This window comes from Homo sapiens, chromosome 9, assembly GCF_000001405.40.
Source record: "Homo sapiens chromosome 9, GRCh38.p14 Primary Assembly".
Taxonomy (NCBI): Eukaryota; Metazoa; Chordata; class Mammalia; order Primates; family Hominidae; genus Homo; species Homo sapiens.
In genome coordinates this window covers 80,108,967-80,181,055 of record NC_000009.12, presented here as the reverse complement: position 1 = coordinate 80,181,055, position 72,089 = coordinate 80,108,967, and the positions used below count along the sequence as shown (strand labels likewise).

Sequence of the window (72,089 nt, the reverse complement as noted above, 5' to 3'; positions counted from 1 at the left end):
GCTCAGGCAATCCTCCACCCTAGCCCCTATAGTAGCTGGGACTACAGGCTCAAGCCACCATGCCCAGCTAATTTGTTTTAGATTTTCTGTAGAGACACAGTAATGCCCTTCTAAAGTCATTTGCTACAAGAAGTAGAGTGGGACCAGGATGGCTAAAGCAAATTCTAAAATATCAGATTATTTCTATCGAATTATTTATGTCATCTTCCTGTAATACCTATCTAGCTATTAAAGGACATAGCAAAAACACCTAAAAGTCTCAAAGAGGAAATACAATCCTTTATTTGTTAGAACCACAAAGAAAATGTGGTGCTTTTCTGTCCTTTGTTAAAGAGGCAAGAACCAAGCTTGAAGCTCCTAGCAAAAGCCAATTCAAACAAAATCTTTTACCCCCAAAATTGGAAAAGTTAAGTTCCCAAGAGATCCCTCCATCAACCTCCAAAGCCCCTCTGGCATGGTTCAAAACAATAACACTTGCAGAACAGCAAGGAAACTGATTATAGCTGTTTTGCAAATAAATAAAAATAATGCAGCCAATTAGTGTTTTATAAATTCAAAAGAATGAAGGGAAAAGTAGGTAGAAGGAAGACGGATAACAAAGGTAAAAAGAAAAGGAAAAGGAAAATAAACTTTTCTAGTTTGACACTCAGGCAGTGCTCTTCTTCTCCTGCAATCATTTCTGTCCCTTGTCTACCAGGCCAATTGGAGGCTTTTCCCTCCTTTTCTTTTCTTTCCATGAGACGGGTTACAGGTAGCACTGGAGATTCCACTGAATGAAGGAATTCTGGTATATACATTTGTAAATGAACTGTGTGCTGAAGTAGAGGAAATAGAAAATTGAAATGTGGATGTCTGTCCATATGGCTGAGTAGGAAGTTAACAAAACAGGTTTCATAGATGTGTTAAGGAGAAATCATTGGATTTTATTATTTGATTTCCCTTTAATTTTTTCAGGACTGTGTTAAATTAAAAAAAAAAAAAGTCTACACGTTCCAAGTACTCTTTGCTGAGGTCACTTGGAGACCTGAGAGAAAACTGAATAGTAGAGCTGTCTTTATTCTTGACCAGATTACCTTATTTTCTGTAATCCTTTTCTTCTTTTATTGTAGTAAAATATACTTAATGTAAAATTCACCATTTTCATCATTTATAATGTACAATTCAGTGGAACTTAATACATGTTGAGCAACCATTGCCATTATCTAGTTCCAGAACACTTATATCACCCCACAAGGAAACCTCACACCATTTAGCAATCACTCCCTATTTCCCCCTCCACCAATCCCCACACCCCTCCCTGTCAACAACTTTCTGTTTTTATGTCATACAGACTTCCTGTCTCCATGGACTTGCCTCCTCCTGATAGCTCATATAAATGGAAATATATTAATACAAAGTGTCACCTTTTGTGTCTGGCTTCCTTCACTTAATATAGTGTTTCCAATTTTATCCATTTGGTGACATGTATCAATACTGAATTGCTTTTCATAACTGAATTCTCTGATCCTTTATTGGCCTGTTTATCTCATACTGTTTGCACACAAAATTTAAAAATATACTAAGAATAAAAGGCTAGGTGTGATGGCTCATATCTATAATTCCAGTGCCTTGGAAGGCTGATGTGGAAAGATTGTTTGAGACCAATTGGGCCAATATAGTGAGACCCTGTCTCTACAAAATAAAAATAAAAACATTAGCCTGGTGATATATTTTGAATGTCCCCTCCAAATATCATATTGAGATATAATCCCCAATATTAGAGGTGGGGCTTTGTGTGAGGTGTTTGGGTCATGGGGGTGGATCCTTCCTGGTTTAGTGCTGTCCTCATGATAGTGAGTGAGTTCTCAAGAGATCAGTTTGTTTAAAAGTATGTGGCACCCGTCCCTCACATTCTGTCTTGCTCCCACTCTTGCGATGTGATGTGCTTGCTCCTGTTTTACCTTCTACCATGAGTAAAAGCTCCCTGAGTTCTCCCAGAAGCCAAGCAGATAATGGCACCACCCTTCCTGTACACCCTGCAGAACCTTAAGCCAATTAAACCTTCTTTTCTTTATAAGTTACCCAGCCTCAGGTATTTCTTAATAAGAATAAAAAAGTGGCCTAACACAGAAAATTGGTACTGAAGAGTGGAGCATTGCTATAAAGATACCTGAAAATATGGAAGCAGCTTTGTAATTGGGTAACAAGCCGAGGTTTGAAGATTTTAGAGGGCTCAAAAGAAGAAAAGAAGGTGATGGAAAGCTTGGTATTTCTTAGAGACTGGTTAAATGGTTGTGACCAAAATGCTAATAGTGATATCAGCAGTGACATCCAGGCTGATGAGGTCTCAGATGGAAATAAGAAACTTGTTGGGAACTGGAGCAAAGGTCACCCTTGTTATGCCTTACCAAAGAACTTGGCTATTTTCTATCCATACAGTAGAGATCTGGGAAGTTTGAACTTAAGAATAATTTCTTGGGATATCTGGTGGAAGAAATTTCAGAGCAACAAAGCTTTCAAGAAGGGCTTGGCTGCTTCTAAAAGTCTATCCTCAGATGAGGGAGCAAAGAAATGACTTAATGTTGGAATTTATATTTAAAAGGGAAGCAGAATGTGAAAGTTACGAAAATTTGCAGCCTGGTCATGTGGCAGAGAAAGAAAAAGCATTATCAGAAGAGGAATTCAAGAAGACTGCAGAACAACCACTTGCTAGAGTTATTACCATGACTAAAAGGGAGCCAAGTGCTGGTAGCCACAACAATGAGCAAAAGGCCTTGAAGGCATTCCAGAAATCTCTGAGGTGCCTCTGCCCATAACAGGCCCAGAAACCTAAGAGAAAAAAGTGGTTTTGTGGGTCATGCCCAGAGCACCAACGCCCTGGGCCACCTAAGGGAGGCTGCTGCCCACATCCCTACTGCTCTAGTTCTTGCCATGGCTCAAAGGGCCCCAGGTACAGCTCTGGCTGCTGCTTTCAAGGGCACAAGCTGTAAGCCTTGGAGGCTTCCATGAGGTGTTAAGCCTGCAGGCATGCAGAGTGCAAGAGTGAAGGAGGCTAGGCAGCCTTGGCCTAGATTTCAGAGGATGTACAGGAAAGTCTAGGTGCCCAGGCAGAAGTCTGCTGCAGGGGCTGAGCCCTCACAGGCAACCTCTACTAGGGCAGTGCAGAGAGAAAATGTGGGGTTGGAGGCCCCACAGAGTCCCAACTGTGGTACTGCCTAGTGGAGCTATGGGAAGGGAGCCACTGTCCTCTAGATTCCAGAATGGTAGTCCACCAGCAGCTTGAATCCTGTGCCTGGAAAAACTGCAGGCACTCAACTCTGACTTATGAGAGCAGCCACAGGGGCTGCACCCTGCAAAGTTACAGGGATGCAGCTTGCCCAAGGCATTGGGAGCCCACCCCTGAACTGTTGTGCCCTGGATGCAAGACAGGGAGTCAACAGAGATTATTTTCGGAGCTTTAAGACTGAATGACTGCCCTGTTGGGTTTCAGATTTGCATAGAGCTTATGGCCCCTTTCTTTTGGACAATTTCTTCCTTTAGGGATAAAAATATTTACCCAATACCTGTATTCCCATTGTATGTTGGAAATAACTGGTTTTGATTTTACAAGTTCATAGGTGGAAGGAACGCATCTCCAGATGAGACTTTGGACTTGGGACTTTTGAGTTAATGCAGGAATGAGTTAAGAATTTAGAGGACCATTAGGAAGCGATGAGTATATTTTGCAGTGTGAGAAGGAATGAGATTTGGGGGGCCAGAGGCAGAGTAATATTTTGGATATCCTATCCCCTCCAAATCTCATGTTAAGATGTAATCTCCAATGTTGGAGCTGGGGCCTGGTGGGAGGTTTTGGGTCATGGAGGCAGATGCCTCATGACCTGGTGCTGTCCTTGTGATCTCCGCTTTCATGTTGCTCAAATGAATGGGCATAATAAGCGAGCAATTAAGCCAGAGCTTCACTCCTTGTTTTTTGTTTTTTGGTTTTTTTTTAAGAGACAGGGTCTCATTCTGTTGCCAAGGCTGGAGTGCAGTGATGTGATCATAGCTTACTGTGACCTCAAACCCCTGGGCTCAAGTGGCCTTCTCAAGTGAGTGAGTTCTCACAAGATCTGGTTGTTTAAAAGCATGTGGCACCTTTGCCACCCACTTGCTCTTTCTTGCTCCCACTCTCTCCATGTGATATGCCTGCTTCCATTTCACCTTCCTCCATGAATAAAGGCTCTCTGAGGCCTTCCTAGAAGCCAAGCAGATGCCAGTGCCATGCTTCCTGTACACCCTGCAGAACCACAAGCCAATTAAACCTCTTTTCTTTATAAATACCCAGCCTCAGGTATATTTTGTAGCAATGCAAAAATGGCCTAACACACTGAGTATGATGGTGCGCATCTGCAGTCCTAGCTACTTGAGAGGCTGAGAAGAGAGGGTCACTTGAGTCCAAGGGTTTGAGGTCACAGTGAGCTATGATCACATCACTGCACTCCAGCCTTGGCAATAGAGTGAGACCCTGTCCCTTAAAAAAAAAAAAAAAAAAAAAAAAAAAAAAAAGGACTGAAGTTCTGGTTTAATTGCTCATTTATTAGGCCCATTCATTTGAGCAACTTGAAAATGGAGATAGAGCTATAAAATGATGATCTTAGAAAATCCTCACCCAATTTGATGAAGGTTTGGAAAATGTTGCAAAAAGTTATTTGCTTTATTTTAAAAATATTTTAATCAATTCTGGGAGGCTCTTTTTCTTGTTAGATAGCTTGAATGGTGAGAAGGAAATTGCTGCTCATTAAAATACAGTTTAAAGGAATTCTAATTACTCTTAATAGGTGAAAGAGAGTAACATGATCTATTTTCAAAACACTGTTTTGGTTCAGATCTTCCATCAAAATAATGTTTATGGTTCTTGCCACCAATACTGAATTATATTTCTTAAAAGTCAGACTGCTGCTTAATTTCTGCATATTTCTTTTAAACTTTCTTTTATCATATTTATTAATATGATGTAAACAACAGAAGTTGATGTTTAAGTGCAGTTCAAATATCAAGTCTAAGGAACTCCAGTGAAAAAAATCCCATATCTCTTGCCAAAATCTTGTCAGCTCTCTGGTGACTTGCTAGCTGAATAGCTCTTTTAACCATTAGATGAATAGGGTTGTTTAAAGGGGATGAGAGCCAATTTTTTTTAAGTATTTGTACATACTAAGAACAATTCTAGGATCTCTCTTACTGTATATCATTCAAGTCTCACTATTTTACATTCTACAAATGTGAAAAGCAAGGTTCAATGTATTTTATTAACTTGCTGAAAGGCACACAGTAGTACATACAAGCAAGAATTCAATCTCAAATTTGTTAGACTAAAATTTGAGCTATAATTTGACATTAATAGAAATAGCACTAAATTTAAAATCCAGAGATTTTTTAAAATTTCATGTTCTTTCACTATCTGTCTTTGACTTGAGATAAATAATTTCAGGTGTATGGGCCTTAGTTTTCAGGTGTAAATCTGACTAGATGATCTCTATATGGTTTTCTAATTCTAAAATGTTTTATTAAATTGGCCTCCTACAATAATTGCCCTTGCAATATATGTATGCTGCCACCACGTGGCAGTAAAGAGTACTAGTTTCTCTTTTTTTTTCCAAGTGGGGAGTACATTTGACATGACTTAACCATGGAAAGTTCATATCTATTAATATAACCATAAAGTAATTATATTATGAGGTATTATTTACTATAAAGCAGAGGCTTTAAATTATGGCTGTGAATCACATCAGAATCACATATGGAGGTTTTTAACCATAGAAAAAATTCAGATCCTATTGAATAATAATTGTTAGTGATGGGGCTTGAGCATCTGGACTTTGTTTTTTTTTTCTTCCAGTGATGATTCTGATATATGGCCAGTTTTAGGATAAGCGAAAAGAAATAAAGTGTAAAAGATGCTGAAACTAGCTGCTAACATTTTATAACTAACCTTTAACCTTCTTTGTATACATAAAGAAAATAGTTTACAAATATTATCTTCCTTTGAATTTATCAAATATAACTTATTCTGAACTATTTCTAAATCATTTTTCACTCTCAAACTTTAGCTTCCTTCTTTTCAGATCACCCTTGCATTGCCCTAGGTGTGCAGATACTTCCATGAAATACCTGGGTCTAATTTACCACCATTGAAATGCAATTTTTCTCCTTTCTCCATCAATAGAGTAGTGAAACAGTTCACATACCCCACGAACACCTTGAGTTATCCCCACAGTAACTTTGGGGGCTTAAAAACCTGCTGGAAGGGAATGATTCAAAAATACTAATTCAAAGCAATACTATAAAATGAGTACTAAAATAAATTAAAGCAAACAATATAATTTGTGTTTATTCTCAGTACACATATCTGCAAGGTACATACCCACCAGAGTATTGTAAGGATCTATGCCAAGCCTGGTCTCTCATGTATTGGAGAAGAAAAAAAGCAAGTTCCCTAACATCTCAGCTGGGTCACACTGGTTTAATGTTACCACTGGAAGATGATTGATAAGTATGTATTAGGCAAATATCATTTTAATGGCTACATAATCAGGAGAATTCCCAGGCAAATACACATACATATACATGCACACAAACACTCACTCATCCCTCTTTACAGAATATAATATTTAATCATGAAATGGACTTTCTTCTTTTGGTAGTAATCGCTCTTTTGCTTTTCCCATATTTTTTTTGTCTGAGAATTGACTACAAAGTCAACTATTGAAAGAGGCAAATTTGAAGGGTTTGAACAATTTAAAAATTCATTTACAGTATTCAATGGGAAAAGAAAGTAATTCCTTCTTGTGTTGATGAAAACCCTACATTAAGGAAGAAAAAACCAGTGTCACATTACAGAGACTGCAGAAGAGAGAAAGGAACATAGCTGCATTCATGCACCTCCTTGTATCTTCACCCATAGCTCTACGTGCATCATTAGTACTGTAGCTATATACAGAGCAATTGGAACAGAAGATGTAAAGACATATGGCCATTCGGTCTTCAAAGTCAGGGAAAGACATATGAAATAGAATCTATATTTATCTCGTTTTCTATTCTCCAATTGCCTATTCATATCCCCTTTCCTTTGGGTTTTCTGTCTTCTTTTAGATTCACTGGAATTTTAATCTGTTTTTCCCATTCAACATTTCTACTCTCAGTGAATTTGTCAGCTGTCTATTAATTTTATTTGTGAAATTCTTTGTTGAGTAGAAAATGTTGATTTTTATATAATTAAGCTGGTACATTGTTTACAACTTTTGTTTAAGGTATCATGAAGGATTATTTCTCCACTCATAGGACACAAAGCCCTCTCCTGTGTTTTCTTCTTTGAATTTTACAGTTTTGCCTTTCCCATGAACATCTCTATTCCATATGCGTTTACTTCTGTATGAAAGGTGAGTTAAGCACCCAAATTTTTTCTTCTTCCTAAAATGCATTACATTTCCCAACATCATCTATAAAACAATTGATACTTTTCCAATTTTTTTCTGTGATGTTCATGAATCAGTGGGTCAACTTTGAGTTCACACCATCCAGTAGAATAGTGACTAGCCTCTTATGGCTGTAAGTATTTGAGATGTGTTTTACATCCAAAATACATATTGGATTTCAAATTTTTTTCATTGAGAAAATTGTGAAATATTTCATTAAATTTTTATACTGCTTACATGCTGAAATAATAACATTTTGGTTACACTAGGTAAAATACAAAATATTATTAACATTTATATAATCTGCTTCATTTCCATAAAGTACCTAAGAAAAAAGTACAACCACGTATGTGTAGCTTGCATTATATTTCTTTTGAACAGTGCCAAATGATATTTTGGAATTTGTTTTATTATCATGTATGAGCAATTTCACTTTTAAATTTTTTTTAAATTTACTTATGAACCTCCCTTTTGAAAGCTATTTTTGTATTCCAATTTCTCAGAAAAACTGAGCTGGCATTTTTATTGTGTATGGACTGAACACACAGGATAGTTCAGTATAAATGATATCATTAGATATTAGATTATACTATTCAGGAACAAGGTCTATCTCACCCTTCAAGAAATTTTTCTATTCTTTTATAGTTTTTAAATTTTCTTCACTCAGGTATTTGTTTTTAGGTTATATCCTAGATTTTACACAAAACGTTTTTGAGATTGTGGATGAAATATTTTTTCTCAGCTCTTGTTTTTTGTTAGCAATGAGGGTGAATTGACATATTTTAGTTGATGTTGTAGCCTGTAACCTAGCTGAATTATAATTAAAGAATTTATTTCTTCATTCTGTTGTATTTTCTGAGTATACGTTCTGCTAATAAAGATAATTTTATCTTTCCTTTTCCAATGTTTATATGCATATTTTGTCATTCATTATTTCTGTGGACTTCCAATTCTATATTAAATCATATTGTAATAATGGATATTCTACTGTGCTCACAGTTTTAATGAAAATTCAACTAAACATTCTCCATAAATTTTAATACAGCATTTTTAGCTTTAGTTTTTGTTTATTTGCCTTTTAATGTATGTTTATTAAGTTGGGAAAGTTCTATTCTATGTCTTATGTTCTGAAAATTTTTATCTTAAATGTTTTCCAAAGCTTTTTAGCTAACATTTATTAAGAATTTATTAATAACTTTTTTCTTCTTTATTGTAAAGATCAACTTTCTGATCTTAAACCATCCCTGAATTCCTGCAATAAATAATGCATGATTTTTAAATATATGGCTAATTGGTTGACTGATTTTGAAAATAAGCTGAAAAAAATAAATCAATCTGGCCAGGCGTGGTGGCTCACACCTGTAATCCCAGGACTCTGGGAGGTCGTGGCAAACAGATCATGAGGTCAGGAGATTGGGAACATCCTGGCCAACATGGTGAAACCCTGTCTCTACTAAAAATACAAAAATTAGCTGGGCGTGGTGTCGCATGCCTGTACTCCCAGCTACTCAGGAGGCTGAGATAGGAGAATCACTTGAACCTGGAAGGCGGAGGTTGCAGTGAGTCAAGATCACGCCACTGCACTCCAGCCTAGCGACAGAGCAAGACTCTGTCTCAAAAAGAAAATAAATAAAATAAAAATAAAGCAATCTTCCTCCATTTTAATTCTAGTTTTCTAGTTTTTTTTTTCACTCTACATGTTTTACAGTATATTTCCTAATCTTCTTGTAAAAATTGTAAAAGCTAATAAGAATGATCCATTTCTTAGAAATATTATAGAACCTATCAGCAACACTACTTGGACTTTGAGTTTGTGTGTGTGCGTGCGTGCGTGTGTGTGTGTGTGTGTGTTCTTCCCCTGGCTACTCTTTTATTTCTATTTCAATTTCTTAAGTGGTTATCTATTCACATATTCTATTATTCTATTTCTACGATTTCTATTTATGTCAAATATGTGCCACTTTACCCTTCCTTTCTTAGAAAGTAATTCATTTCAGAAATTCATTCATTACATTTGTTTCCAAACAAATTTAGTAGCATATAGTTTATTTACATGTTTTAAAATCCTTTTTGTATCTACTGAATATATTTGTAGTATTTTCTATAGTTTTCATTTGGTATTTTGATTGTTTGCATTTTCTCCCTATTGCATTTCTCCAATATTCTTGCCAGAGGTTTTTCTATCTTACAAATCTTTTAAAGATACAAGGCTTTTCTGGGAGGCGGAGGGATTTTGTTTGCTTGTTTATAGAAGGGGGATCTCTCAGAGAAATCTGACTTGACATTTGTAACTTACTATAAAGTTAACTTATAAAATCTTTTTTAAAAAATAGTTATATCTCTTCCCCTAATTTGTAGAAGACTACGTTGTTTGTTTCAAATATATTATGTTTTAACAAGCATGTATTTAAACCTAGACATTTCTGAGTACTACTTTAACTGAAATTTTAATGTAAAGTGGTTTTTGCCATTTAGCATTAAGAATTTAAGAATTCATCTTGACCTTTTCTTTAACTCAAAGGTCATTGTATAGATTTTAAATGTGTTTTTAATAAGAAGACATATGAAATTAATTTATCTATTCTTTTATTTTATACATATGACACTATTTTAGAAGACTACGTATTCTGTAACGTGCTGTTGTTTCTTACAAATGCATCAAAGTTTTCTTTCTGACAACTTTTTGTAAAACTCTCATACAACTTGAAAATAATGATTTTGTTCGTAGAATAGAAAGTTCTTCCTGAATCAACTTGATCTTGTTAATGGCATTATTCAAACTTTTATTTTTGCTTCCTTTTGTCTGACGGATCTATCTGTTTCTAGGAAACTGGAATTTAAATACCAAATTTTGGCGAGGCATTGTAACTCACACCTGTAATCCCAGTGCTTTGGGAAGCTGAGACAGGAGGATTGCTTGAGGCCAGGAGTTTAAGAACAGCCTAGGCAACACAGAAAAAAAAAAAATAAAGCAGCTGGCCATGGTGACACATGCCTGTAGTCCTGGCTTACTGGGAGGCTGAAGTGGGAGGATCATTTGGGCTCAAAAGTTTGAGGCTGCAGTGAGCAATGGTTGTGCCACTGCACTCCAGCCTGGGTGACAGAGCAAAGACTCTGTCTCCAAAAACAAATGAACAAACAAACAAATAAAGTTTTTTGATATTTTAAATTTTTTCATATGCTTCTATCAGTTGCTTTGTCACATATATTGCACTCTATTTTACACACATATATGTTCATAATTATATTGTATTCTTGATCTATTGTTTTTCTAGTATATATCATCTCTCAATGCATTTTACCATAAATTCTATCTAACTTCTAGTCACTATACAGGTGTAATTTACTTGATTGACTTCACTTTATAAAATGAAGGTTTGTGGAAAACCTGCATTGAGCAAGTCTATCAGTCCCACTTTTTCCTAACAGCATGAGCTCACTTTGTTTGTCTGTGTCACATTTTGCTAATTCTTGCAATATTTCAAACTTATTGTGTTTTTATATCTGTTAAGTGATCTGTGATTAATGATTTTTGATGTTACTATTGCAACTGTTTTAGGCACCACAAAGTGCACCTATATAAGACAGGGAACTTAACCAATAAATGTTGTGTGTGTCCTGATTGCTCCACCAAACAGCCTTTTCCCCATCTCCTTCTCCTCAAGTCTCCCTATTCCATGAAACACATTGATATTGAAATTAAGCTAATTAATAACCCTACAATGGTTTCTAAGTGTTCAAGTGAAAGGTAAAGTCATGCATCTCTCACTTTAAGTTAAAAGCTAAAGATAATTATATGAAGTGAGGAAGGCATGTCAAAAACTGAGATAGGCTGAAAGCCAGGCTTCTTGCACCAGTTAGCCAAGTTGTCGAATGCAAAAGAAAAGTTCTTGACAAAAAATAAAAGTTCTACTTCAATGAACAAATAAATGATAAGAAAGCAAAACAGCCTTATTGCTGATATGTAGAATGTTTTAGTGGTCTAGATAGAATATCAAACCAACAGCATTTTCCTAAGCCAAGGCCTAATCAAGAACAAGGCCCTAACTCTCCTCAATTCTATGAAGGCTGAGAGAGGTGAGAAAGCTGCATAAGAGATTGAATCTAGCATTGAATGGTTCATAAATTTAAGGAAAGAATCCATCTTCATAACATACAAGTTCAAGGTCAAACAGCAAGTGCTGATGTAGAAACTGCAGCAGGTTGTCTAGAAGATCTAGCTAAGATCATTGATTCAGGTGGTTATATTAAATAACAGATATTCAATGTAGATAAAATAGCCTTCTATTGGAAGAAGATGCCATCTAGGACTTTCATAGCTAAAAACGGGAAGTCAATGCTGGGCTTCAAAGCTTCAAAGGACAGGCCGGCTCTCTTGCTAAGGGCTACTATAATTTGGATTTACTGACCCCTCCAAAATGGGAGTTGTTTCAATCACAGGAGCAGATCCCTTCTGAATGGCTCGATGCCATCTTCATGGTAATAAATGGGTTCTTAGTCTATTCGTTCCCATAAGAGCTGGTTGTCTAACACCTTCTACTTTCTTATTTGCTTCCTCTCTTGCTGTGTGATTTCTGCACTGCAATTTCCCTTTTACCTTCTGCAAGAGTGGAAGCAGGCTTAAGCTCTCACCAGACACAGTGTTGTGCCATGCTTCTTGTAAAGCCTGCAGAACCAGGAGCCAAATAAACTTCCTTGCTTTATAAATTACCCAGCCTCAGGTATTCCTTATAGCAATACAAATAGACTAGGGCAAGAATACTGCATCTGTTGAATTTAACTTGAAGGCAATGTTCATTTACCATCCCAGAAACCCTAGGGCTTTTAAACACTATGCTAAATCTACTCTGCCTGTGCTCTGTAAATGGTACAACAACGTCTGGATGACAGTACAGCTCTTTAAAGCATGATTTACCAAATATTTTAAGCACATCATTGAGACCTACTGCCCCCCAAAAAAGATTCCTTTTAAAATACTAATGCTTATTGACAATGCACCTGCTAACACAACATCCGTTCTGCAGACTATGGATCAAGGAGTAATTTTGACTTTCAAGTTTTATTATTTAAGAAATACATTTTGTAAGCCTATAGCTTCTATATATAGTGATTTCTCTGATAGATCTCAGCAAAGTAAATTGAAAACCTTGTAGAAAGGATTCACTATTCTAGATGTCATTAAGAACATTTGTGATTCAGGGGAGGAGGTCAAAATATCAATGTTAACAGGAGTTTGGAAGAAGTTGGATTCAATCCTCACGGATGACTTTGAGGGACTCAAGACTTCAGTGGAGGAAGGAACTGAAGACTTAGTTAAAATAGCAAAAGAAAGAGAAATTCGAAGTGGAGCTTCTAATTCTATTTGACCAACTTGCTCAAATCTCATGATGACACTTGAAAAGATGAGGAATTGCTTCTTATGGATGAACAAAGAAAGTGATTTCTTGAAATGAAATCAGCTCCTGGTGAAGATGCTGTGAACATAGTTGAAATGACCACAAAGGATTCAGAACATTATGTAGACTTAATTGATAAATCAGTAGCAGGGTTTGAGAGGCTTGACTCCCATTTTGAAAAACATCCTACTGTGGGTAAAATGCTCTCAGACAGTAATGCATGCTACAGAGAAATCTTTCATAAAAGGAAGAGTTCATTGATATGAACAACTTCATTGTTGTCTTGCTTTAAGTCATTGCCACAGCCACCCCAGCCTTCAGCAACCACAACCCCAATCAGTTAGTGTCTATCAACACTGAGGCAAGACCCTTCATCAGGAAAAAGTTTATGACTCACTGAAGGCCCACATGATCATTAGTATTTTTTAGCAATAAATTATTTTTAAATAAGGTATGTACATGTTTAGACATTTAATAGACTACAGCATAGGTCAACATTATTGTTTTATGCACTGGGAAAACAAAAAACTTTGAGTGACTCATTTTATTGTAATATTCACTTTCTTGTGGACTAGAACCTAACCCACAATGTCTCTGAGGCATGGCTTAATGGCTTTCTTTTAGTTCATATTGACTTAATATAATTTTTTTATTTTTTATAATTAGCTTTTCTTTGTCCTATTATTTAAAGTATGATTCATGCAGACAGCATGTTGTTAGATCTTGTATTTTTAATCCAGTAGTCTGGTAATTGAATTCAACTTATTGATATTTACTCTAGTTAATATTATAGTAGGACTTCCTTTGGCCATTTAACTTAATATTTTCCATTTCTCTCACTTTCATTTCATTTTGCTTCCCCTGCCTATATGGCTTTCATTGCAAAGATTGTTTTTTCCTTTTTTTTTATTTGAAAGGTATACATTCTCACTTTTTTCTTTTTGTGGTTAAATACAAATTAAATTATAAGAAACATTAAGAACATCACAAAGACTGCTACTTATATTCATTTCTCCACATGAGTATTTCAAACATCCCTCTATAATGTCCCTCAAATAAGAAAAGCAATATAGCATGATTTTTACCTTTCTCTGGGCTTCCCTTACCTTCCTCATTAAGATTTTTAATTGTGAATTATTACGAATATGCCATTTGATCTGACCGTTATTTTTTAAGACAATAAAATACCATTACCATACTTCCTGTATATTTCAGAGCTTATTTATTTATTTATTTATTTATGACATGCTATCTTAACAAGTGTTTTCAAATGACGTTTTTATATGGTAAACCTTCTGATGTTTTATGTACCCCAAAATATCTTCATTGTGACTACATGCAAATGTTAACTTAGCAGGCTTTAAAATTCAAGGTTTCCATCAATTCTCCTCCTAAACTTTAAAATTATTACTTCATTATCTTAAGAACTGCATTTCGATTCAGAAACCTGATGTTCACATGAGATCTATCGATGTAGCATTCATCTACTCATTCTTTCTTTCTGTGACTTTTTGAATGTTCTCTTTGCAGTGTTCTTAATGTTTCTTACACATTTTTTAAATGTGGGGTTTTCCTCTTTCCTATCCTGTTTGCAACACTTTACGGTTTTAATCCAGTGACCTTTCATGGTATTCACTAATGGCTTTTATTTAATCTCGCTTGTTCCTGCTTCAGATTATGACTATTCTTGCATTTTGTTTTCCAACTACTTAGTATGCTGACTTTAAAATCTAGCACCGTTTATTTTTAATTAAGTCTGAAATTATCATTTTGATATATTCTCTTTTGTATGATCTGCGTGCTCCTCAAATGCCTTGCTACAGTCCCTGGTGCTCACATTCTTCTCGGGTCATAAGCAGGACCACCATACATGACTCTGCCAATTGAAACTTGCATACGCATGCACAGTTGAAAGGGCCAGGAGACCTGAAATGCACCTGTGCTCCATCACCAAGTTGGTGCCCTGGCACAGGGCTACATTCTCCCAGAAGTCAAAATGAACTTTTCTTCACTCAAAGGAGTCATTCACTTGTCAAGCCAGGACATATGGTAATATCTTTTCCTAATTTGGGGGTCCAAAATTAGTACCTGTTTCTAGTTTTTCTGCCCAGAAGTTGTGCCTTTTAATTTACTCTTACAACTTGTCCATCTTGCGGCAAATACTTTTTCTAATCTGTTCATCCAGAAAGGTGCTTTTTCAAATGAAATTTTGAGTAGAGTGACCATGTATCCTGGTTAGCCTGGAACATTCTCAGTTTATACCAACTGAGCCCAGGTAATTATTTTTCCCCTTTTTACACTCAAAAGTGTCCTGGTTTTAATAATAAATTATATGGCCATCCCACTTGTAGGTTCCCAGTATGTAGCCTAGGGTATGACTTCTGTTGTTAATTTGTACTCAAGGAGGGGTGGTCAAAGCCGAGGCTCTATTCTCTGATTCTCTTACTGAATTTAAGGAGAGAGGATTTGCCTTGGAATGGATGATCCCTAGTCCAATGATCTTGGCTTGAATTTACCTATTTCTTGCCCAACGTGAAACATTTGCAATTCCCCCTGTCTGTCTTCCCTGGACATTGCTCTTCTTCAAAGGCTTTACCTCTCAATCATATAACTTTCAGAATGTAGGAGAAAGTAGAAGGCAACTCTAAAGGCTCAGGCAGTCTATTTACACATTTGCCAGACTTTAATGATGCCCTGCTACAACCTGGAGACAAAACTATGCTGGGCAGGTGTTTTTTTCTTTTTTGAAGCAGCACCACTCCAGAGTTTTCTCCTAACCAATCTCCTAATGGCAACTCCTAGCTTAAGCCTTCTTTTAGCCTAGACTACTTCTGCCATTCCATGCCAGGTCACAACTGCCTTCCTCTCCCCAGGAGTTTCTGTAGGATTTAACATTCATTTTTTAAATAGAGATACATTCCTTTACTTTCTCTGACATTGATACAGTTGGATTTTGTAGAGGCAACAAACAGCCTGTGTCAGTACTCTCTCTTCCCAAAAAACCAAAAATTCTTACTGTCCTTTATTTTCATAATACCACTGGCTCCAAAGAGCAAGCCCACAGCTAATAATTGCAGGCCCTGAAACAAGAGAAAATACAAATCCCCACATATCATATATGCAAATGTTGATAAGTTATAATTCTACCAGAATCTGTTAGGTTGGTTTTCTCCTCTTCTCTTGAAAATATCCTTAAAAAGAACTTTAAAGGACTGGTTAAAATTTTGAAACATATCCAATTTTTTATATAATATAAAGTCAAATGCAAGAGCCAGTCATCATCAACAGCCTCCCAACCAGAATAAGCTACATAATTTATAGGGCCCAGTGCAAAATATAAATGCAAGGCCACTATTAAGAAGGAGAAGCAAAATATGATTAAATGTACTAAAATAGGAAGTTTTTCCTTTTCTTTTTCAACTTGTTCTGGGTTTTTGTATTTGCTATTTGAATAAAGAACAATTAAAATTTTAAGTGTTTAGCATGAATCTTATATCCTCATGTTACACAATGCCAATTTAAATGCAAATATTTTTATATTGTAAAATGTTTATAGTGAACCTTTTTATATTGTACAATGGCAGCTTTATATGCAAATATAGGCACATTTAACTCATTTGTAGAGTGACCTAAGTGATAAGATTTGTATTGCATAGCTCATACATGAATATATATTTCACTGTTAACACAATAGTGGAAAACTGCACAAAATTAATTCAACTCCTTTTTCATTCCCTTTTTTGTGTGTACATGCCTACAAAAATTTCTGCCTTTGGCTTATTGATAAGTCAGGAAGTACTAAAAGGAAAAGGAACTATGAATTGTCCTATCTTTCTCATTCCTTCTATGTCATCATTTTCATTGTAAATGATTGGCTAATAAAGAGAATTAACATGCACAATAAAGAATATGCTAGAGTTCTTTGATAATTTGTGTTTCTTAGAATGCAATTGCACTCTCTCCACATTTAAAGCAAGTTCTGCTTCAGATGAAAAGCTTAGCCTATCAGGGCTGTTAGCAATCCCACTTAGACATAGACCTAACATGTATACTTGTATTGCTTCGAGTCTCACTGAAGTCCTGTTCACTGTGGGTCTACTAGATTCCATGCCAATGAGGCACTGTGACGGCGTATGCAAATGCAGTGGTAAAGAATGGCAGTGGATGTCCACATGTCATGTACTTCCTCTATTCATGTGCACGCTTAGTTTTCTCACTAGATTTGATGTGTGAAGAACAAGTTCAAGGATGAAATTATTAAGAATAGCAAGATAGCAATAACAGAGTACTAAACTAAGTCTGAAGTCCTTCTCTGTGTGGATGCCTGTATGATTACACAGGTTACATACCAGTAAAGCCAGCAGTAGGCCCACCCTACTCCTCTTCCCACCCCTGACTCCATATTGAACACTATCAAGCATATTTCAGCTCACACATACAGGCTATGTTTCATTCCCTACAAACAGCTATGTGTTGACCACCTGTCCTTGGGAGGACAGAGTTAGGGGAGAGGCCTGTGCAGGTACTCAAAGCAGACTTGAAGCTTTGGCAGGAAGTTTCAGGGTCCCAAGCTACCTAGATCATGGTTTAGATACATAGGATCTGGTCCATGTGGGCATGTGATCTAGATCCCTGATCTCCTCATTCAAACAGGAGGGGAGTAACCAAGGCCAGACCGGAGTGGGATCCTCTAAAGCACAGGGCTCATAGAAGGGACTCCATTTGTCTGGGTTTAGGTAATGCCAATCAGTCAGCCAATGCCATCAATGTTTTTCTCATTCTCATCATAACTCATATTTTAATTTAGCATTTTACATGTTTTATCTTATTTTGAATTTTTGCTGTATTAGTACCATTTCCCTTTTGTTACCTGGATGTCTTTTCACTTTTTGCACATGTCCTTTCTTAAATCAATTTTATTGGAGAGATACTTGAGTAGCCACAAAAGTGTCTGTAGACCTCTCTTTGGTTTCTCCCATACTTATGTTATTAACAATGATATTGTCAGAATTTCATTTTCTGATATTACTGTGAATTGACAGAGCTAAGTGAGACAACTAGAATTAGAAAATTGCAAAACTTTATAGTCTTATGAGATCTATGACTCAAGTAGTTACTAAGAGGCTTGTCCTATGGGTAACAGGACATTGGTGGCATAAAGAAGGTTAGGTCCCAGACCTCCCACCTCCCAGTCTAATGCCCTGTACTTATGTATACTTTTTCAAAGCAGAATTAGCCAGTGATATCTTCATCATTTGACCTCTGGGTTATGAGGCTAGCTCACACCACTGATGAAATGCAGCTCTGGATGTGATGGTCCAAGAGATCAATCAGACCCAGTATTAATACTCTGACAGGTATCTGAAAATATGTACAATGTATTCCTGTGGAAGTCATTGCTAATCAAAGTCTTCTTACTCCTAGAGTTTTATGCTTCTTTCTTCCATTAACAATGAAAATTAGGGCCAGGTGTGGTGGCTCACACCTGTAATCCCAACACATTGGGAGGCCAAGGTGGGCAGATCACCTGAGCTCAGGAGTTCAAGACCAGCCTGGCCAACATGGAGAAACCCCGTCTCTACCAAAAATACAAAAATTAGGCAAGCATGGTGCTGCACCTGTAGTCCCAGCTACTCGGGAGGCTGAGGCAGGAGAGTCGCTTGAACCTGGGAGGTGGAGTTTGCAGTGAGCCAAGATTGCGCCACTGCATTCCAACCTGGGCAACACAGCGAGACTCCATCTTAAAAAGAAAAGAAAAGAAAAGAAAATTGGCACAAACTATAAAACCTGTAACCATCCCACCTATGTAACTTAGAAACTGAAAATATTACACAGCCCAGAATACATATTTAATATTAAACTGAAAACAATGACAACATAGTTAACTTCTAACATTTTGTAAACAACTATTTCAAAACAAGCTTTGGTCAAAGTCCTTGTATCAGTCAAAAATTGCTATTAGATTGGTGTAAAAGTAATTGCAGTTTTTGCCATTAAAAGTAATATAATAATGCTGTGTAACAAACATTGAAAAAATGATTGGTTTACACACCAGACTTGCATGGATTAACAGAACAGATGGTGCTGTTGTGCTTTGTACTGCAGGCCTTCGGGTTCAGGTCTGCAACAGGTGTGTTTTATGTCCTTGGACCAGCAAGTAAGCCACAGTTAGTTCTTCTCAGGGTGATGTCTGATGTCAAGAAAGCAAGTAGAGGCTGGGCATGGGGGCTCATGCCTATAATCCAAGCACTTTGGGAGGACAAAGCAGGAGAATTGCCTGAGCCCAGGAGTTTGAGACCAGCCTGGGCAACATAGTGAGACCCTGTCTCTACTTAAGAGAAAAAACAAAGAAATGCAAGTAGATACATGGGACCTCTTAAGACTTAGACTTAGAACTGGCATACCGTCACATCTGCCTATGTGCCATTAGCCAGTCCAGGTCAAATGACCCAAATTCAAAGATAGGGAAAGTCAGCCCATCCATAATGAAACCATGGTCAAGGTGTAGATGCAGAAAGGATGGAAAAATTGGAGACACTCTTTCAAACTACCACTGGCCAAATGCCAAGAAGAAGAAAGAATTTTGGAGCCATGCTTAGAGATATTAACTATATTGTGCTAAAATATATTTGCTTAGTTCACGTGAGCTTTTTAAATAATCTCTGCTGCTTGTTTAATTAATTGCTGTGTGTAAATATTTCTGTTTTCAGGGAATCTAAAGATTCCATCATTTTATAGGAGAGATGGGTTTTTGATTGTACTTGATTCACTGTTCTCTTTCCTGCAATATGAGTACCACCCAGAGGACCCAGAACAGATGTCCCTTTGCCATTTAGTATTATAGCCATGATATTTTAGTAAGACCTGTCATCATCCATTCTGGAAAACAATCTTAAAAACATGGCTAGGGCCAGGCACAGTGGCTCATGCCTATAATCCCAGCACTTTGGGAGGCCGAGGAGGGTGGATCATTTGAGATCAGGAGTTCAAGACCAGCCCAGCCAGCATGGTGAAACCCCGTCTCTACTAAAAATACAAAAATTAGCCGGGTGGTAGTGGTGTGCACCTGTAATCTCAGCTACTCAGGAGGCTGAGACAAGAGAATCACTTGAGCGTGGGAGGCGGAGGTTGCCAATGAGCCAAGATAGTACCACTGCACTCCAGTCTGGATGACAGAGTGAGACCCCATCTCAAGAAAAAAAAAAAAAATGCTTGGCTGAATTGCATGTAAATTTCAAGTCTTTCCTTTGGAAATCCTGGTAAGTTTAATTTTTTAAGTTAAAGTTAAAAAACAACACCAACAGACACCACTAACAGTATTACTTATATTATAAATAACATAACAGGATTATAAATTATAAAATGGGGGTAGGGACAGGAAATATTTGACCCCAAGGAAATACTAATTATATTAATATCTACCATCTTTGAAAAAGGCCATTTATTTTCTTTTTTTAGTATTCTTCAAATGCATCATATGCATTATACAGCCCTTACCTAAAGAAGTTTTAAAAAACATTCTACAATAGAAAGTTCCCAGATACGGTTTTTGAAGAAGATTTAGTGGAGGGTGGAAAGGGAAGCAGCTAGTTTGAAAATATTATTTAACAAAACTAAAACTGCAACTTTGTTTCATTTTAAAAATAGACATTGCATTGCTTCATGTTTTCATTTTATGACTAAAATACTATGTGTATTGCATTTCTTCAGACAGATGTGAGTTTCTGGGTCAATTTGAAATTTGGTTAATCATTCATTTTTGCTAGCTACTTTAAAATGTTGTTTATATTAAGTTAAATGAAATCAATAAAAGGAAAAATGTCCCAAGCCTTTTATGCAATAAGGTTTCCAGTACAGGCCAGGTCAATTACCCCTCTGATACCTACAATTGGCATTTTAAATGATCAGGAAAAAATAGCTGTTACTGATAGTTTTTCAAAGCCAGCTTGGTTACAAGCCATTTCATAATCTCTGTAGAAAAGTGTTTCAGGAGAAATTAGATTAATTTTTAAAGGCTCTTTACCCTTGGGTTTACTGTAAGAATTCATCACCTTAACACACCATGTTTATTAAGCAATTCCATGTTTTATATATGATGTATATAAAATCTGGTTGTGTGAGGGGTTTATATTTAGCTGTATCCAAGGCTGAATGAGACAATCAGGGTGACAGGATGTTAACATATTAAACATATTAGTAAATAGGGCTTTAATTTTAACAGTAGGAGAGACTTGCTTCTATGCCATATATTATTTTGTTCGAATATTAATCACATCTTCCAAATTTTCCATGATTAATATCTAATGGTCATATTTTCTATGCATTGGGAACTTTTTTTCCCTTAACTATTACACAGTTATTTAATGACGAATTCCTCACAATTGCAAAATGATGTTTAGTTTTTTGACACACTGGTGATAAAATTTAAAATTTAAGGAAAAAAAGCCCTCCTAAGAATTGCATTACGGAGAACAAATCTTGCATTGGCCAAATGGTTTTACAAGGTAAGCCTTTCTGTCTCATTGATAGAACGTAAAGAACCCCTCAGTCACCTCCAGACTTAAAACACTCTATGGTGCAGAAGAAAATATAAATTCCCATCCTTGTTGCTGCCTAATTTTAGTTTGCCAAATGATGAGTCATTTGTTACTTTTCAAGAAATTATTTCCCCAAAAATAGTTTGCCTTATTTATTTTTACACAATTAAAAGAAAGAAAGAAAGGAAGAAAACTAATGGATAGCGAAAAGCAATTAGAAGGAACAATGTGAAGTTGCAGAAGGATTATATCCTTGCAGAAGATAAAGAAAAAAAATGCACGTATATTCTCTACATGCTATTAGAAAGTGTTAGTTTATTATTTGTTGTGTTAAACACATAGACATACAGATTAGGAAATATAATGATTTCTCTGTTGTTTAGAGACATGGAGATCAAAAGAGGACAATTATCCATCCTTCCATTCATTTAGTAAAATTTGAATGAGCACATACTATGTGCTGAGCATGGATGGATAAGACATGGAGAAAGCTACAACCTCGGTAACATTAGCAAACTGACATCCTCTTTCAGCTGCCTAATTTTAAACAGTGCAAACAGATGTTAGATTGAAAAGTTATGTTGTTTATTTTCTTTGAAGAAAAGAAGTGGGAGACTCGGCCTTCCCCCTAAAGCTCCCCAAAGGCTCAGGAGTTGAAATTTGTTGTTTACTGTGTAAAGTAAAAACAACAGTATTTGCATCCTGTTTCCACTGGGGGATTAAAACACAATGGCCCTTAGCTCTAGCGTGGGCTCTGCCTTTCAACCATTTATAATACTGAGTATTACTGCCTTGGAATGAGGAGGCTACAGAACAGGGAGACAATGTTAGAGTTAGTACATTAAAGCAGATTTCTAATTCTGCATAACTAGCATGCATTTACTTCATTAACTAGCAGTTACATTTCCCACGCCTTCAATTAACACTGGTTTCATTTTAAATGCTATCAGTTAAGACAAGATGCGATAAGAAAACATCATTGCCAAGCAAGCATTCCTCAAACACTGTCTGATTTATCTCTTTGGCAATTCATTAAAATGCAAAATATATTGAAATTGATTTTCAGCACTTTCAGGCAGGAATGTTTGTAATAATGTTAATTTGCAAATTTCCTTTTTTTTTTTTAAGTCTCTGTGCTGTAGTCGCCATGTTTAGCTGGAGGCTATTTTTATTGTGCAGACAGAAAATGAACAGCGAACATTTATTTCTCATATCTTTCTGAGAAACCTGAGGTGCATGAAGATATTTGTTCTGTAACAGGCATAGTCAATCTCCTTCACTCGCTTTCGTCGCTATATATCACCAGCAAACTCCCAGCTAGTCCTGCTGTAGCAATTAACCTGCCAGAGCTCTCTCCTGTCAAACTTGTTAATAATAAACTCCTCCCTCCACCACCCCTGAGAGAGACAGAGCTATAGATTCTGGCTCTGCAACTTCCATAGAGGCTGAATTATTCAGAATCAGCATGATTAAGAAGATGACATGGATATTAGTTAAAAAGACATACTTTTTTTTCTCTCTCCCCTGACTGAGGTTTAAACCTATTAAGGTTTAAAGCAGTGGAGGCAACTGATCTTTCCCTCTTTAGTGCACCAGTCCTAAAATAGGAATCCTTGAAAGACTATTTACAATACCTTGTCAATGTCCAAGTTTATGAATAAAAAGTATAAATACCAGGAGGGAAGTGTCAGAGTCAAAATGTACAGCTCGTGTAAATCTAGGAACTGGCTAAAAATAATATTTTCACCCCAAAGAGACAAAAGGAGCGGGTTTGTTTCAAGAAATTAGTCATGTTTCAATTGTTATTCTTATAAGCAATGAAAAAGCTTCTCATGTTTGTGTTTTTTGGGTCAGTTTCAAGTGGACCAAACTGTGATTAATTATAAGTTTAAAATCCGGATACACGCTCTGTCAGATAACAAGTCGTTAGACTCTAGAAATAGCATATCCCTAACAATAATCCTTGTCTTTATGAGGATGGCAGTATTATAAATGTCATAATGGATTGCAAATGAACCAGCTGTTTACATTCTACTGTAGCACATGAATGGGAGGCTAGCAAGCCAGGAAATAAAAAGAGATTGAGGAAAATTTACTGATACCAAGTCACAGAAAAAAGCCCAAGGAACTCAATTTTTACGCATTCCCATCCAATTTACCCTTGCTGACTTTTGGGGGGGAAGTGTAGCTTTTGAAACCAGTTGTATTATTTCACTTTAAGATGCCTTCTAGTATATTCAATAGACCCATCAGAGTTATATGTTCCTTTTTCAGTCTCAAGCTGCCCTCACCATATGAGATTGGTTACTGTCTGAGGACTTTCAGAGAAGGATTTGAATGCAATTTCAAGGGCCAGACAGAGCAGCTTTCAAAACACTGCAAGCCTAGGAAAGCAGGGTTAGTGGCCCAGGAGGGGTGAGAGACTGGTTTTCTCTTTCTCATTTCACTTCAAGCTAAAGCACCTTTTGATCCCAACCAGGTGAATTGGAAACAGCATGGCGTTTCTAATTGAATGACCCCACCCATCCAAGCTCTGTAAAATGGCAATTATCAGTAACTACATTATTGCCAGCATCTTCCGCATTAGCCCATGGAGACTGGTGATTCCTTTGGGAACAGAAACACTTTGCTCTTCCATGTATGATTAAACCTAGGTCCACCCATGAGATTTCAGCAAATAGCCAGGCTGCTCACATGTGCTTGTTAGCAGATGGCCATTTTCTGCACATCAGGTATGAATCATAGGTGTTTGTTATGCAAAGATCTTATTTCAAGTTTCATGTCCTCTTTTATCAGCCAGAACTAGAACCCAGCAAAGGGATGCAAAGGAGGGGTACAATTTTACATTACAAATTAGGAGTGTTGCTTTATGGGGCATTACAGCTACTCTATTTAAAAATCCAATTCAAAAGATAACATTACCACTTTGTTATGTTCGCATTTTCAGATAAGGCACCTTACCCCTGGCTGCAGTTTTCTTATCTCTCTAATATTCATGGAGTGGTAGCTTTTAATTAAACCATCCACAACTCTATGTAACTCAAAGTGTATATTTTACTGCTGAGGGAACCAATAGTCAAGAAAAATTCCATATTTTTAATTTATTTTTAATGCCTGGATAGTTTTATTATCAGTGATGTCATGAACAGTGTTGTCCTACAAAAATGACTAAGTGCTGTGTTTCAGGAGACATACAGATCATATCAGGGGTCCCAAAAGTTCATGAGACTCTTGATTTTCACAGATGGGTTATTCACAGATTTGACTTTGCCAGAAACTCTTCGAGGTCCGTAATATGTAACCATTTGTCATTTTCCCCAGGCATAATTTTATTCACATGCATGGCAGATCCAGAATGTGGAGGTGAGTCACTAAATTACTGATTTCTCCAAATTAACTATCTGTCTTCTTCAAATATAAAATGCATTGACTTCTGTGACATCTCAGACTCCTGATTTTTTTCCAAAGGTCACATTTTCTCGGCCTTGTTTTCAATTCCATCACCTAGATGTTAAGGTCCACACCTCTTTTTCAGTCTTCACACTCTCTTCAGGTCATCTTTTTGATGCCCAGGATTTCAAGTTCTATGTATACGTTGATGACTCACAAGTACAAATTACCCACCCGTATCTTGCTCCTGAAATTCAGAGGCAAATACTCAGCTTCATCTTGCACACTGGATATCCTACTGGCACTTAAATTCAATATATGCAAAATAGAATTCATAATAATAATAGTAATAATGCACATAATATTGAATTAGCATTTAATGCTTATTCTCATAATCTTTACCAAAACCCTAACATGTAGGAGACTGTCATATTCCCCATTTTACAAGGGAGGAAACTAGGACTTAAAGAGGTTAATTGTCAAATGTCAAATGTTCACAAAGAGTTATGATTTGGACCTAAGTGCACCTGCCCAGAGTCTATGTTGTTTATCACCACTCCCATGCTGACTACCCTTAGTTTCCTCTTTCACTTAATTCTTCCTAGTGGTGTTTCCTATTTGGATGGTGCAACTGCTTCAGGGTGACTTTCCTGTTCCCATGGAGTAAGTTGGGTTTCCAGGGCTAAAGTCTACAATTAGTTTTTTAAATTAGCACCTTTTTTCCCCCCCAGAGAATCTGTAATCATGTATTTGACTTTTAAACCTCTCAATAGCCTGGGAAATACACTGGACAGATACCAGCTCCATTTGAAGTTGAGAAAACAAAGCAAAACAAATTGCTGAGGGAGGGAATAGTTCCGAAAGAGGGAACAGCAAGTGCATAAGCCCGGGTGGGGTAAACATAAAATAAAAGTAGCATTCTCAAATAACAGAATCATTTATTTTTTAAGTTAGAGCACAAAGAATGAAAGTGAGGAGGGGCAAGAGGCAAGAGAGGCAGACGGGTGCTAGATCACAGAGGCTTTTACAGGCCATGTTAAAAACCTGAAAATGTATTCTAAGAACAAAACAAGAAACACTTCAGCAATGGGATATGAAAACCCAAAGGTCGTTTATTTAATTCTCAGTCATTGATGGGCAAAACTGATCATAAAGACTGAAGTTTAAAATTTTTTCAATGCATGGAGGATGCTGATGAGGAAGGGCAGAAGAAAAATGATAAATTGTGATCTTTTTACTTATGCATTAAAGGGGCAAGTACTCCAGGGAACCTTGTGTAAGATATTAAGAGAATAGGTCTCCTAATAATATTACATATGTGTGTGTGTGTGTGTGTGTGTGTATATATATATATAATTATATATAATATATTATATATAATTATATATATATAGTATTTTTAAAGCAGTTTTAGGTTCACAGAAAAATTGAGTAGAAAGTACAAAGTTCTCATATAGCCCCAGCCTGCACCCCCTTACTCTACCTCAAACAGCCTCCCTGACCATCCATATCTAGCACCAGACTGGAACATTTGTTACAACTGATGAACCTACCTAGACACATCCATATCACCCAAAGTCCATAGTTTACTTTAAGGGTCACTCTTGGTGATGTATATTCTATGGATTTTGGCAGTTGTATGATGACATATAGCTATCACACCAAGTTGTTTCACTACCCTAAAAATCCTCTCTGCTCTGCCTGTTTATCTATCCCTTCCTCCTAACCCTGAACAACCACTGATGTTTTTACTCTAACCATAGTTTTGCCTTCTCCAGGGTGTCATATTGTTGAAATAATATAGTATGAATCTTATTCAGACTAGCTTATTTCACTTAGTGATGTGCATTTAAGTTTCTTTCGTGTTGTTTCATGGCTTGATAACTCATTTCTTTTTAGTACTGAATAATATTTCATTCTATGAATGTACCACAGTTTATTTATCCATTTATCAGTTGAAGGACATCTTGGTTCCTTCCAAGTTGTGGCAATTATGAATAAGGTTGCTACAAACATACATGTATAAGTTTCGTGTGGACATAAGTTTTCAGCTCCTTTGGATAAGCACCAACAAGTGCAATTGCTGGATCCTATGGTAAGAGTATGTTTGGTTTTGTAGGAAATAGTCACCAAAAACTGCTGCAACATTTTGCATTCCCATTAGCAATGAATTCCTGTTCCTATTGCTCCATATCCTCGTCATCATTTGATTTCGTCAATATTATGTGTTTTAGCCATTCTGAGTAGATACGTTGAAGTATCTAACTATTGTTTTAATTTCCAATTCCCCAATTACATATGATGGTGAGCATCTTTCCATTTAGTTGTCATCTGTATATCTTCTGTGGAGAGATGTCTGTTCAGGACTTTTGCCCATTTTTTAACTGAGTTGTTCATTTTTTTAATTGTTGAGTCTTAAGAGTTCTTTGTATGTTTTGGAAATCTGTTATCACATCTCCTTGATTTTCCCAGCCACTAGGGGTTGTCTGCACTCCTTGGCTTGTGGCCCCTTCTTGCCCCTTCGAAGCCATCAGTGCAGCTTCAGTCCTTAGGTAGTACACTTCTGAACTTGCACCTGTCATCACATTTTTTAACTCTCTCTTTTTCTGTCTCCCTCTTCCACTTTTAAGGACCCTTCTAATTACATTGGGCCCACCCAGATAAGCCAGGATAATCTCCCTTTTTTATAGTTAGCTATTAGCTCCTTAATTCTCCTTTTACCATGCACCTTAACATATTCACAGGTCCTGGGAATTAGGAGGTCGGCACTTCTCAGGAGGCATTGTTCTGCCTACCACAGTGCTCCATAAGTATTTGCTATTTATTAGTAGGAGTAGGAATTTTAAAACAATATGAAGTCACTACTTATAAAATGATTAATATTGAGTTAATAAAATCTTAATATTTTACAGCTGCCTTGTTTCCACTTAATTCAAAGCAACAGTTATTTTTTTTCTTTCTTAGCAGTTTAAATGTATGAATCTGTTTAAAGTATTTAACTTAGTTTTCATAGGAACAAAAACTCTTGTCTTTTCACACTCACCTGGGGCGAAGAATTTATACAATATTTAATTAAACTAAATAACGATAGTGATAATTATACCTGCGATAAATGCATGGGGAGAAGCACAACCGGCTATTGGTAAGCATAGAACTCAGACTCAGCTGGAGAAGCAAGAGAGTTTGGGCTCATCAGAGGAATGCCAACCAGTGACAGACACACAGCATACAGGGAGCATTCATCTGTGTGCTTTGCAGAGGGAATGAAGATTGTCCATTAATCTGGTAAACCAGTTAAGTGGAAGATTTTTGAAGAAAGCTTCTGCTCTGCTTCAAACAATAGAACACAGGCTCTGCAGGCAGACATCAGTTCTAATTCATTCTCACTCATATCTTACAAGGTAGGTTACTTTGAGCAAATTAATTAGTGTCTAAGATGTTCTGTTCCCTCCTCTTGTCAAATGAGGATTAAAATAATATCTACTTCACAGTGTAGTGGTAAGTTCAGTACTAACCTTGTTCTTGCAAGTAAAGATGTTCATTGCATGCTAGTCAATAAATCACAAGTATTTGCATACTATTTTCATTAGTTCCTCGAGTAAATTCCTACACATAAATTGCTGAATGCAAGTGTATATAATTCTCTTAATTTTAATACAGCTATTATCAAAATTATCTCCAGAAATATATGCTCATTTCACTTTTGCCTATAATGTGTGACAGTGTCCATTTCCTTAAAAAAAGTGATAATATTTTGTATCATTTAAAAATTGCCGTTTGACAAAAGCAGTGTTAAGAGGAAAGTTTATAGTGCTAAATGCCTACATCAAGAGGACAGAAAGATCTCAAATTATCAACCTAACCTCACACCTAAAGGAATTAGAAAAATAAAAACAAACTAATCCCAAAGCCAGCAGAAGAAAAGAAATAACTAAAATCAGAGCAGAACTTAATGATATTGAGACTCAAAAATCCATACAAAGGAACTACGAAACAAAAACTTGGTTATTGGAAAACATAAGCAAGATTGATAGACTCTAGCTAGATTAACAATGAAAAAATGAGACAAGAACTAAATAAGCACAATCAGAACTGACAAAGGGGACATTACAGTTGATCCCATGGAAAATACAGACGATCCTCGGAGATTACTATGAACTTCTCTATGTGCACAAACTAAAACATCTCGAAGAAATAGATAAATTCCTGGGTACATACAAGCTCCAAAGATTGAACCAGGAAGAACCAGAAATCCTGAAAATACTAATAATGAGAAATTGAATCAGTAATAAAAAACTTACCCTCCAAAAAAATCCCCAGACCAAATGGATTCACAGCCAAATTCTATATACCAGATGTGCAAAGAACTGGTACCAATCCTACTGAAACTATTCCAAAAAATTGAGGAGGAAGGACTCTTCCCTAACTCTTTCTACAAAACCAGTTTCATCCTGACACCAAATTCTAGCAAAGACACAACCAATAAAGAAAACTACAGGTCAATATCCCTGATGAATATAAACTCAAAAATCCTCAGTAAAGTATTAGCAAACCAAATCCAGCAGCTCATCAAAAAGTTAATTCACCACCATCAAGTGTGCTTGAATCTTGGGATGCAAGGAGGGTTCAATGTACATGAATCCATAAATATGATTCAACACATAAACCTAATTTTTAAAAAAATGTATGATCATCTCAATAGACATGGAAAAGCTTTGGATAAAATCCAACATACCTTTACAATAAAAACCCTCAACAAACTAGGCATCAAAGGAACATACCTCAATATAATCAAAACAATCTCTGACAAACCCACAGACAACATCATACTAAATATGCAAAAAGTGGAAGCTTTCTCCTTAAGAACTGGAAGAAACAAAGGATATCCATTCTCGATATTCTTATTCAACACAGTACTGGAAGTCCTAACCAGAGCAATCAGGCAAGACAAAGAAATATAAGGCATCCACATAGGAAAAGAGGAAGTCAAATTATCTCGCCTCACTGAAAATATGATTCTATACCTAGAAAAACCTAAAGATTTTCGAAAAGATGTCCTGGTCTGATAAACAATTTTGGCAAGTCTCAGGATACAATATCAATGTATAAAAATTGGCAGCATATCTATATACCAATAAGGTTCAAGCTGAGAAGTAAGTCAACAGTACAATCACATATACAATTGCCACAAAAAAGGTAAAATACCTAGGAATACCTCTTACCAATGAGATGAAAAATCTCTACAAGTAAAGCTACAAAACACTGTTGAAAGAAATCATAGATGACACAAACAAATGGAAAAGCCTTCCATTCTCATGGACTGGAAGAATCAGTATCATTAAAATGTCCATACTGCCCAAATCAATCTACAGATTCAATGCTATTCCTATCAAATTACTAACCTAATTCTTCACAGAATCAGGAAAACACTATTCTAACATTCTTATGGAACTGAAAAAGAGACCAAATAGCCAAGGCAATCCTAAGCAAAAAGGATAGCTGGAGGCATCACATTACCTGACTTCAAACTGTACTGCAAGGCTATACTAACTGAAACAGCATTGTATTGACGCAAAAATAGACACATAGACCAATGGAACAAAATAGAAACACCTGAAATAAAGCCACACACCTACATCAACCACTATTCAACAAAGTTAACAAAAATAAACAATGGGGAATGGATACCCTGTTCAATAAGTGGTACTAAGAAAACTGGCTAACCATATGTAGAAAAATGAAACTGGACCCCCACCTCTTATGATATATAAAAATTAACTCAGGATAGATTAAAAACTTAAGTGTAAGACCTCAAACAATAGAAATGCTAGAAGAAAACCTAGGAAATACTATTCTAGACATTGGCCTAGGCAAAAAATTTATGACTACATCTTCAGAAGCAAATGCAACAAAAATAAAACTACAATTGGGGCCTAATTAAACTAAAGAGCTTTTGCATAGCAAAATAAGCTATTAACAGAGTAAACAGACAACCTACAAAACAGAAGAAAATACTTGCAAACTATACATCTGACAAACGACACTGTCCAGAACCTATAAGGAACTTAAATCAACAAGAAACAAACAAATAACCTAATTAAAAAGTAGGCAAAGAACATAAACAGACACTTCTCAAAAGAAGACATGCAACTGGCCTACAAACATGAAAAAATGCTCAACGTCACTAATCATCAGAGAGATGTAGATCAAAACTATAATGAGATACCATCTCACACCAGCTAATATAAGCTATTGTTAAAAAGTCAAAAGAAAAATAACAGGTGTTCATGAGGTTGTGGAAGAAAGGGAACACTTACAGACTGTTGATGGGTATATTAGTCCATTCACATTTCTATGAAGAACTACCTGAGACTGGGTAATTTATAAAGAAATGAGCTTTAATTGGCTCACAGTTCTTCAGGCTGTACACAAAGCATGGCTAGGAGGCCTCAGGAAACTTACAGTCATGGTGGAAGGCAAAGGGGAAGCAAGCATATCTTCACATGGCCAGCAGGAGACAGAGTGAAAGGGGAGGTGCTATATACTTTTAAACAACCAGATCTCATGAGAACTCACTCACTATCACAAGAACAGCAAGGGGGAAATCTGCCTCCATGATCCAATCACCTCCCACCAGGTCCATCCCCGAACATTGAAATTAAAATTTAACATGAGATTTGGGTGGGAATGCAGAGCCAAACCGTATCAGCGTGAATGCAGATTAGTTCAGCTCCTGTGGACAGCAGTTTGGAGATTTCTCAAATAACTAAAAATAGAACTATCTCAACAAACTAAAATCAGAACTACCATTCAACCCAGCAATCCCTTTACTGTATATATACCCAAAGGAAAATAAATCATTCCACCAAAAAGACACCACCACTTGTACATGTATCACAGCACTATTCATAAAAGCAAAGACATAGAATCAACCTAGATGTACATCAAAGGTAGATTTGATAAAGAAAATGTGGTACATATACACCATGGAATACTACACAACCATAAAAAGGAATGAAATAATGTCCTTTGCAGCAACATGGATGCAGCTGGAGGCCATTATTCTGAGCAAATTAACACAGAAACAGAAAACAAAATACTGCATGTTCTCACTTAAAGTGGGAACTAAACATTGGGGACACATGGTCACAAACATGGGAACAATAAAACATTGGGGGTTCCAAAAGGCAGAAAGGAAGGAGAGCAAGGATTGAAAAACTACCTATTGGGTACTATTTTCACTACTTGGGAGATAGAATCAGTAGAAGCCCAAACCTCAGCATCACGCAATATATCCATGTAACAAGCCTGCTATGTACCCTTTGAATCTAAAATTAAAATAAATAATAATACAATAAAAACAGCCAATTGAATTGCCTAAATAAGTAGTATCTGAAATTATTCTTTTCATTTGAATTTCTGTGATTATTGCTTTTGGGAATTCTTTCATGTAAAATTTTATTGACCAATTGATATCCTCTTTTTGTGAGTTATTTGTTAATATCCTTACCCCATTTTAATTAAGAAGTTTAAAGTGTTATGACTGATTTGTAAGATTTTGATATATTAAGCCCTATGTCATATAAGCCCTTAATTTTTCTGATTTATGTTTTACTGTCTGTTTTATTTATGTGTCCTAAAGATATCCTTGAAAGACAATTCCTGAATTGCCTCTTTCCTTTGGGAGGAAAACAATTTTAAAACACCATCTGCCTGAGATTTCTTATGGCTAGTAAATTTCCCAGTGATACTACGGCATGCAATTCAGTGTTCATCAAAGAGTTCATTTGAATCTTTAGTAATTATTTGACTTTTTAAGAAACCATGACTATCTTCAGAAAGTTGTTTCTTCTTTACATTCTTCTCATACCTTAGGTACTAAACCAACTTGTATTTGTGATCCCTGACTTTTTTTTCACCAATCAATTTCTATTCTTTTTAAATTGCATATTTGAGTAGGCTTTCCTTTATTTAGTAACTGTTGCCTTAAAGCTTTTTATTATAGCACCTCTGTCTGTTAAGTAACGTCAACTTCCTTCCCATCACCTCCACACTTCTAATCCCCCTCCTCACAGCCCCCTTGCTGAATGAAAAGCAATGAAATTTTTTTGTTGGAAGCTTTGAATGAATAATTCATGTGGAAAAATCATCCGTGTTGTGCATGCTCAGAAGACAGAGCACTTCTCTTGTCAGTCACAATGGCTTGGGTAGGACTAAGTGCTGTTCTGTGTGTTCTTGGAGTGTGCAGCTGATGGCGGGCTGCTGAGATTGCCAACTGTGTTAATCCCGACCATCCTTCCTTGTCTTCTGTGACAGGAAGATTAAGAATTGGGGTCTTATTCAACTGTTGCAGTTAGACTGTATTTCACTTTGTTGTTTCAAGCCTTCTTTTAAGTTACTGACAGATTCTCATCATCCCTCAAACCCTGTGAAATCCTGACCTGGTGCAATTTACTCCTGGGCAGCATGGTTGAGAGAGTAAGGAGTATGGCTTTTCACATCAGAGAACCTTAGGTTTGGATTCTACAGCAGCTGTTTATTAACTTGGCAGCTTGGGCCAGTTGCATAAACTTGACCAGCCTCAACTCTCTTATCTGGATATGGAAGGAATTATTGCTACATAGCAGTTTGGGGTCGGGGGTGTGTGAATTTCATAAATAATTTTCTTTATGGAAGCACCCAGCACTCTGCCTGCAGGTTGGCAGGTTTCTAGTTAGTGTTCATGTCCTTTTAATTGATTTCTTCTTCACCGTTGTCCCCGTGATCTCTATCCTTTATTTTGTTAAAAATGTGTAAACTACTTAATGAACATACCATTTCTCTGCCTAACAAATAGAAAATTCAGTATTTTCCCTATTTGCATGAGATAAAGTCTACTCTCTCCAGCATGATCCCAGTGAGAGGCCCCCTCCCTTCCTGCCCACCCAATGGCCCAATGGCCCATCAACATGGAAATGTTCTTCACTTTTCCCAAATCATTTAAGTTCTGTTTCCAGGCCTGGCAGCTTCTGCTCTCATACATATCTAACCACAGGATAATTATCTGGCTATGTCTCCACCTCCCAATTGTACTGTGATCTATAAGGGGCATGTATGTGCTCTAATGTCTCATTGTTTGTCTTATAGAAAATGCCTCAAGAAATTTTTGGTGAATGAATGAGTGAGTAAATGAATAAATGAAATATTGAACATTTTTAAATACAGTATGGTAGAAATTTAAAAATGCTAAAATCATGGTGACATGGTGACAAACAGCAGAAAATGCCTACTGCACACTTTTTAGATCAGACATCTGTGAAACCAGTCTTTAAAATATGTTGATAAATGCTAGGTGCATTTTTCTTACTGTTTACATCTGTTCCCCACCTCTTTCCTCCCTGGTTGCTTTCTCCAACTTTTGCCCCCTTCCTTCTGCCTTCTGAAGAACATAGAACTAAGAGGGATGATTTGCAGAATCCCTCCAGAGGCTGGTAGCCTCAGCTGTGTTAAAGGGAACCTGGCCTGTTTTACTTGCTGGGTCTATAAAACATCCTCACAGATGATGTTAACAGGGAAAGAATCCTAGATCTGTTAACCATCTCCTTCCTGGCTCAGTGGAGGAGGCTCTGTTCTGCATTTTGTCTTGGAACTTACATTCTTTTTCTCCCCTAGGGGGCATGTGTTGTTGTAACTGGTACTGGCTAAAACTAATAGGCAGCAAGCCACATATCATAAAAAATCTTAAGGGATCTTTCTCCTGCAGTTTTTACGTGGTGTCCATTGATTTTTCAGGAAGTGTCTCATCACTTTTCCTGTCTTTCTCAGGAGAAAAATCTAGGATCCTAGAATAGAATATATTGTCTGATCAGTGTTTCCATGCTAACATTGGATACAATCATGAATAGGGTCTTTATATAAGAGGCCCTATGCCCTTGCTCAGAAAAACTCAAAGCTAATGATACCAACATTTTCTTAGAGGAAATATAACCTAGGAATTCATATGTGAACAAGATTGTCTTCTTTTAACTTGTACCTTAAAACAAAAAAATTAGACTAAGACTAAAAAGAGAATGCTATTTGAGATGAGCTATGGGTCATAATTTCCACTTATGGAAGTATGAGTGTGTGTATGTCTGATTGATATCTGCCACTATGGGGTGATAAGGGAGAAGCCCATATTTTAATTGGGAGATGCATATGGATGGTTTGATTTTCTTTTGAGTTACCAAGAATGATAGCAACAATGATAACCACCATTAATAGGCTACTCATTGTCACACTTTTCATCCAATATCTTATTTAATCAGCAAAACAACTTATAAAATAGAAATGATAACTGTATGCTAAAGCTGATGCTAAGGCTCTTGAGTGGCTTGCCAAATGTCACCTAATTAGTAAGAGGAAAAGAAGGGATTCAAACAGTCTAATTCCAAAATCTAACTTTTACCACTGCACAATACTACCTCCTGCCAGTTCAGCAATATGGTACTTCTACAGCTTACTTTTTCCAAATTGTTGACAGTATAATGCTATCATATGTAACAAATCAATAAGAACTCCTGGATACAATAGCTCAATGAAATCACTTTTTTATTAAATGGATTGTGTTAAGAAGGCAAAACCCTGGAACCCACCTAGACCTACTAGAGGCAGGACTCTGGAATCTCTACTACATTACCTCCTCAGTCAATTGTCATGTAGCCCACCTAGCAAGACTTTGTGGGTGCATGGTTGGGAATCATGTCTTAGAATCTAGGCATTTGGCCGGGGACTAGGTCTGTCACAAGAGGACCCGGCTTAGGAGTCACTCAATAAATAATTGTTGAACCTGCAATCTGTAGGGTGATATCCCCACATTACAGCACCGATGAGAACTATTTTCCCTCTAATATTTTGCAAAGGGAAATCCACTCAGTGCCACAATGCAGCTCAGCCTCTAGGGTTTGGGGGAGATGCTCAGGCTGCAACAGTGGAGTCTCTCAGCCGTTTTGCATCAAACAGAAATACTACACTCAAAGTAGACATTTTCCTTCCTAGGACAGTAGCTGCCCCTATCATTAAAGTTTATAGGTATTTGTATATGTCATTACTGTTACCAGTTTTTCCTGAGTCCTGGGGAGAGTCCAGCTGAATGCCTGTAAAATACAGCAAGTTCCTAAGAGAAAGATGCTCTCTAAAGGTATAGTATTACTATAAATTTCAACTACTTCCCCAAGCTTGAAAATGCTGTCCTGGAGAGAATGATCACTTAACAATCATTGACTCATTTCCCAAGCTCGTAGGAAACCAGCCTAACTCCCAGGCATGGTAAATGTAAAGGAATGGGGTAACTGGGGCACAGGGCAGAGAAAATACTAGCCAAAGGGACACTAATCTATTTACCAAATCTGTGTCAGTCATAAATACGGGCTTATAATGACCTGGTGTAATGATAACAAAAAAATGGACTTAAGAAACTCCATTACCTATTTATAAGTGGAAATCCATCGTCTTAAAATAGTGTATTTTCTGGTTTTCTTATTGCTGCTCACAATTTAGCGTGCGGCAGTATCAGGGAGACTGAGTCTCTTCTTTAGCCCTGGAGAAGTGTGTCACCCCAATCTCCATAAGATTTTCACAGTGGCTATTTGAACAAGGATAGTTCCCTTGGAGTTAATCTTTTAAACTCAAGGCAAAAATCCCTTGAGCTCATCTCATATATATGAGGTTAAACATCTCTGAACTGTTCATAATCTTGGAGAACTGCCATCTTTTGGCCTGCAGATAAATACAACACTTCACCAGTTTCTGGGTATCTTAAACCCACTTGGGTTGTGATAACAAAGTAAAAACCACTGTTCTAGAGAGAAATGGATATATTTATAGACCAACAAAGGGAGTGTAAATCATACAACCATTTTTAAAAGTAATGATGCAATATGATCCTAAGACGCGGAAATATTACTAACATAGATTACATGCATTTACATTAGACATATACGTATCTACGTGAATATTATAAATAAATGGTATATAATGTTTGAAACATACAAACATTATACAAATATACCTAATGCATTTATATTATTCTACTGGTGACCTTGTCCTGTCCCATGAATTCTGTGTTGACCACTGTCAGAACTCTCTCCTTTCTCTCTGTTCCAATAGAGACCTGCCTTCTCAAGCCCTCTTAGATGACTTACTAGGCATCTCAAAGTAAACTCTTGACCCTCTCTGCCAAACTTGGTCATCTCACAATCTTCCTCACCTCAAACGGAAACTCTTTTCAATCATTTACTCAAGGCAAAAAGCTTAAGATTCTTGCTGATTCCTCTTTTCTTTTTTTTTAAGGTAAGGTCTCACTCTGCCACCCAGGCTTAAGGGCAGTGGCATGATCACGGCTCACTGCAACCTCGACCTCCCAGGCTCACATGATCCTCCCACCTCAGACTCCAGAGTAGCTGGGACCATAGGTGTGCACCACCGCATCTGGCTAATTTTTTTTTTTTTTTTTTTTTTTTTGTATTTTTTGCAGAGACAGAGTGTTGTCATGTTCCCCAGGCTGGTCACCAGCTCCTGAGATCAAACGATCTGCGTGCCTCAGCCTCCCAAAGTGCTGGGATTACAGGCATGAGCCACCTTATCCGACCAACTTCTCTTTTTTCTACAGCAACCAAGACATTTCATTGTCCGTATACTCAAAATAGATCAAGAACCCAGACACACTTTATACTTCTATCGCCCCCACTCTTCAAAACACCCCACCTTGGAGATCAGAAGGGAGATCTGCCTTGAGTTACCCGCAAATTATGGAGTCACCAGCAAATTGATACATTTGATTGCCTTGGGAATAGAGGAGATCTGTTAAAGAGGAAGTGAGGAGAGAGAAAAGAATAAAACTCAAGAAAAAGCTGTGAGGAACTTTCACATTAGATCTCTGATATGGAAGGTGGAAATTTAAAAGAGTTAGAGGCCCTTGCTTTGTTAGAGGTGAGACTATGTTAGATCAGCACTGGACGCAAAGCTGCATATGCTCTAGGGGAAACAGCCACATAATCCCCCTAAAGGCTGTCCTGGAAATGTCCTAACTGTCACACAAACAGTCACTTGAGTCTAGGACCACTGCAAGGGAGAAATTTAGCCTCACAGAAAGTTATTCAGCTCCGTCTTTCACCCTAGATGCAGTAGGGCCAGTTTCATGCGTGTCCGTGTGAAGAGACCACCAAACAGGCTTTGTGTGAGCAATAAAGCTTTGGTGCAGGTGGGCTGAGTCTGAAAAGAGAGTCAGCGAAGGGAGATAGGGGTGGGACCGTTTTATAGGATTTGGGTAGGTAAAGAAAAATTACACTCAAAGGGGGGTTCTCTGGTGGGCAGCAGTGGGGGTCGCAAGGTGCTCAGTGGGGGGAGCTTTTTGAGCCAGGATGAGCCAGGAAAAGGACTTTCACAAGGTAATGTCAACACTTAAGGCAAGGACCGGCCATTTACACTTCTTTTGTGGTGGAATGTCATCAGTTAAGGTGGGGCAAGGCATATTCACTTCTTTTGTGATACTTCAGTTACTTCAGGCCATCTGGGCGTATACGTGCAAGTCACAGGGGATGCGATGGCTTGGCTTGGGCTCAGAGGCCTGACATTCCTGCCTTCTTATATTAATAAGAAAAATAAAATAAAATAGTGTTGAAGTGTTGGGGCAGCAAAAATTTTTGGGGGGTGGTATGGAGAGAGAATGGGCGATGTTTCTCAGGGCTGCTTCAAGCGGGATTGGGGCAGCGTGGGAACTTAGAGTGGGACAGATTAAGCTGAAGGGAGGTCTTGTGGTAAGGGGTGATATTGTGGGGGTGTTAGAAGAAACATTTGTTGTATAGAATGATTGGTGATGGCCTAGATACGGTTTTGGATGAATTGAGAAACTAAATGGAATAACAGAAGGAGAAAAACAGGTATAAAAGGTCTAAGAATTGGGACGACTCAGGATATCTGATTAGAGAGTGCCTAAGGAGATTCAGCATAGTCCTGCCAGCAAAGATTATTTATTTACTTCAAGAGTTAAGAGTGGCAGTTTGGGAATAGCACCAGGAGATATCAGCTGTGATGGCTTGGAAAAACAGTGTAAACCAGCAATGTAAACAAGAGCAGGGCATGTATGAGTAGTTGAGAACGGTGACTAGGAGTATGACTAGACAGAAGACAGTAGGGATGACAAGTTTTTTGGGGCATAGTCTAAGTTGGTCTGGTGTCTGGAATGAGACTGGGGCCTAATAAAAAGGAGCGTCTATACAGGAGCTTAAATGGGCTGTACCCTGTAGCATTCCGAGGACAGGCCTGAATTCTGAGAAGGGAAAGTGGTAAAAGTATTGTCCAGTCCTTTTTAAGTTGGTGGCTGAGCTTGGTGAGGTGTGTTTTTAAAAGACCTTTAGTCCATTCTACTTTTCTTGAAGGCGGAGGACCGTAAGGGATATAAAGGTTTCACTGAATACTAAGAGCCTGAAAAACTGCTTGGCTGATTTGACTAATAAAGGCTCGTCTGTTATCAGACTGTATTGAGGTGGGAAGGCTAAACTGAGGAATTATGTCTGACAGAAGGGAAGAAATGACTGCGGTGGCCTTCTCAGACCCTGTAGGAAAGGCCTCTACCTATCCAGTGAAAGTACCTACCTAGACTAAGAGGTATTTTAGTTATCTCACTCAGGGCATGTTGAGTAAAGCTAATTTGCCAGTCCTGGGTGGGGCAAATCCTTGAGCTTCATGTGTAGGGAAGGGAGGGGGCCTGAATAATCCCTGATGAGCAGTAGAATAGCAGATGGAATACTGAGAAGTTATTTCCTTGAGGATAGATTTCCACGATGGAAAGGAAATGAGAGGTTCTAAGAGGCGGGCTAGTGGCTTGTACTATAGTATAACCTGCCTTTGCTGGTGTGTGGCAATTAGGCCTGGTGGAACCGCCATCAATAAATCAAGCGTGATCAGGGTGAGGAACAGGAAAAAAGGAAATTTGGGGAAATGGGGTGAATGTCAGGTGGATCAGAGAGATACAGTCATGGGGGTCAGGTGTGGTATCAGGAATAATGTGGGAGGCCGGATTGAAGTCTGGGCCAGGAACAATGGTAATTGTGGGAGACTCAACAAAGAGTGAGTACAGCTGAAGGAGCCGGGGAGCAGAAAGTATATGTATCAGGTATGAGGAAGAAAATAGATTTTGGAAGTTATGAGAACTGTAGAAAGTGAGTTGAGCATAGTTTGTGATTTTGAGGGCCTCTAAAAGTATTAAAGCAGCGGCAGCCACTGCACGCAGACATGAGGGCTAGGCTAAAACAGTAAGGTCAAGTTGTTTGGACAGAAAGGCTACAGGGTGTGGTCCTGGCTCTTGTGTAAGAATTCTGACCGTGCTAACCATGCCTAGGAAGGAAAGGAGTTGTTGTTTTGTAGAAGGTGCTTGGGTTTGAGAGATCAGTCGGACATGATTGGCAGGGAGAGCACGTGTGTTTTTATGAGAATTATGCCGAGACATGTAACAGATGAGGAAGAAATTTGGGCTTGATTGAAGTAATGGGGGCTGTCTGTGAAGCTTTGCGGCAGTACAGCCTAGGTAATTTGCTGAGCTTGATGGGTGTCAGGGTCAGTCCAAGTGAAAGCGAAGAGAGGCTGGGATTAAGGGTGCAAAGGAATAGTAAAGAAAGCATGTTTGAGATCTAGAACAGAATAATGGGTTGTAGAGGCAGGTACTGAGGATAGGAGAGTATATGGGTTTGGCACCACGGGGTGGATAGGCAAAACGATTTGGTTGATAAGGTGCAGATCCTGAACTAACTTGTAAGGCTTGTCTGGTTTTAGGAGAGGTAAAATGGGGGAATTGTAAGGAGAGTTTATAGGCTTTAAAAGGCCATGCTGTAGCAGGCGAGTGATAACAGGATTTAATCTTTTTAAAGCATGCTGTGGGATGGGATATTGGCGTTGAGTGGGGTAAGGGTGATTAGGTTTTAATGAGATGGTAAGGGGTGCATGATCGGTCACCAAGGAGGGAGTAGAGGTATCTTATACTTGTGGGTTAAGGTGGGGGGGATACAAGAGGAGGATGCAAAGGAGGCTTTGGGTTGGGAAGAAGGGCGGCAATGAGATATAGCTGTAGTCCAGGGATAGTCAGGGAAGCAGATAATTTAGGTAAAGTGTCTCAGCCTAATAAGGGAACTGGGCAGGTGGGGAAAACTAAAAAGGAGTGCTTAAAAGAGTATTGTCTAAGTTGGCAGCAGAGTTGGGGAGTTTTAAGAGGTTTAGAAGCCTGGCCGTCAATATCCACAACAGTTATGGAGGCAAGGGAAACAGGCCCTTGAAAAGAAGGTAATGTGGAGTGGGTAGCCTCCGTATTGATTAAGAAGGGGACGGACTTACCCTCCACTGTGAGAGTTACCTAAAGCTCGGCGTCCGTGATGGTCTAGGGGGCTTCCGAGGCGATCGGGCAGTCAGTCTTTAGCCGCTAAGCCGAGAAGATCTGGGAAGGAGTCAGTCAGAGAGCCTTGGGCCAGAGTTCCAGGGGCTCTGGGAGTGGCTGCCAGGTGAGTTGAACAGTCCAATTTTCAGTGGGGTCCCACACAGATGGGACGTGGCTTAGGAGGAATCCCGGGCTGCGGGCATTCCTTGGCCCAGTGGCCAGATTTCCAGCACATGTAGCAAGCTCCTGGGGGAGGAGGTTCTGGAGGAATGCCTGGCCGCTGTGCAGTTTAGGCGTTTGGAAGTTCTTGTGTGCTGGAGATGTGGCTGGGGTTTGTCTCACAGTGGAGGCAAGGAATTGCAACTTTTTTCTATTATTGTACACCTTGAAGGCGAGGTTAATTAAATCCTGTTGTGGGGTTTGAGGGCCGGAATTTAATTTTTGGAGTTTTATTTAATGTCGGGAGCAGATTGGGTAATAAAATGTATTTTGAGAATAAGACTGCCTTTTGACCTTTTAGGTTCTAGGGCTGTAAAGTGTCTCAGGGTTGCTGCCAAACAAGTCATGAACTGGGCTGGATTTTTATATTTGATGAAAAAGAGCCTAAACGCTATCTGATTTGGGATAAAGAAAAAGGAGCATCAACCTTGACTATGCCTTTAGCTCCAGCCACCTTTTTAAGAGTAAATTGCTGGGCAGGAGGGGGAGGGCTAGTCACAGAAGGAATCTGTAAGCCAGACCAGGTGTGAGGAGGGGAGGTGATAAAAAGATTATAGGGTGGAGGAGCAGAGGCTGAGGAAGAATTGGGACCTAGCTCGGCCTGGCGAGGAGCAGCCTGGGGAGGAAGAGAGAGGTCAGATGGGTCTGTAGAAAATGAAGATTAGAAAGACTCAGCGATGCTTGGGGTTGGTACTGAGGGGACAGGCGGGAGGGAAAGAAGGAAGATTTGGGACGAGTTGCACTGGGCAAAGGGACTGATGTGTAAAATAATGCCTCGACGTCAGGCACCTCAGACCATTTGCCTATTTTACGACAAGAATTATTTAGATCTTACAGGATGGAAAAATTCAAAGTGCCATTTTCTGGCTATTTGGAACTACTGTCGAGTTTGTATTGGGGTCAAGCGGCATTGCAGAAGAAAATAAGACATTTAGGTTTTAGGTCAGGTGTGAGTTGAAGAGGTTTTAAGTTTTTGAGAACACAGGCCAAGGGAGTAGAAGGAGGAATGGAGGGTGGAAGGTTGCCCATAGTGAAGGAAGCAAGCCTAGAGAAAAGAGAGTAGAGAAATGGAGGGAAGGGGTTCAGGGGTTCTTACCTTCCAGAAAAGTGGGAAAAGGGGTTGGGGCACAGAGATAAGAGGTCAGGGCATGGAAATAAGGGATGGGGCACAGAAATAAGGGGTTGGGGCACAGAAAGAAGGGGTAGGAGCATGGAAATAAGGGGTCGGGGCATGGAAATAAGAGATTGGGGCGCAGAGATAAGAGGTCAGGGTGCGGAAATAAGGGATTGGAGTGCAGAGATACAAGAGGTTGGGGCACAGAAATAAGGGATTGGGGTGCAGAGATATGAGGTTGGGGTACTTGCCCCTCCTCTAGAAAAGCGGGACTTGCCGCTAAGAGTGAAGGAGAAGAGGTTGAGTGGTACTTGCCCCTCCCCCAGAAAAGCAGAGAAGGGGTAGAGACAAGGAGAGAAGAGGTGGGGGTACTTGCCCCTTTCCCAGAAAAGCGGGACTTGCCGCTAAGGGTGAAGGACCAAGGCAGGCGTCCCTGCATGGTCTGACACCTTTGAAACGTGGGTGAATAATCAGAGAGGTGTCCCTGCAATGATTAAACACCAAGGGAAGCTGCCTTCCCAGTTCGTGACCGGTGCCGCAGTTTTGGGTCCACGGATAAAACATGTCTCCTTTATCTCTCCCAGAAAATGAAAGGAATTGAAATTAAGAGAAGGGAGAGATTGAAGAGTGGAAAGGAGAAAGTGGTTGAGGGAAAGTGAGAGAGGCTGGAGAAGAGAGTGAGAAGAGGCCACTTACCTGATTTAAAATTGGTGAGATGTTCCTTGGGCTGGTCGGTCTGAGGACCTGAGGTCATAGGTGGATCTTTCTCATGGAGCAAAGAACAGGAGGACAGGGGATTGATCTCCCAAGGGAGGTCCCCCGATCTGAGTCACGGCACCAAATTTCATGCGCGTCCATGTGAAGAGACCACCAAACAGGCTTTGTGTGAGCAATAAAGCTTTTAATCACCTGGGTGCAGGTGGGCTGAGTCTGAAAAGAGAGTCTGAAGGGAGATAGGGGTGGGGCCGTTTTATAGGATTTGGGTAGGTAAAGGAAAATTACAGTCAAAGGGGGGTTGTTCTCTGGCGGGCAGGAGTGGGGGTTGCAAGGTGCTCAGTGGGGGTGCTTTTTGAGCCAGGATGAGCCAGGAAAAGGACTTTCACAAGGTAATGTCATCAGTTAAGGCAAGGACCGGCCACTTACACTTCTTTTGTGGTGGAATGTCATCAGTTAAGGTGGGGCAGGGCATATTCACTTCTTTTGTGATTCTTTAGTTACTTCAGGCCATCTGGACATATACGTGCAAGTCACAGGGGATGCGATGGCTTGGCTTGGGCTCAGAGGCCTGACAGCCAGGTCATGTGTTTTTCATAGAATAAAAGGAAGAGAAGCAGTCAAACTGGCTCCAATTTCAGCAGGATGTGGGAAAACTACAATCCAGGGTCACTTAGGCGTCTCAGTTGCACCCCAGGGCAACAGCCTCCCCACAACGGCCATCACACAACCCAAGTTCCTGTTGGATGGGCCAGGCTGCACCAGTCATTTAATTTAACGGAGGCTGGGATGGAATAAAAAATGATGGAGTTCCTGAGATAAAATTATTGTGAGTGATGTCCCATGGGGAGGCTGGGGAGACTCAGAACAACCATCACCACCAAGCTGCAATCCTGCAACACCCTGGATTCTCTAGGCGCATATACTAGGAGGAAGAATCTCCAGAGGAAACGACCCCAAAGGCGCTGGTGGATGAAGGGAAGAAGAGGGAGACAGGAGCCTGCAAGGAGCTGAGTAGTGGTGGTTTCAGGAGTAGGAAGACAAAACAATAGATCACCAGATTCCAAAGCAGAGAGAACAGGGAACTGTAGAATAAAACCCTGTTTCTACTTACCCCCCATCCACAGCAGAGGTTCCTGGAGGAAATTATTTAGAAATAGAGTCCTAGGGACAACTGGATTTCCTCTCATCAAAAGAGTAAAAGATTCTGACGTCCATTTAGACTTGAAATGTTCTGATAAATGTAAATCTTGGGATATATCTATCACCTCTCTTTTCTAAATTGTCTTTAATAAGCATGAACCACTTTTAATTTTTTAAATCAATACAAAATAAAAGGAAATGACTGTGGTTGCTGCACTCATTTTTTTTCTCTATGTTTCTAAAAGATTTACTCACAGTCATATTACAAACTTCATGTGGTGTAGTTGGCAACTATCTCATTTCATTGACTGAAAAATGGAGTACTGCAGAGATTAATAAACCTTTTAAAGGTCAAAATTCTAAACCTGTGTGTTATTTTTCCCTAAGTACAAATTCCTGATCCTAACATGTTCGAGCAGTTGTCAAGTCCTAATTCTGCTTTGTCCCAGATTCTAGTTGCGAAGGGCTGAACCAGGTGATTTGAGACTAATTATTCAAATATTAAAAATCGCATCTGCCTTTACTTCTGTTAAGATGCAGTTGACTGCAATTATTTTCCTTTCTTCTGCCTTAAGGCTTCTCTGCACCCCATGTTCACCTGGCTCTTTCTTTAGAAGATACATCAGATGGGATCTCTCTTTTCCTAGATTCCTTGAGTGGGAGCATTCTTTTTTGTCAATAAATACTTCAGGGATAACATGAGAAATAAAATTCTATAACAAAATCACAGATTCTAGTGCTATTGGGGGTTCATTTACATAAGTAACATCTATCTATGTTGCTTAAATTTCATATTTCACTTGCAATTAATATTAGTAAATATTGCTAAAATACCAATGTTTTGTTTTTAGTTGCCATCTACTTTCCTTCCAAGTATGATGTAGGCACAGGAAAAGCAGAAAAAGAAAGAAAACAAATTGCAAACATTAAATACTAAACTGTCAGTTACTACACAGTTTTATGATAATTCCAGGGAACAAAATATATATTTATGTGTTTCTTTTTCCCATACCCTTTCTTTTATTAAATTATGCCCACCAAGTGCCAGTAATTACTCTTTTCGTCAGAATCAGGGAAACAAAATTATGCTATTAAGAGCCAAGAGGCAAGAAATGTTTTTGGAAAACATTAAATGAATGTGGTTGCCTATTGAGTTATGGTTTTACCAGATAAATGACTCTTTTGACCAATTCTCAAGTGTAAGCCTGAAACAAATAAGCATTATTGCTCAAGCTTCTGGCTTGGGAAAAACATATGCACAATTTCATCTACTATAAACCCGTATTGAGTGCGTGTGCAAACAATCTTCACTTAATCTGAGGGAGAGGCCAATGAAGGAAGGACCAATAGCTAGCATGAAAGAGCAGGTTGATAATAGCTTAACAGGGAAGGAAAAGAACAAATTCAGTAAAGTCAGTTCTGTTACTTCATAGTAAGACTGGCCAGAGGCAGGGATAGCAGAGTCTGCCAAACACAGAAGAATCAAAGTTTAATAAGCGTTGAAAGTCAAAGCAAGGTTTGGCAGTCATTTAATTTAATTATCTTCCATTTCTGCAGAGAGGAATCTCATCTCTGGAGAAGTAATGTGGCTTGCTCAAAATTAGACAACTGGTAAGTGAAAGGGTTTCTGCTTCTACTGAAAGTTCTTTTCGCTCTTCTCCCAACTGACTCTCTTTGAGGAGGATGCGAATGCTAATGAAATTCACCTGGAGCCTAGTTTGTTTGGCTTTGATATGGGAATTAATACAGACATTTGGGAACAATAGACTTTGTTGACAAGGACTGAAACTTTGGTTTGAGCAGAAATAAGTTTGGAGATATCAAATACTCTATAACCAGATCAAGCTAATGTGGGTGGGGAGGGTGGGGAAGACAGGAGTTAGATACTCATACAGAAACAAAGCACAGGGTTGAATATCAGGAAGTTATGGTTGTTTGTCAGGAAAGTCTAAAAGAAGATCTAAGGACGATAGCTTTGCATGTCAGGCACATCTCTGTAAGAGCTGAAAGTTAGGGGGGAAAGGGCGGGTTTCATTGACAGGGTTCATTGATCCCTGTCACAAGGGCAGGTGGGGACTTCCCAAGCATTCTTACCTGAGAAGTTCTCCACTTCCCCTAGGTCTTAAAAGTACTCTGTGTTCTGAACAGGGCTTTCCACTGCAGTCTAAAATTTTTTATTCACTACCAGAAGGCAACATTCAACACATTCAAACTATCAAGAAAAAATATAAATTTAATTTACAAAACTTTCTAGGCATGTGAAGTCTTCTCCTTTTTCTTATCCTCAATCAGCCTATTTCTGTATATAACTTTCATTATGTTCTAAGTTTATTAAACCAATGTCCTTTTAAAACAATTTTATGCCAATTAATAATAAGTTTTTATCACGTAGTTGATGCCTTTTAATCAGTTGGGTCAGCAGAAACACTGACTTCAACATTTCTCATTAAAATAGTAACCATTCTAAATCAGCAATAGTTTCAGAAATGTCAGACGGGCAGAAAGTAGGATAAAGATCCCTAATGGCAACATAATCCCCAGTGTCTTCACCACACCTTAACCCTTGAGATCAAAGTTAAATTATATCAGTTAAAGCTTACTAATTCAGTGAGAAGCATGGGGCTTCACTTTTTCACAGAAATGATACCTGGTTCAAATCATCTAATGTGACTTTTTTTTTTTTTTTTTCTGAGACCGAATTTCACTCTTCTTACCCAGGCTGGAGTTCAATGGCATGTTCTCGGCTCACCACAACCTCCGCCTCCCGGGTTCAAGCGATTGTCCCACCTCAGCCTCCCGAGTAGCTGGGATTACAGGCATGTGCCACCACGCCTGTCTAATTTTGTATTTTTAGTAGAAACGGGGTTTCTCCATGTCGGTCAGGGTGGTTTCCAACTCCCGACCGACCTCAGGTGATCCGCCCGCCTTGGCCTCCCAAAGTGTTGGGATTACAGGCGGGAGCCACCACGCCCAGCCTTAAAGTGGCTTTTTAATTTTAACCTCATGTGTTTTTCAAGCTTCCAGAACAGAGAATTCTGCTTGAATAGTAAGCTTAAATATTTGGTGGCAATGCCTGTGATTCATTGTGTTCTTGAACTCTAACTCATTACCAATGGTGTTTTATCCAAGTTACAGGAAAAGACTAGGCAATTAATTTTGATGCCATTGAAAAAGCCTTTTACATACTCTTGCATGCTGGATACTGCCGGTTTAGTGCAAATCCATTATCCCTTAACCACAAATGCAAAAAACAGAAAGTCTAAAAATTAAAAATGTTTTATTTTTTACAATTAGCACCATATTTATTTAGTGGGAAAATCTAACGAACTGATATGAGACTATTTGCAATCGATTTATCTCCCTTAGTGTAAATATTGATTATTTTTATTATAGAAATCTTAATGTATTTTATAAAGGGGAGTTGCCCTAGACACTACTGAAGGCTGTTACATAATATAAAATGTTTGTGTGTGTGCATGTGTGTGTGTGTATGTGCACGCACATGAGCACAGACTGTATTACCTTGGAAAATATGAAAAGAAAATGAATTTCAAAACATAGCCAGCCGAATCAGTTTTAAATAAGGATGAACCCCAAAAAAGTAAAATGTGGATATTTTCTAAGACTGCAGAAAGTGATTTTCAAAAATTGCCTCTGCTTAAGTAAGCAGTTCTTATTGTCGTTGCTCATTCATTCACACTCTTTCCCCCTGGAAGATTTTGTTTGGGTTTTTATTTTATGCTATTTTTATTTTTACTTCAGTCTTCAGTTTGCATACTTATAAAAAAATCAGCAGAAGGAGAGCACTAGAATCTATAACACAACAAATCCACAGTGGACAGTGGCCACACAGCCTTTCTGATGCTATTAGGACAATGCCTCATAGTGGTTTACTTGGCTACTCCTTGTGATTAGGGGCATATTTATTCAAAGAACATTTAATATTTGGCTTTGTTGTTGAAAATTTCAGCAAAGGATCTGTAAAAAGAAATGCTATTTATTTGAGCTATGCCCAATGCATACCCCAGCACCTTGTTTCTCATTTATTCTGCTGCAGTCACACAGTGTGCATGAATCTTACCCACTCGTAATAACCACTTTGAAAAGAAAAAAGAAAAAATAATCTCTTATCTTCCTAGGTGTGTTCTAAAATAAAGTGTTTTCTGCTCTCAATGTATTACTTTACCTTCCACATTTTGGTTGCAACTAGAACTATAGTTAAAATCAATATATTAGTCTTTAGCTGATGATTACAAGGATAGTGGTTGAAAATGGATACTAAGTTATATATGTTAGGTTCTGCACAAAGAATATTAATTAGATATGATCCTTTATCAACTGTGATATTGAATTCCAAAATGGAGAGAAACAGAGAGAGACTAAACACAACTGTAATATCAAAAGTCAGTGTTGTGGCAAGAAAAAGATTTCAAAATATTATGTACATGATTGTTCATGAAGTTCATCTTGGGCATATAACTTTCTGTTAGAATGAGAAAGAGAGTGAGAGGGAAAGTTCTAGAGGCTGGGAATATTCAACTCAGATTTTGTTCAATAAGAGAGCCTTAGAACATAAAATCCAAATGAACTGGTTTTATTGTCGTCATTGAAAATTGAAAAGAAAGAAGAATTTGGACTCTATATCTACAGGCTATGGACTGGAAACCAACTGACGTTAATTTACAAATTGACAGACAGCAAAACAAGTGAGAAGTATGCAACCTACATATATTAATCTGGATGCATTTAAAATGCATTTCATTTCAACAAGATCTCTTTAGAAGTCCACTAGCAGTGTATATTTTGCGTATATATACATGAGCTTTCAATAAGTGGCTGGTTCTTATGAATTCAGTGGAAACCTCAGTGGGGAGGAAAGCAGAAACCATGAAGCCGCAGGGATGTTTCAACTCCCACAAATTAGTGCTACTTCAGAAAAACAACTACCAACCTTTAAACAGCTTAAGCAAAATGTCAAGTAAATCAAGTACCTACCATATGCTAAGCCTGTGTTATGAAAATGTTAACAAATAGCTAGGTATTATTACAGTGAATAAAAGAAAACACATTGCAATTGATGGCAGCTGGGAAAATTACTACCCAATCATATAAACCAGAACTAAAAAATAATTCGGCAATATGGGAGAGAATTTTATGCATCTCCCCCACCCCCTTTCTTCTGAGACAGGTTGGAGGCAGTAGCATGATCATACCTCACTGCAGCCTCAAACTTCTGGGCTTCAGTGATCCTCCTGCCTCAGCCTCCCTAGTAGCTAGGACTACAGTTGTGTGCTACCATGCCAAGCTAAATAAATATGTGTGTGTGTATATATATGTGTGTGTGTTTATATATATGTGTATGTGTGTATATATATGTATGTGTGTGTGTATATATATGTATATATATCTTGTAGAGACAGGATCTGGCTATGTTGCCCAGGGTAGGCATCTTTCTTTTATAATTACAAAAATTTTAGTAGTATCTCTATTAATCTTTTAGGTACAATTGTGTTCTTTGAGCCTAATGTGAGGAATTGCATAAATTACATAAAACGTGAACTAGCCAGGGAGACTAGTATACAAATTATCTGCCTAGATTTGAAAGTGACATGCATCCTGGATGCTCACATATCTACTCATTCTTCATGTAATTTTCTTTTGAGATGTATATGTAAATAAAATTACATATATATTTTGTATACATGTAATTTATGTATATGTAATTTTATGCAAAATTACATATGTACAAAATATATATGTAATTTTATTTACATATATACTACTGCTTAAAAGTTCTTATGTATATTTTCTGGAATTTCTATGTAAATTATCTAATATATATATATGTAGTGAGACAGGATCTTGCTCTGTCACCCAGGCTGGAGTGCAGTGGCATGATCACAGCTTACTGCAGCCTCGACATCCCAGGCTCAAGCAATTCTCCTGCCTCAGCCTCCCTGGTAGCTGGGACTACAGGCACATCCCACCACACCTGGCTAAAATACACGAAAATTAGCCAGTGGTGGTGGTGCTGCCTCTAGTTGTTGCCCAGACTGGTCTCAAACTCCTGAGCCGAAGTGATCCTCCTGCCTTGGCGGAATGGTGGGATTACAGGTATGAGCTACGGTGCCCGGCATCTTGACATATTTAAGCTGACATAAATAAGCTTGACATATTTAACCTTTATTATTTTTATTTTTTTTGCGATGGGTTCTCACTCTGTTGTCCAGGCTGGAGTGCAGTGGCATGATCTCGGCTCACTACAACCTTCATCTCCCAAGCTCAAACGATTCTCCCACCTCAGCCTCCCAAGTAGCTAGGATTACAGGCATGAGCCACCTCACCCAGCTAATATTTTTGTGTTTTTAGTAGAAACAGAGTTTCACCATGTTGGCCAGGCTGGTCCCAAACTCCTGGCCTCAAGTGATCCACCTGCCTCAGCCTCCCAATTCCTCTTTTTCTTAAAGAGATATTTAAAAGCCTATAGAACTCAGACTATTCTGACATGGTATACTTTACTTATCCTTAGCTAAATTTTATAATTAAAATAGGAAACGTACATGCAAGGTAGCAAAACAAGTAGACAGTGAAAATAATTATTTCTGTCATCCTACAACAGTCCACAGGGAACTACTGCTTAAAAGTTCTTTTGTATATTCTCTTGAATTTTCTATGAATATTATTGTGCCCTGTGTTACCTTCTTCAACAACTTTCTTTTTCTCCTCTTAACAATATATCTTAGAGAAAGTCTGTGTCAACCTGTCAGTACATACAGAGGTATCTCATTTTTAAAAAGGCTGCAAAGTGATCCATTATATGAATGCACTATAATTATTTTAATCAGTTTTCTATTAATGAGCCTTTTAAAATATTTCTAGAATGTTACTACTAATAACAATGGACATGCATCTTTGCTTACACAGTAGACATATCCATAGGAGAGAGTCCTTGATATGGGATTGTCAGGTCAAATAGTATATATGTTGAAAAACTGGAAAGATATTTCTAAATTATGCTCCCAAGCAAATATCCCAATGTATATTCCTGTTAAAATTGCTTGAAAATGTTCATTTCTCCACATCTTCAACAATAATTTTTCTGGTGAATATGAAAGTTAAAATGGTATTTCACAGTTGTTTTAATTTTAATATAAAATTATGGATGCTTCTAAGCATTTGTTCAGATGTAATTTTTTTTTTTTTGGTCAAACTATTTATTCCTGTTCTTTCCCTTTTCTCCTATGGATTTATTTACTCTTTCCTCAATCATTTATAATATATCTTCAAATTATAAAGAGTATAATTCTAAACACAATGGTATGCACTGCAAATATGTTTTTTTTTCCTTTTTTAAAATTTTCACATTAAGGTATTTGGCCTTAAAAATTGTAGGTATAAAGGTTTGTCAATTTTATCCTTGGATCAGTGTTTCATTGCTTTTTATCAAAAGCTAGAGTAATATTTTTAAGGAAACAAATGACTTTATTATTTTATGTAATTATAGGACATAGTTTTAGTTGCTTTTCTTTAAGAAGAAATACATTTTAGAGAAAAATACAAATAGCTTGGAAACATATGAACAGATGCTGAATTTCACACATAATATTAAATTTAAAAAAATTTTGTTACAAATAGATCATGATTTTCATAAATAATAGGTAAGGAAACCTTAGTTCTTATTTTTGAGAGTATAAAATTCTGCGTTGAAAAATTTGTTTCTATCGATTTCCTTCTAGATTGAAAAGTAGCAGTTGCCTCAAGAATCTCTGAGGTCTGGTACATGGTAGAGGTTAAGTAACAAAGAAGGTCTCTCATCTAAGAAGTCCTACAGTTTCCAGTTTGCTCAGCTATGGGAACCTAGTGGATTCAATAGGGCCTCGAATATACCGTGTCACAGGGCAGCCTCTCTCATAGCCCATTTTAAGGTTTAGCTTTCCCTCTGCAACTTAACAAGCTGTCTTCCTGCTTCCTGCTCACTTCTGACAACTTGATTGAATTGGACGCCCTAGGATGCTCATGGTGTCACCTATGACAGAGACTCTGTAGGCAAAACCCCAGCCTGTGCTGGAATTTAACATTTAAAAAATAACCTATGTAGCACACAAGATTGTAAAACTGTAACATAGGAAGATTCTAACACCAAAAGTGTGACTTGAGCCAATGAAATGCCAAAATCCAGTTCTAGCTGACAACGTCAGTAGTGGAGGACAGACTTCCACTTGTCATTTGAGGAAAAAGCATGTGGATTCATGAGTGAAACAGCAGATACCCCACTGCCAATTACCAAATCCCGTGCACATTCCTGTTCTCCAGTCACCTTTTCTCCATAAATGTTTATTGTATAAAATTAAAGCCTCCCCAAATATTAACAAGTAAACCTTTATCCTCTGATTTCTTTCTCTAAACTCGTACTGCCTTCATATTCAGTATCACTGACTTCCACCAACTTACATTGCATTCTCAGCTTATGTTGTAGGTGCTATCTCATCTAAAACTGATTCTGTTCTCGAGTCTCCAGAATGAGCACAACCCTGCCATCTCTGGACTTCAGCCCAGTGAAAGTGCTTTCAGACTTCTGACCTCAAGAACTGAAAGAGAATAAATGTATTTTGTTTCACGCCATTAAGTTTGTGGTAATTTGTTGTGGCGGCCGTAGGAGACTTACGCATACCTATTAGGAACTGTTACTCCAGTGAAAACATATGACTTGCAGACACAGTGAAGAACCTGACACAGCTATTAACACTGGTCTGGGGAACCGAAGCTTTGGTTTTAAAGGATTTCTGAAACCAATACAATGACTGCCACTTTTCCCCATATTCATCGAGGGAATAAATTAGACACCTGGCAGCAAGAGGTCTTTCCTTCCCCAGAGACCATCTCTTCTCCTATTACTTAAAAGAAAAATGTTACTGCTCATCACTGAAGTCACATTATTCTTTTCCTTTCTACCTTGTTTTCCATTGTGCTTCATCCAACCTGTCTTTCTGAACTTTAAGGAGAACAGAGTCCTGTCTCAGGGGACTTAGATGCCAATGCCATCCCAAGTTAATATTCCAGCCACGTCTTATGCTCCCTCCCAGGTCTCATCACTGAAAACTTCTGAACTTAAATTCTCCCCAGGTTCCAGCATCACTCACGTTCTCATTTTCCTCTTCTGCCTTTACTTCAGATTCTTGTTAATTTAGTCGTTTCCCTACACATGGCTTATAATGAGGTGATACAGCCAAGTGACAAAAGTTCAGATGGTCTGGTTGTAATTTCTGGTCTTTCGCCATCTATTGTGTGACGTTGAATGAGGTATTTAACCTCTCTGGGCCTCAGTTTACTGAAAAAAAAAGTGGAATTACGAATGATACCTACCAATTTTATTTTTATTACAAAGATTCAATGAGCTTGTATTTGCTAATCACTTAGAATAGTCATTGTTGTAGAGTAAGCACTACAAATGTTTTTGTTAATAATAAATGAAAATTCCAAGTTCATCAGTTAGTCAGCTTTCTGTCATAAGTTTTGAGGTCCATCAAGGTTAGGCTCACAAATATTTCAGCATTTTTAAGGCTCACATTTCCCTGCATATGTGAGATATGTATTTGATGAGATCAATAAAACTTCAAGGAAAACAGAAAAATACTTTCATAGCGATTGTCAATGTGGCTAACTCAGTATTTTCACCAGTCAGTGCTTCTAAATTTCTATACAACAGCCTAGGCTAGTCCAATGGCAAATTAGAAATTGACCTAGTTTGTGTTTTTTTTAGTGTTTTGAGAGAGTCTCAGTCTGTCATCCATGCTGGAGTGCCATTGTGTAATCACGGCTCACTGCAGCAGCCTCCACCTCCCTCTTTGGGTAATCCCCCTGCCTCATCATCCTCAGTAGCTGAGACTACAGGTGTGCAACACCACTCTCAGATAGTTTTTTATTTTTTTATAGAGATGTTTTTGCCATGTGGCCCAGGCTGGTCTCGAACTCCTGAGCTCAGCAATCCTCCTTCCTTGGCTTCTCAAAGTGCTGGGATTACAGCCGAGATCCACTGCATCCAGTCCAAGTTTGTGTTGTGAATCCTTAACTTCAATGTACTCCCCACAAACTCTAATCTCTCTGCCCATAAACTTTCATTTGCCTTCCATCTTATGAAACCTACTTCCAAGAAACGCTCTGATACCAGTCATTTAAAACATAGTATGGATTTAAAGAAAAGGTGCTATTTACCTAAGATAAACCCTTTTTTAGCAGACATGCTGTTTAGTTTTGTTTTTCTGGTCCCTCCCATGTCCCCAACCCTGGAATCTAGATCACGGCTCTAACACTTAGCAGCTGTTTAATGCCAGGATCCTCAGTTTCCCTATCCAGAAGGCACTCCTGAAGATGACACTCCTGTCCTGGGACTTCTGGCAGAGTCATTCCCAGCTCTATCTCAGGAAAAGAATGAGCTGTTGTTCAGGAGGACCTCACTGCATCACATCGCCCTGGGGTCACACCAGTGACTGCTTCAGGGAGGGCCTGGGAATGCTCCTTACAGCCAGGGGCAGTTTCTAGATCTCTAAAATGAAAATATTTAGAGCCAGAAAGACATGCATCCACATCTCTGAAATTCTCACATTTCCCACAAGCCACTTTCTAGTTCCTGAGAAGTAGACACAGAAGAGATACTCTGCTTATTAATAACTAGTGGTTTAGCCCCACTTCCTATATATAATTATTTATCTGACAAAATGAATGGGCCTTTGGCAAGCTTTCACCTAAGGCCTGAAGCAGTGTTTGGAGGAATATGAAATGTGGACTGTCTGCATCATACTTACTGGGAGTGCTGGCTGAAGTGCAGATTCTTGGCTCTACCACAGATCTAAGAAGTTAGGATGACGAGGCCAGAATTAGACATTTTTTTTTGTAATGAGTAATTAGTGAGCAGTTCTGGCCTCACCTAAAAACAATTTCAATAGCCGCTTTGGCCCTCTTTTTTCTGAGACCATGTCCTTACTTTGGCTCTAGAGCTTCCAATGGAGTTGGGAAGGCACAAGGTTTCAGGAAAAGTAAAGGATGTAGTCACATAAGCAATATTGAATTTAAAAATACAAAATACATTTTTATGGGCAAAGAATGCAAGGAGAAAAAAGAAGAAGATAATTCAAATGCTATGAAAAGCAGTAACATCTGTATGAGAAAATAATAGTTGAAGTAAAAAGCAAACTAAAATATAGTACAATTTTAAATAATTGATAGAAAAGACACAAGTTGGGGCCTTCCACCTGCAGAGAAGGCAATATAATCCTATCCCACTATTTTCTCCAGGACTGAGCAATACTTAAATAGTCAATACAATTTATTAGTTTTCAACCCTGTATTACTCCATTTTCACACTGCCGATAAAGACATACCCAAGATTGGGTCATTTATAAAGAAAAGTGGTTTAATTGACTCACAATTCCACATGGCTGGGGAGGTCTCACAATCATGGTGGAAGGCGAGCAGGAGCAAGTCACATCTTATATGGTGGCAGGGAAGACAGAACTTGTGCAGGGGAACTCCTCTTTATAAAGCCATCAGACTCCATGAGACTTATTCACTATCATGAGACAGGACAGGAAAGACCCGCCCCCATGATTCTATTACCTCCCACGGGGTCTCACCCACAGCAGGTGGGAATTGTGGGAACTACAGTTCAAGAAGACATTTGGGTGGAGACACAGCCAAACTATATCAAACCCTTACATTCAACTTATGGATAAAACATGGGATACTTTGCTGCCAGTGCATGACAAAATGTAAATGTTTACAGGGCAGACAAACAAAAGTAAACATTATAGACAGAGTTGAGTTGTGCAAGGAGAAAGGAAAGACAGAGGAGCCATGGGAAAACAGTTTTGTGCATAAAGTTATAAGATTAGAGTGAATGTTGATAAAACAAGAAATTGATAATAATAGAAAATATTTAAGAGCATCTACATGTTGGATGCTAAAGTCTGCAAATGCATTGCTCCACTTAAGCATTACAAGCAATCACATGTAGGGGATATTAGCCTTTTCCCTGATACACAGGTGAGGAAACAGAGCCATAGAAAGGCTCCATCAGTTACTTGGGGTTGCAAAGCTGGTAAGCTGAAGAACAAGGATTTCAAACCAAGAGGTCTACTTCAAGAACCAATGCTTTGGCCAGGCGCGGTGGCTCATGCCTATAATCCCAGCACTTTGGGAGGCCGAGGCGGGCGGATCATGAGGTCAGGAGATCGAGAACATCCTGGCTAACACGGTGAAACCCCGTCTCTACTAAAAATACAAAAAATTAGCCGGGCGTGGTGGCAGGCGCCTGTAGTCCCAGCTACTCAGGAGGCTGAGGCAGGAGAATGGCATGAATCCAGGAGGAGAGCTTGCAGTGCGCCGAGATAGCACCACTGCACTCCAGCCTGGGCAACATAGCGAGACTCTGTCTCAAAAAAAAAAAAAAAAAAAAAAAGAACCAATGCTTTCAAACACTTTCCCTCATCAATAAAACTAGTAAAATTACATGAAGTTATAAACAAAAGCAGCAAAATCAATGAAATGAACATGACATATTGGAAAGGAAGAGATGAGGAATATGAGTGGGAGGGGGAGTAATATCATCCTCCCTTATGTTAGGGTGGTAGAAATCTTTTCTAAAATGGGTATGTCACGATAGAGCAGAATAAGCATAAAGTTTAGAACTATGGGAGTAAAAGCAAAGTGGTTGAAGACTGTCTTTGGAACTAAAGTAGGAAAGGTTGAATTTTAGCATTATTCAAATGATATCATCTTCATATATTATTTTAATAAACATAGAAAAATATTTCTATTTGTTTAGAAATAGTTTTAGCTGTGTAAGTGAATCAAAACATAAATATCAAAATCATCTTCATATCTCTCACATATTCTTTAAAAATGTGCCTCATCAGAATTATAACTGAAGGCCTTTTAAAAATGTCAAGAAATATGATTTTTTAAAATTTGTCACTGGTAATATTCCAGGCATGGTAGAGACAGGGTGCAGGACTATTAGAGGAAAGCAGATTTTGACCCTGCTTCTGAGAGGCAGTTTTGACTACAGAAGGCAGGTGATTTTCTGCAGCCAGTGAGCAGGAACTGTGACCCTCTGGAACCATACTAAACAACTGAGAGTAAAGGAATCAGGCAGCAGGGCGCCAGGAGGAGCCCACTAGTCTCTTTGTGATGGTTTTGTTATTACAGCGCTAATCTCATAAACATGGCACTAGGCAAAGCTGTGCATTTTTTCAGTTATCATATTTTTATATGTGTTCATTTCATAAAAGCAAGCATTTTTATGCTTCCTTTAAAATAGGGTTCTTCTATTTGCATTGCCTGGTAAAGGCAATCAGAGGACAACTGCCTAAGGAACTTACTCATGGAGTGTGTGTGTGTGTGTGTGTGTGTGTGTGTGTGTGTGTGTGTGTGTATATATGCTCTCTCTATATATATCTATATATGTATATATATACTCTATATAGCTATATATATAGCTGTATATCTATATATATCTATATATCTGTATATAAATATATATATAGATAGAGAGCATACATATATATACACATATATAGATATATAGCTATATAGAGAGCATACATATATATATACACATACTCCATGAGTGTATATATCTACAGATATATATAGATATATATAGAGAGAGCATACATATATACATATATACATATACATGTAGGTATGTATATATGTATATATACATATACATGTAGGTATGTATATACATATATAGATATATATACATATATACATATAAATATATAGATATATACGTATACATATATAGATATATACGTATACGTATAGATGTAGATATATACGTATACGTATAGATGTGTATGTATACGTATATATCTATATACATATATACGTATATATCTATATACGTATATATACATATATATACATACCTACATGTAAATGTATATATGTATATATATATATCTATAACTATACATAGAGAGCAAATATATACTCCGTGATTGAGTTCCTTAGGCATATATAGATAGAGAGCATACATATATATATATACTCTATCATCTGTCTGGCTATCTATCTTTTCATAGATTGATCGATCTGTCAATCTATCTATCTATCTATCTGCCTACCTACCTATCTATCTATCTATCTATCTGCCTACCTACCTATCTATATTAGTCAGCTTGGGCTGCTATAACAAAATGACATAGACTCGTGGCTTCAACAAAATTTATTGTCTACCGTTCTGGAGGCTGGGAAGTCAAGATGAAAGCAGATTCCGTTTCTTGTGATAACCCTTTTCATGGCCTAAAGACGGCCACCTTCTTGCAGTGTCCTCACATGGCAGTGAGAAGAAGCACTAATGTTTCTTGCTCTTCTTTTTTTTTTTAAATTTTTTTATTATTATTACACTTTAAGTTTTAGGGTACATGTACACAATGTGCAGGTTTGTTACATATGTATACATGTGCCATGTTGGTGTGCTGTACCCATTAACTCGTCATTTAACATTAGGTATATGTCCTAATGCTATCCCTCCCCCCTCCCCCCACCGCAAAACAGGCCCCGGATTGTGATGTTCCCCTTCCTGTGTCCATGTGTTCTCATTGTTCAATTCCCACCCAACAGTGAGAAAATGCGGTGTTTGGTTTTTTGTCCTTGTGATAGTTTGCTGAGAATGATGGTTTCCAGTTTCATCCATGTCCCTACAAAGGACATGAACTCATCCTTTTTTATGGCTGCATAGTATTCCATGGTGTATATGTGCCACATTTTCTTAATCCAGTCTATCGTTGTTGGACATTTGGGTTGGTTCCAAGTCTTTGCTATTGTGAATAGTGCCGCAATAAACATAGGTGTGCATGTGTCTTTATAGCAGCATGATTTATAATCCTTTGGGTATATACTCAGTAATGGGATGGCTGGGTCATATGGTATTTCTAGTTCTAGATCCCTGAGGAATCGCCACACTGACTTCCACAATGGTTGAACTAGTTTACAGTCCCACCAACAGTGTAAAAGTGTTCCTATTTCTCCACATCCCCTCCAGCACCTGTTGTTTCCTGACTTTTTAATGATTGCCATTCTAACTGGTGTGAGATGGTATCTCATTGTGGTTTTGATTTGCATTTCTCTGATGGCCAGTGATGATGAGCATTTTTTCATGTGTTTTTTGGCTGCATAAATGTCTTCTTTTGAGAAGTGTCTGTTCATATCCTTCACCCACTTGTTGATGGGGTTGTTTGTTTTTTTCTTGTAAATTTGTTTCAGTTCATTGTAGATTCTGGATATTAGCCCTTTGTCAGATGAGTAGGTTGTGAAAATTTTCTCCCATTTTGTAGGTTGCCTGCTTACCCTGATGGTAGTTTCTTTTGCTGTGCAGAAGCTCTTTAGTTTAATGAGATCCCATTTGTCAATTTTGGCTTCTGTTGCCATTGCTTTTGGTGTTTTAGACATGAAGTCCTTGCCCATGCCTATGTCCTGAATGGTATTGCCTGGGTTTTCTTCTAGGGTTATTATGGCTTTAGGTCTAATATGTAAGTCTTTAATCCATCTCGAATTAATTTTTGTATAAGGTGTAAGGAAGGGATCCAGTTTCAGCTTTCTACATATGGCTAGCCAGTTTTCCCAGCACCATTTATTAAATAGGGAATCCTTTCCCCATTGCTTGTTTTTCTCAGGTTTGTCAAAGATTAGATGGTTGTAGATATGTGGCATTATTTCTGAGGGCTCTGTTCTGTTCCATTGATCTATATCTCTGTTTTGGTACCAGTACCATGCTGTTTTGGTTACTGTAGCCTTGTAGCATAGTTTGAAGTCAGGTAGTATGATGCCTCCGGCTTTATTCTTTTGTCTTAGGATTGACTTGGCGATGCAGGCTCATTTTTGGTTCCATAGGAACTTTAAAGTAGTTTCTTCCAATTCTGTGAAGAAAGTCATTGGTAGTTTGATGGGGATGGCATTGAATCTACAAATTACCTTGGGCACTATGGCCATTTTCACGATATTGATTCTTCCTACCCATGAGCATGGAATGTCCTTCCATTTGTTTGTATCCTCTTTTATTTCATTGAGCAGTGGTTTCTAGTTCTCCTTGAAGAGGTCCTTCACATCCCTTGTAAGTTGGATTCCCAGGTATTTTATTCTCTTTGAAGCAATTGTGAATGGGAGTTCACTCGTGATTTGGCTCTCTGTTTGTCTGTTATTGGTGTATAAGGATGCTTGTGATTTTTGCACATTGATTTTGTATCCTGAGACTTTGCTGAAGTTGCTTATCAGCTGAAGGAGATTTTGGGCTGAGACAATGGGGTTTTCTAGATATACAATCATGTCATCGCAAACAGGGACAATTTGACTTCCTCTTTTCCTAACTGAATACCCTTTATTTCCTTCTCCTGCCTAATTGCCCTGGCCAGAACTTCCAACACTATGTTGAATAGGAGCGGAGAGAGAGGGCATCCCTGTCTTGTGCCAGTTTTCAAAGGGAATGCTTCTAGTTTTTGCCCATTCAGTATGATATTGGCTGTGGGTTTGTCATAGATAGCTCTTATTATTTTGAGATATGTCCCATTAATACCTAATTTATTGAGAGTTTTTAGCATGAAGCGTTGTTGAATTTTGTCAAAGGCCTTTTCTGCATCTATTGAGATAATCATGTGGTTTTTGTCTTTGGTTCTGTTTATATGCTGGATTACATTTATTGATTTGTGAATGTTGAACCAGCCTTGCATCCCAGGAATGAAGTCCACTTGATCATGGTGGATAAGCTTTTTGATGTGCTGCTGGATTTGGTTTGTCAGTATTTTATTGAGGATTTTTGCATCAATGTTCATCAAGGATATTGGTCTAAAATTCTCTTTTTTTGTTGTGTCTCTGCCAGGCTTTGGTATCAGGATGATGCTGGCCTCATAAAATGAGTTAGGGAGGATTCCCTCTTTTTCTATTGATTGGAATAGTTTCAGAAGGAATGGTACCAGTTCCTCCTTGTACCTCTGGTAGAATCCGGCTGTGAATCCATCTGGTCCTGGACTTTTTTTGGTTGGTAAGCTATTAATTATTGCCACAATTTCAGAGCCTGTTATTGGTCTCTTCAGAGATTCAACTTCTTCCTGGTTTAGTCTTGGGAGGGTGTATGAGTCCAGGAATTTACCCATTTCTTCTAGATTTTCTAGTTTATTTGCATAGAGGTGTTTGTAGTATTCTCTGATGGTAGTTTGTATTTCTGTGGGATTGGTGGTGATATCATTTTTTATTGCATCTATTTGATTCTTCTCTCTTTTCTTCTTTATTAGTCTTGCTAGCGGTCTATCAATTTTGTTGATCTTTTCAAAAAACCAGCTCCTGGATTCATTAATTTTTTGAAGGATTTTTTGTGTCTCTATTTCCTTCAGTTCTGCTCTGATTTTAGTTATTTCTTGCCTTCTGCTAGCTTTTGAATGTATTTGCTCTTGCTTTTCTAGTTCTTTTAATTGTGATGTTAGGGTGTCAATTTTGGATCTTTCCTGCTTTCTCTTGTGGGAATTTAGTGCTATAAATTTCCCTCTACACACTGCTTTGAATGTGTCCCAGAGATTCTGGTACGTTGTGTCTTTGTTCTTGTTGGTTTCAAAGAACATCTTTATTTCTGCCTTCATTTCGTTATGTACCCAGTAGTCATTCAGGAGCAGGTTGTTCAGTTTCCATGTAGTTGAGCAGTTGTGAGTGAGTTTCTGAATCCTGAGTTCTAGTTTGATTGCACTGTGGTCTGAGAGATAGTTTGTTATATTTTCTGTTCTTTTACATTTGCTGAGGAGAGCTTTACTTCCCAGTATGTGGTCAATTTTGGAATAGGTGTGGTGTGGTGCTGAAAAAAATGTATATTCTGTCGATTTGGGGTGGAGAGTTCTGTAGATGTCTATCAGGTCCGCTTGGTGCAGAGCTGAGTTCAATTCCTGGGTATCCTTGTTAATTTTCTGTCTCGTTGATCTGTCTAATGTTGACAGTGGGGTGTTAAAGTCTCCCATTATTATTGAGTGGGAGTCTAAGTCTCTTTGTAGGTCACTGAGGAGTTGCTTTATGAATCTGGGTGCTCCTGTATTGGGTGCATATATATTTAGGATAGTTAGCTCTTTTGTTGAATTGATCCCTTTACCATTATGTAATGGCCTTCTTTGTCTCTTTTGATCTTTGTTGGTTTATAGTCTGTTTTATCAGAGACTAGGATTGCAACCCCTGCTTTTTTTGTTTTCCATTTGCTTGGTAGATCTCCCTCCATCCCTTTATTTTGAGCCTATGTGTGTCTCTGCACGTGAGATGGGTTTCCTGAATACAGCACACTGACGGGTCTTGACTCTTTATCCAGTTTGCCAGTCTGTGTCTTTTAATTGGAGCATTTAGCCCATTTACATTTAAAGTTAATATTGTTATGTGTGAATTTGATCCTGTCATTATGATGTTAGCTGGTTATTTTGCTCATTAGTTGATGCAACTTCTTCCTAGCCTTGATGGTCTTTACATTTTGGCATGTTTTTGCAGTGGCTGGTACCGGTTGTTCCTTTCTATGTTTAGTGCTTCCTTCAGGAGCTCTTTTAGGGCAGGCCTGGTGGTGACAAAATCTCTCAGCATTTGCTTGTCTGTAAAGTATTTTATTTCTCCTTCACTTATGAAGCTTAGTTTGGCTGGATATGAAATTCTGGGTTGAAAATTCTTTTCTTTAAGAATGTTGAATATTGGCCCCCACTCTCTTCTGGCTTGTAGGGTTTCTGCTGAGAGATCTGCTGTTAGTCTGATGGGCTTCCCTTTGTGGGTAACCCGACCTTTCTGTCTGGCTGCCCTTGATATTTTTTCCTTCATTTCAACCTTGGTGAATCTGACAATTGTGTGTCTTGGGGTTGCTCTTCTCAAGGAGTATATTTGTAGTGTTCTGTGTATTTCCTGAATTTGAATGTTGGCCTGCCTTGCTAGGTTGGGGAAGTTCTCCTGGATAATATCCTGAAGAGTGTTTTGCAACTTGGTTCCATTCTCCCCATCACTTTCAGGTATACCTATCATACGTGGATTTGGTCTTTTCACATAGTCCCATATTTCTTGGAGGCTTTGTTCATTTCTTTTTACTCTTTTTTCTCTAACCTTGTTTTCTCACTTCATTTCGTTAATTTGATCTTCAATCACTGATACCCTTTCTTCCACTTGACCGAATCATGTACTGAAGCTTGTGCAATGCATCATGAAGCTCTCGCGCTATGGTTTTCAGCTCCATCAGGTCATTTAAGGTCTTCTCTACACTGTTTATTCTAGTTAGCCATTTGTCTAACCTTTTTTCAAGGTTTTTAGCTTCCTTGTGATGGGTTTGAACATGCTCCCTTAGCTCAGAAAAGTTTGTTATTACTGACCTTCTGAAGCCTGAAAGGAGATTCTCTCCTGTGCCTGGCTCAGCGGGTCCCACGCCCAGGGAGCCTTGCTCATTGCTAGTGCAGCAGTCTAAGATCAAACTGCAAGATGGCAGCCTGGCTGGGGGAGGGGTGTCTACCATTGCTGAGGCTTGAGTAGATAAACAAAGAGGCCAGGAAGCTCGAACTGGGTGTAGGCCACCACAGCTCAGCACAGCCTACTGCCTCTATAGACTCCACCCCTGTGGGCAGGGCATAGCTGAACAAAAGGCAGAAGACAGCTTCTGCAAACTTAAACATCCCTGTCTGACAGCCCTGAAGACAGCAGTTGTTCTCCCAGCACGGCGATTGAGCTCTGAGAACGGACAGACTGCCTCCTCAGTGGGTCCCTGACCCCTGGGTAGCCTAATGGGGAGACACCTCCCAGTAGTGGCCAACAGACACCTCATATAGGTGGGTGCCATTCTGGGACAAAGCTTCCAGAGGAAGGATCAGGCAGCAATATTTGCTATTCTGCAATATTTGCTGTTCTGCAGCCTCTGCTGGTGATACCCAAGCAAACAGGGTCTGAAGTGGCCTCCAGCAAATTCAAACAGACCTGCAGCTGAGGGACCTGACTGTTAGAAGGAAAACTAACAAACAGAAAGGAATAGCACCCACATCAACAAAAGGGACATCTACACCAAAACTCCATCCGTAGGTCACCAACATCAAAGACCAAAGGTAGATAAAACCACAAAGATGGGGAGAAACCAGAGCAGAAAAGCTATTTTGAATAGTGTGTCTTTTGGAACCAGGAGCTGTGCAGCCTGGGGTTAGAGGAGGGGTGATTCCTGTACTTCCTTAGCCATCCCAGCTGGTGTCTCAGTAGGTCACATGCCCTGCCCAGTGCAATGGCTCTGGGCCTAGTTCAGCACTAGGACTCACCTAAAAGTTGCAGTCCTCATAACGTTGACTGCCTTTCAAGTTTACTTGCAGACACAAAGTGCTTTAGCCCTCAGTAGTGAGGTTTGCAGGCACTCAAGTTCCACCCATGAGATCTGCTTTTCTCTCTGGCTAGGGCTGCTTTAAATGCTCCCTCTGTGGGCAGACGTCAGCAGAGTTTGGTTGGGGTTTCCTTTCTACTCTAACAAGGCAACACTAAGTTCAATGCCTCACAATTGCTGTGTTCTCCCTCCTCCAGCATCCAGAGAGGCTCCCAACACCAAGCCACTGCTGGCTGGGGTTGGGGAGGGGTGGCATCAGCAATTCAGAACTGTTTTTTCCATGTCTTCAGTGCCTCTTTCAGCGATATGAAATTGCTCACTTGATTTTTGGCTCTTATGAAGGTGTTTTTTCCATGTAGACACTTGTTAACTTCATGTTCTTGTGAGGTAGACAATCGGTGGAGCTTTCTATTCCACTATCTTGTTCTGCCTCCCACCTTAACTGCGTTATAAAGGAGGCTATTCTTATAGCTCTTCCAACTGACAGCAGGAAGTATTGAAATTCTTGAAAGATCACCTAACTTTGTGAGATTTCCAGCTCTATTTTCATGTCAACCATGTTGTGTAAGTGCCAGATAATAACTTCTCAATGCTTCTCTGAACTAACATTCTGAACCTTTTTAGGTTTGCTCCTTGATATCTGAAGTTTATCCCAGATAGCAAGGAGCAAACCAAGGAGAAAAGATAAATTTCCTTTTTCAAAATAGAGAAGTGATTAACAAGGTTTTCATACCAAATAAGTATTTATATATTTACCTGTAATACGTGAATGTATTCTACCTAATAACTGTGTTCTCTTTGGAAAATGTAAAGCTATTTGAGGAATAAGCTGTTTTTTTTTCCACAAAGACTCTAAGCTTCTGAGGTAGAACTATATTTCACTTGCATCTGTAATCAGAACCTAATATGATGTCTATAAAATAGTCAATAAATAGGCAACAGATAAATTAACAGATAAAGGCATGACTTTCTTTCCAGATGAACACATTCTTTAAAAGGTGCCAAGACATGAGCAAAGAGAAAAATTTTGTTTCCAGGCACAGAGTGGCATCTGACATGTAAATGATACAGACAACAAGTGCTACAGCAATTTGAAGGAGGCACAAAAGTTCTTATCGGGTTTCCATAGGAGAAACCATTTGAAAAAGGGAAAGATGGCTTTTGAGTTAATCTATAGGGATGAGTTAGAAGGAAATTAGCTTTTGGCCTATTCTTGTTTTTAAATCAAATTTGCAAAGTGATTATACTACAGATGAAGTAACGACATAACTCACTATACTGAGACTTGCAGAGCTTATGATGATGGTCCAAGATATAAAAACAAGTAATTGTGGACAAAAATTACAACCAAATCCTGATGAACTCAGAACTCCAAGCTCTTTCTGTGTCATCAAGTGGCCTTTGAGAGTAATTTTTGGTGGAATGGTAGAAACTGCCTGTAGAATGTGGATGGAAAATAATAGCATTGAGGACTTTTGAAATGTATATAGGTGGCATGTTAGAATGAATGGTCTCTGTCATATTATCAATGAATGTGGAGGACCCATTGAAAGGTTCAATGGAAAGACTAATTGACAACAGTGACATTAGCAAAATGGCAGACTAGGAATCTCCAAGCTTTGGAAATACCAAAAACACCAAAGAATAACTAGAAACTGGGTTAACTAATCTTCTAAAAGCTCTGAAAAAAAGATTTACACCAAATGAATGTGTGCTCAATCAGGAGAAAGCTACCTTCAAATGGTGGGAACTTCTGTGGTGTTTTCACCTGCCTTTGCCCAAATTCCAATCCCTCTTCTTGTGTATCATGGTCTTGGCCTGGAAGAGGTGGCAGCCTGGTTACCAATTCCCCCTCTCAAACTGGGGTGAGTGGAGATCTTATTTGCAATGTTCTAAACTGTCTGAGGGCTGCTTAAAGGTCTGGTTTCTGTTACTCGTAACTCACATCTCGGGTAGTAAAAGTGTCAGTCTATGCTTGTACAAGCTGCAGAGAGACTTTATACCTGAGGATATCTCTCATAAAAGATTAGAGTGGAGACATAGAATAGACCATCTAAGGCCCCAAGGAAAATCTAGGGTGAGACTCTTTGGGAAATTAAGACAGTGAGAGAAGTCATGTATATGGTAGAGTTGAGAAGGCCACTTTCAGACCCAGGAAAGACACATACTCCAAAAACACTTTAACCTTCCACCTTCAGCTGATCCCTAGACTCAGAGCCAATCCAGCTAATCAGTGAAGTACTGTCCCAGACAGAGTCTGTCTTCAAAAACTGGAAGATGTGGCTGTTTCCAGATGCCCAATTTTCAACAATGACAATAAATCATAAGACATGCAGAGAAATAAGAAAACGTGATCTATTTAAGGGAACAAAATAAATTCACAGAAATCCTTCTTGAGAAAGCCTGGAAAAAAGAATGAAGAAAGAGATCAGAGATTAAAGTGCCTGTAGCACACCACAAGAGGACCAACACATGCACTATGAGAGTTCAAGAAGGCAAAGAGAGAGAACAAAGGGCAAAGAGATTATTTGAAGAAATAATGTCTTAAAATCTCCAAATTTGATGATAGATATGAATCTATACATCCAAGAAGCTCATTAAATGCTTTGTAAGGTAAACCCAAAGATAGTACACTGAAGCATATTGTTACCAAACTGTTGAAAGACACAAAGAGAGGACCTTTCAAGCAGCAACAACAAGTGACTCATTATGTGCAAGTTGTCATAAGTAAGATTATTGATAAGACTGGGCTGCATCCCTGCCCAAATCTCATCTTGAATTGTAGTTCCCATAATCCCCACCAGTCATGGGAGGGACCCTTTGGGAGGCAATTTTATCACGAGGGCAGTTACCCTCATACTGTTTTCATGATGGTAAGTGAGTCCTCACGAGATCTGATGGTTTTATAAGGGACTTTTTCCCCTTTTACTCATCAATTCTCCTTGACATCATGTGAAGAAGGATGTGTTTCCTTCCCCTTCCACCATGATTATAAGTTTCTTGAGGCTTCCCTAGCCATGTGGAATTGTGAGTCAATTTAACTCTTTTCTTTATAAATTAACCAGTCTCGGGCAGTTTTTTATAGCAGCGTGAGAATGGACTAATACAATTATCAACTGATTTATCAGGTAGAAACTTTGGAATCCAGAATTGGTGGGCTGGTATATTTAAAGTGTTACAAGAAAAAAAAAAAAACTGTGAACTGATAATTCTATGTCCAGCAAAACTGTCCACCATAATGAGGGAAAAATTAAGTACATTTTCAGATAAGCAAAAGTTGACATGTTCATAACCACCAGATCTGCTTTACAAGAAATGACAAAAAAGAAGTCTTTCATATTGAAATGGAAGGATGCTACATAGTAACTTAATGTCAGCTCTTCTCAATCAATTTCTTCTAAAAACTTAAAGAGGAGAAAATAGCTTTTTAACTAATACTATGAGGCCAGCTTTACTCTGATGGTGAAGCCAGACAAAAATGCTGGCCAATTGTGTTGACTCATGCCTGTAATTCTAGCACTATGGGAAGCCAAGTTGGGCAGATCACTTGAACTCAGGAGTTTGAGACCAGCCTGGCCAACATAGTGAAACTTTGTTCCTACAAAAAAAAAAAAAAAAAAAAAAAAATTGGGCATGGTGGTGCATACCTATAGTCTCAACTACTTGAGGGGCTGAGGCAGGAGGATTGCTTGAGCCCAGAAGGTCAGGGCTGCAATAAGCCAAGATTGTGCCACTGCACTCCAGCCTGGATGACAAAGGGAGACCCTGTCTCACAAAAAAAAAAAAAAAAAAAAAAAAATGCTACAAGACAAAGAAAACTACAGATTAATATCCCTTTTGAAAATTGATATAAAAAATTTAAAAGCTTCAATAAAATATGAACAAACTGACTTCAACAGCATATTAATATTATACACCAGATTTATTTATGAAAGGCAAAGCTGGTTCAATATATGAAAATCCATCAAATGCACCATGATTTAGCAATTTCAAATATATGCCCAAAAGTATTGATATCAGGGATTTCAATGGATATGTGTATATCAGTGTTCACAGCAGCATTATTCACAATATCTAAAAGCTAGAAACCACCCACATGTCCATATGTGGAAGTATGGATAAATAAAATGTGGTAGATACAGGATGCCTTGTTTTATTGTGCTTTGCTGTATTGTACTTCACAGATATTTCATTTTTTACCAATTGAAAATTTGTGGCAGCCCTGCCTCGAGCAAGTCTATTGATACCATTTTTCTAATAGCATGTGCTTACTTGTGTCCCTATGTCACATTTTGGTAATTCTCACATACTTTAAGATTGTTCATCGATATTATACCTGTTGTGGTGATCTGTGGTCAGTGATCTTTGATGTTCCTATTGTAATTATTTTGGTGTGCCATGAACCTCACCCAGATAAGATGGAGAACTTAACCTGTAAATATTGTATGTGTTCTGACTGCTCCACTGACCAACCATTCCTCTGTCTTTCACCCTTTTCTTGGGCTTCCCTATTCCCTGAGACACAACAGTATTGAAATTAGGCCAATTAATATGCCTGTGGTGGCGAACAAGTGTTCAAGTGAGAAAAAAGGATACAAGTCTCTCACTTTAAATCAATAGCTAGAAAGGATTAAGTTTAGGGAGGAAGGCATGTCAAAAACTGAGATAAGCCAAAAGCTAAGCCTCTTGTACCAAGCAGTTAGCAAAGTTGCAAATGCAAATGAAAAGTTCTTGAAAAAAAATTAAAAGTGCTACTTTAGTGAACATACCAATGAAAAGAAAGTGAAATAGCCTTATTGCTGATATGGAGCAAGTTTTAGTGGTCTGGATAGATCAAACCAGCTACATCATTCCCTTAAGCTGAAGCTTAATCTAAAACAAGGCCCTAACTGTCTTCGATGCTGTGAAGGCTGAGAGAAGTGAGGAAGCTGCAGGAGAAGAGTTTGAGTCTAGCACTGATTGGTTCATAGGTTTAAGGAAATAATGCATTTTCATAACATAGAAGTGCAAGGGGAAGCAGCAAGTGCTGATGTAGAAACTGCAGCAAGTTATTCAGAAGATCTAGCTAAGATAATTGAAGGTGACTACACTAAACAACAGATTTTCAATGTGATAAAACAGCCTTCTATTAGAAGAAGATGCCATCTAGGACTTTCATAGCTAAAGAGAGGAAGTCAGTCCCTGGTTTCAAAACTTTAAAAAATACAATGATTCTCTTGTCAGGGGCTAATGCAACTGATGACTTTAAGCTGAAGCCAATGTGCATTTACCATTCCAAAAATCCTAGGGCCCTTAAGAATGGTGCTAAATCTACTCTGTGCCCTTATCAATGGAACAAGGCCAAGATGACAGCACATCTGTTTACAGTATAGTCTCCTGAATATTTTAAGCCCACTGATGACACCTACTCCTCAGAAAAAAAGATTTCTTTTAAAATGTTACTGCTATTGACAGTGAACCTAGTCCTTCAGGAACTCTAATGGAGATAAACAGGGAGATTAATGTTGTCTCATGCCTACTAACACAATGTCCATTCTACAGTCCATGGAACAAGGAGTAATTTCAACTTTGAAGTCTTATTATTTAAGAAATACATTTCGTAAAGCTATAGCTGCCATAGATAATGATTTCTCTGATGTATGTAGGCAAAATAAGTTGAAAACCTCCTAGAAAAGATTCGCCTTTCTAGATGTCATTAAGAACATTTGTGAATTATGGTAAGAGGTCAAAATATCAACATGAACAGAGTTTGGAAGAAGATTCCAACTCTCATAGATGACTTTGAGGGTTTCAAGACTTCAACGGAGGAAGTAACTGCAGATGAGTTACAAATATCAAGAGAAATAGAATTGGAAGTTGAGCCTGAAGGTGTGACTGAATTACTGCAATCTCATGATAAAACTTGAGTGGATAAGGGTTGCTTCTTATGAATGAGCAAAGAAAGTGATTTCTTGAGATGGAATCTTCCCCTGGTGAAGATGTTGTGAACATTGCTTAAGTGATAACAAAAGAATTAGAATATTACATAAGCTTAGTTCATAAAGCAGTGTCAGAGTTTGAGAGGATTGACTCCAATTTTGAAAGAAGTTCTACCATGGGCAAAATGCCGTCAAACAGCATTGCATGCTACAGAGAAACCATTCATGAAAGAAAGAATGAATCTATATGGTAAACTTTATTATTCTCTTAAGACATTTCCACAGCCACCCCAGCCTTCAATAACCACAACCCTGATCAATCAGCACCCATCAACATCAAGGCAAAATTCTCCACCAGCAAAAAGATTACAAGTAACTGAAGGCTTAGAGGATTCTTAGCATTTTTTAGCAATAAAGTATTTTTTAATTATGATATATGTATATTGCATTTTTAGACATGCTATTGCACATTTAATAAACTATAGTGTAAACATGATTTTTATTATGCACTGAGAAATCAAATATTTATGTAATATGCTTTACTGTGGTCGTCTAGAATCAAATATCTCCAAGGTATGCCTGTATTCTTCAACCTTTGGGCTCCAAGCTAGCTATACTGTTGTGTTGTTTTGTTTTGTTTGTTTTCCCAAAAGCATGTAAAAATCTCTCTGAGACAAAAATTTGCCTCAGTTTTCAGGGCCTTCTTGGTGTTCCTCCCTTAATCTGCCATCCAGATGGATTTTCTGGATTTCTATACTTGCAGGCATGAGAATTTAACCCTCCAGGGACAGACTCCTTGTGTTACTGAGCTCTTATTGCTTCTCCCGTTCCATCTGTTCTTTAGATGAAGTGGAGATTGTGGTTCGAGGACTCGTACCTACAATGCCAGGTGTCAGCTCTCACAGTGAGGAGGAGGTTAAGGAAATGGCCCCACAGTCACACTGGCTGGCCTCAGGCATCTGACCAGCAGGGAGACCTTGGGGAAGGTGCTGCTTCTGTTAATCCTCAGAATCCTAATTTATAAAATGTGGATTATCAGATTGAGGACTAAATGAGATAATCTGTTTAATATTTTTATAATAATGCCTGGAACTCAGTAAGTCCTCTGTAAATCTGGATATTGTATTTTACTTCAGTCTTTCAGCGTGAGGACTTGTTTCAGGGCAAAATTGGTGAGCCTCTGGTGAATCCCACCAGGTAGGATATAATTTCAACTAGGTGGGAAGAAGGTGGTATCTAGGACCAATCCTACAATGACAAAGCCTAAGATTACAGTATCACAGCTCTAAATAGCTACAGCAGAGACATGAGTATTTTGTTAACCAAGAACTGGAGAGGTTAGTAGAGTAAGAGGCTCCCATTAAGAATCTCTTATTAAGATAGACTAAAAAAGAGAGTCAAGACTCTGGGAGCTAGTTTAGAATATAGGGTAAGATTACAGTATCACAGCTCTAGATAGCTACAGCAGAGTCATGAGTATTTTGTTAACCA

General features: G+C 38.3%; 2 annotated features.

Annotated features, from left to right (window-relative positions):
- Positions 23,623 to 24,124: an enhancer, noted in NCBI's record as "OCT4-NANOG hESC enhancer chr9:82771847-82772348 (GRCh37/hg19 assembly coordinates)". NCBI's record gives its function as "activates a minimal SCP1, AML or CMV promoter by ChIP-STARR-seq in naive H9 embryonic stem cells {active_cell/tissue: H9 hESC(naive)}" and the evidence as "EXISTENCE:reporter gene assay evidence [ECO:0000049][PMID:30033119]".
- Positions 37,826 to 38,637: an enhancer, noted in NCBI's record as "OCT4-NANOG hESC enhancer chr9:82757334-82758145 (GRCh37/hg19 assembly coordinates)". NCBI's record gives its function as "activates a minimal SCP1, AML or CMV promoter by ChIP-STARR-seq in naive and primed H9 embryonic stem cells {active_cell/tissue: H9 hESC(naive and primed)}" and the evidence as "EXISTENCE:reporter gene assay evidence [ECO:0000049][PMID:30033119]".